The sequence below is a fragment of the Pinus tabuliformis genome, chromosome 1_2, assembly GCF_031772625.1.
Source record: "Pinus tabuliformis cultivar Carrire ecotype Pingquan chromosome 1_2, CPIR1, whole genome shotgun sequence".
In the NCBI taxonomy this organism is placed as follows: domain Eukaryota; kingdom Viridiplantae; phylum Streptophyta; class Pinopsida; order Pinales; family Pinaceae; genus Pinus; species Pinus tabuliformis.
In genome coordinates this window covers 464,739,521-464,811,609 of record NC_142298.1, presented here as the reverse complement: position 1 = coordinate 464,811,609, position 72,089 = coordinate 464,739,521, and the positions used below count along the sequence as shown (strand labels likewise).

Below are 72,089 nucleotides of genomic sequence, written 5' to 3'. Positions count from 1 at the left end.
TTTCCTAAGAAAGCCTCTTGCTCCAAATTGCATTTAATTTCTGCATTATTTTTATTAGCGTTAGATTAGATTATTTAACTAATAATCCCCATCAAAAGTTGCCATATTACAATGCATTTTGCAGGTCCTAATCGGGAGACTGGGTGAAAGAATAACTGTATTACATGAAGGAGTAGAAATTCTCTTCACTGGCTGCTGAAACACTAGTTTTAGCTGTCGCTGAAACACCAGTTTCAGTCGTTGCTGAAACACCAATTTCAGCTATTGTCAAAAGCACCAACTTTTTCCCATTTCTCCTATTCCGAAATATGAATTTTTCCTATCTTCCCGCTATAATTTTACCTTATCTTTCCCTTTATCTTTTTCCCATTTCCCTGACAAGTATTCACCCCCCATTCTTCCGTAATAGAGAATCACTCACCTATCTTGATGATTAAAGTTTCTTCACTATCACCCTCTCGACATAAGGGAAGCCTTTCACATAAAATACCCTCATATCTTATAACCTGTTCTAAACATCATTGGTTAGCCGCTAAATGACAAAGAAGGACTTTTAGCATGGAAATCAAAGGTAAAACGTGAAGGTATGCGTGTTTATGTGTAAATTTTAAACTATAGTTATGAGAAGATCACGATATAATTGCCAGAATCGTCGTACATTAGAAACCCATCATTTAGCCGCAGTTGGGGGGGAATACCAAGGTTTACAATAATTATCCGATATGCCAATCAATGTCACTTCTTTAGCACGATTGAGCCCCGCCACCCTGTCCTAGTTCTACCCTCTTAATATCTCATTTGCAAAAACATACTCTGTTTCTGATACGAAACTCGGCTCTGTTGCGTGCATGCTACTAAACCAGTAACTATGGGAGGTAACACTGTCAGGAATGAACCTGGTTCAATGGCTTTGCTGGAGCTTTATCCAGAAGCATATCAAATTTTTCTTCAAGCAGGCTGGATTGATTATTTCAGAAGACTCCAGGAATTTGACTCTCAGCAAGTCCTGGAATTCGCACTGAATCTAAATGAGGATCATTCTATTATTCGTGGGGTGCGAATTCCGGTGACAGAGGAAGATATAGCAGAAGTCTCAGGGTTACCAGCTAATGGCATTCGCTGGTTCAGCCGAAAACAGTTAATTTTGAATGCTCAGCAAGATTTTCTTCTACCTGGTGAGCGGGTCGAGCCAAAGGGCAGAGGGGTTGCATTACGTTCACTACCATCTCCATGGCCAAAAGTTGCAGAATTTGTCAAACACTACTTCACCTGCGAAGGACGTTACCAGGTAGTGTACCAGCACGATTTTATGTTATTAAATCATTTAAGACATGGTCGTCTATTGAACATGCCATACTATTTGTTGGGATGTCTAAAGAATATGTCGCACTATTCTAAGGACGCAAGGTACCCACTCCTTTCTATTACCCACCATCGCCTGGTCCAGCTCCTAATTCTCAGAGGCTTTGCCCTACAGAACCCTGTCCCCCATAATAATTTTCCTCAGGACGCTGCTGAAATTCCCCAACAAATTCCCGAAATCCCTCAACAAATTGCTGAAACATCTCAAGCAACAACTGACATTCCTCAGAACACTGCTGGAAGCCCTCAAGAAATTAATGAGATTTCTTATGCGGCAGCTGATATTTCCCAAGAGAAAAATGAAATCCCCCAGTCACCTACAACAATTACCTCAATTGACCCCGTTAATATACCAACTCCACTCCATGAATTACCTGAATCACCCATCCCCACGGTTCACATTCCCAGTGGTGACTCAGACGACGACATCCCCTATCCTGTCAACAAAAAGACGAACAAGGGCTTCATTGAAATCAGCCGCTGTTTTGAGCATCCCTTCTACCCCAGAGAAGGCCACCCATAAAAGAAAAACTCCTGCTTTTCCCGCCTCCTTACCTAGAAGACGCAGGCGTACATCTACTACAACAGCAACGGAAATCCCCATTCTAGACGTTCCACCCATTATTTTAAAACCCCATATCCAACCAAACCCTGAATCCCTACCTCCCTCACCCTCGGGTACCGAAATGCAAAACGTCCAAGATTTTGTGACATCATTCATTTCAAAAGAAGCAACTGTTACACAAGAACCAGTTGCTAACTTATCAAAAGTAGACACCTAGGACAAAGTACTGCATGTAGCTGATACACAAGAACCAGCTACTGACTCAATAGGTGTAACACAAGAACCACTTGTTGAGAATCTGAAAATAGACAGTTTAGAAGTAGCTGAGACACAAGAACCAGCTACTGCTACAGCAGGTGTTACACAAGAACCACCTGCCGATGACCATGATCTGGAAATTCATCAGGACACAGCAGCTGACCATACACAGGAAATGAGTGATCAACATACAGTTGAATCAGTCACTGTCTCAGCAAGTGTTACACAAGAACCACTTGCTGATGACCAGGAGAGGCAAACAACACAACAATCTGAGATTCATCCAACAGCAGACATACAACAGTCACCTGTTGACGAGCAAAGTATTGATACCCAGGATGCCACTGCTACAGAAGAACTGGTCACTCAATTGCTTGGTATGAGGAATTCGCAGAAGGAAATAGCTATTGTGAAACCAACTGAGAACCTAGTAGAAGTTACACAGGAATTGCCCGCTGAAGAAATAAATGAGGAAGTCGCCACCACACAACCACTTCAACTAACCACCGAGACTGCAACTCTGACAGAAAGACCGGTTACGATGGCATCCCTTCAACAGGAAAATGAATTTCTCAAAGCTGAGATTGAGGCCTATAAACAAGAGTTAACAAGAGCAAGGGAAGCCTATGAAAGAGAGCTCAATCTGTATACTTTGGCCCAGGCAGCATCCGCAGCAGAAAAAGTGCAGATAAAGAGAGATATGAAGAATACATGTGTAGTCAATGTGGTGATCTTTATGCTCGGGCTGGTTATAAGGTGGTTGAAACCCCACTGCCTGGACCTACTCCTGCAACTACTCCTGTCATAATTAAAAAGGAATGCCCTACTGTTACACAAGAACCAGCAGGCCCTTCAAGAATTTCCGAGGAAGAGGATAAACTGAAACTACTCCGGCCTACCCCAGTTGTCAAAATTGAGAATGTTGTACCCAAATCTGTAAACACGGCAGATACCCAAACTGAGCCTCCTGAGGTACAGACTATTTTTACTCAAACTTTAAGTATTCAAGAACTCAGTAAGATATGGAAGACAGAGTATGCCGCGTCACAAGGACGGGCATTCCAGGCACAAAAATCAGAATGGCAGAACCATGTATATAGGAATTGGGAAATTTTGGAACAATTCCAGGCACAACAGAAGGAAAATAAAAGGTTGAAAAATAGGCTATCTCTTATTTTTGAACTATTCCAAAGAATTTTGGCCCACAGAAAACCATCTTTCAATTATTCAGTATTTCTAATGGAACGTCTAGCATTTCTTCAGATAAAAGCTCTTAGAGATGGACGACCATATGAAGTAACTACACCCCAGCAGTTTATCGAAACTTTTGCAGAAGCATCAGTCAGCGAACAGAACCTTCTATGTGAGCTTTACCTCCATAATGAGGCCATGCCAGAAGATAGAACGTTCAATTTGATTCCTATAGCAGGTGACATTCAAATCAGAGCCTTGGTTTCTTTTATGGCTAACCAGCTTACATGGCAAAATGCCTTTCTCTCAGCGAAACATAATGAAGAAAATCGCCTTCTGTGGATCCGAGCTGAACCACAGAACCCTGCTATCTTCATTACTGAGCATAATAGGGTCATAAAAGAACCAGGAATGGCTGCACACATCAGTCAACTACAGGCATCAGTGTTAGAACAATGCCAGCAGTACATCAAGCAGAAAGGATCTTTAGCCATGAAAGCAAACAACCTGTTCTGGGAAAATTGCCCTAAGGAAAGAAGGGAATATCACCCTTTCAATCCCCTTAATCTTGATGCAGCTATTTCACGTGTGCCTAACTATGTTAAATGTATTCAGAAATGTGGCAACAGATGGTTGGGTTATCACTTCCATTTTCCCCTTCTTTGGTTACCAGTACAGCAGTATAAGGCCTATTTTAAAGTATCCAAAAAGGAAGAGCTCGCGGCATGGCAGAGGCTACAGCACGCTCAGGGTTTCAGGAACATGACTGATAGCACCTTTTATACTTACTGTATAAGTAATTTGCACTGCACATCCCAGTATTCCGATTCAGATTCAGACTAGATGTTGCATGAGGACATGCAACTGCTTCAGTTGGGGGGGATGTTAGGACCTTATATTGTCCCTTTTTGACTACATATTTTGTTATGATACTATCCCTTTCAAACCTATATTTGAAAGCCTTTATTAGTATTTTGACTTAATTACTTTAAAGGTATGTAATGATCCTTCTCATCGCTATATGTTTAATTATTTAGCATATATTCATGACATCTTCATAGTTAATCTTTGAATTGTTTAGCGCTAAACAGTTAAAAGGATAATGTGCAGTCTGTGATGCTGAAACAGTTGGAGGCTATTTTTTGTAGTTGCTGAAACAGCAGGAACGACATGAAGATCATGATGCTGAAATAGTTGTGATCCGCATCCCAAATACGGAAACAACAAAGGAAAAGGGATTGGTCATCAAAGAAGCTGTTACACTGGATGCAACGCTTATACCTAAAGACAGTATTATCATAACAGTATTTCATGATAGGGAATTGACTTCCCTATTTTTGTATGATGAATTAGAACAGTGGAAATCTGTTATAAAATGAGATTTCTCCCCTATATAAGGAGGAGACATCTACGTTGATAGGGGACGAAATGTGAAGAAAGAAAGGCTTAGTTAAGGAACAGGACTGGAATTCTCTTCTTTGTAAAAACTGGCATATTGATAGATGAATAAAGCTTTGCTCTGAGTATTATCTTCTAGTCTTTTTTTCCTGGGGAATCTTGTGAGAAGGACAGGGCCCACCTTCATCACAAGATTCACCCATCATATTATGCAGTGTGTCCAGTGTCTTTTTCATTCATGTCTTGATGAGATACTGTTTCCTAAATATTGTTTGCAATGCTTTGCTGAAACTCTATTTTCTATTAATCTTTATATGCGTGTTTCACCGGTGATTAAGTATAGAGTAATTGGGCAAGCTCAGTGAACCAGAGGTAGGTGCTGAAGATTCTCGCTCTTGAGAATAGAGCCCTGACTTTCTATTACAACACACCCTTTTTGGTTTTCTTTGCAGGTTAATTCTTTCGGTCTTCTTTTTAAAATTAGGCCTTATCTTTAAACTTATCGGCATAGAGTATAATTGTTGTAATAAAGAATAGAACTTCAGTTTATCAGTTCAAGACATGATTTGTGTATACTATAACTATAACTTTTGTTGCTTTCTTTAAAGTCGAGTACATATAGTACGCAGTTGCCTTTGAAATAACAAGACTTCTCCGGGTTGACTATTAATGTTACGCTCTATTGTTTTATGAGCAATAAGAGTGACCAACAGAGGTGGCATAACATAATAAACCATCACATGAAAGATGAAAGGATGCAACTTGAATGGGGTAGTAAAAAAGGGTAGGAATTGCCCATTCCTCTTTATCTCTCTCTAGATCTAGGGAACACCCTTTGGAAAGTCGTGTTGAAGAACAAAATACAAGGGAGAGGGGCTGAAAACTCAGAAGAGACATAAGGAGACAATCCAAAATGCAAGAAAAGAAGAAGGAAAAAAGGGGCATTGATTGAATTGGAAAATAGAGAGGAAGTCATTCTCTATCAAGGCAAGGGGGACTCACTCTGTTCATCCATTTCACTCGATTGGTTCTCTATCTTACTGACTCATTGTTATGAAACCATCTCACAAAAAGATACAAAAGATAGATGAATGCCTTAGAAATAAGCCTCCTCAAGGGGGCAACCTCCTTTACACTACACAAATGAATAATTCTTGGATGATTCAAATGACAAAACCTCCTTTCTATATATAAGAGTCTAAGGGGTCACAATATAACCTAGGATAGCCTAACCATAATAATATAAGGCCACATAAATAACAATAGTAGGTTTATGGGGTGCACAATAATAACAATATGGGGACAATAGGGTCACAACAATGACAATAAGGGATACAATGACAAAAGTAATGGGGTAATCACTAGTATTATAGGGATCTAACATGCCCCTCTCCTTCAAAAGAGTGTTTTCCTCAACGCTTGAGTAGTTTTGGATGCTTCTGTAAAAAATTCTCATCCTCCCATGTTGAATCTTCAATGGGTAAGTTCTTCCACTTGATGAGATACTCCGAAATTGATCGATTTCATAGCTGTCGAGTTCTTGTTTCTTTAACTGCTTCAGGTTCCAATATGATATTTCCTTCCTCATCAAGTTCTAGAAATATTCTTTGAACTAGGAGCTTGTCACCTATAACCTTCTTTAAGCATGAAACATGGAAAACTGGGTGCACTTGGGAAGCTGCAGGAAGCTCCAATTTGTATGCAATTGTACCTATATTTTGCAACACCTTGTATGGACCATAATACTTTGGTGATAATTTATTACCCTTCTTAGCTTGCTTGAGGGACATTTGTTTATGTGGTTATAGCTGTAGGAATTCCCAATCACATACATCAAAGCTTCTTTCGTTGCGATGTTGATATGCCTGTTGTTTCATTCTATTCTGCGCTAAGGTGAGGTTATCCTTTAAGAGTTGGAGAACTTGTTGTTGATTCTTGATGTGATCTTCCACTGCTTGAACCTTAGAATTTTCTTTTAAATATGATGTGATGGATGGTGGGTGATATCCATAAAGTGCCATAAATGGGGTCATTTTTGTTGAAGTATGGAAGGAAGTGTTATACCACCATTCATCGAGAGGAAACCATTTGACCCAATGTGTCTGTTTATTAGATACAAAGCACCAAAGATATCCTTCCAAACATTTGTTTACTATCTCAGTTTTCCCATCAGATTGAGGATGATAAGATGAACTATCAGCTAACTGAGTACCAAGACAAGAAAATAATTCTGTCCAAAAATTTCCAGTGAAGACGTGATCTCTGTCGCTTACAATAATCTTTGGGTTTCCATGTAGCTTTTGAATTGTTTCCATAAATTCATTAGAAACTGTACTAGCTTTAAATGGATGAGATAATGCAAAAAAGTGTGCATACTTGGTAAGTCTGTCAAATACCACCATGATGACACTCTTCCCTTCAGATTTGGGTAAACCTATGATAAATCCATTGAAACCTCCTCCCAACATTGACTTGGAATGGATAAAGGTTGTAGTAGACCCAGGGTCTTAATTGTTTCAACTTTATTTTGTTGGCAAACCAAACATTCCGCCACAAATATTTGAATATCAGATTTAAGGTCATCCCAAAAAAATTCCTTCTTAACCCTGTGGTGAGTCTTTAAAAATCCTGAGTGCCCTCCTAAGGGAGAGGTGCACAATTCCATAAGAATCTTTTGTTTGAGTTGGGAATTATTACATAGGTATAAGCGATCTTTGTACCATAATGAATCATTTTTCCATCTAAATGTATCAGATGCACTGGGATCTTGTTGTAGATTTTGAATGAGTACCCCCACTTCTTCGTCATTCTTTCATTCATCCCTTGCCTTGTTTATCTAATCTGGTTGGATAATAGATATGGCACAAAGAAATGCTTCCACATCGTCATCCTTTCTTGAGAGTGCATCTGCCACAACATTTTGCTTCTTTTTTTTGTAGATGATTTCAAAGTCATAACCCAACATCTTCATGACCCATTTTTGCTACTCTTCTGAAGATAATCTTTGTTCTAAAAAGTGTTTAAGACTATCATGATCTGTTTTTACCTTGAAGTTTCTTCCCATTAGGTATGGTCGCCATTTCTTAAGTGCATGTAGCATTGCCAACATTTCCTTCTCGTAAATAGCTTTGTGTAAATACTTTCCTTTGATTTGATGACTTTCAAAAGCAATGGGTCTTTCTTCTTGCATTAAAACAACACCAATTCCATTTCATGAGGCATCACATTCCACAATAAAGGTTTTTGTGAAGTCCGGCGTAGCTAAGACTGGTGCTTGGCACATTGCCTCTTTAAGATGTTCAAAGGCCTTCGTTGCTTCTAGAGTCCATAAAAATGAATATTTCTTCAATAATATTGTTAGAGGTGCTGTTATTCTCCCATAATTCTTAACAAACTTGCAATAATACTCTGTCAACCAAAGAAATCCTCGCAGATTCTTTACGGATGTGGGGATTTTCCATTCCTTAATGGCTTTAATTTTGCTGGGGTCTACCTTAACACCTTCATGAGATACAATGTGACCCAGATATTCCACCTCTTGTACACCAAAGAAACATTTGGAACTTTTTGGATATAATTGTTTCTCCTTCAATAGGTTGAGCACCCTGTCAACGTGTTGAACATGATCCTTCCAAGACTTGCTATAGATTAGTATATCGTCAAAAAATACTAACACAAATTTTCTAAGGAACGGTTTGAAAATGGAATTCATCAAACCTTGAAATGTAGAAGGTGCATTGGTAAGGCCAAAAGGCATGACCAAAAATTCATAATGACCCTCATGAGTTCTAAATGTTGTTTTTGGAATGTCTTCAATCTTCATTCTGATTTGATGATATCCTGAACGAAGATCCAACTTGGTGAAGTAAATCGATCCATGCAATTCATCCAGTAGTTCATCAATGATAGGAATGGGAAATTTATCTTTAGTAGTGAGCTTGTTGAGCTCCCTATAATTTGGACACATGTGCCATGACCCATCCTTCTTGTGCACCAATACTACTGGAGCAGAGAAAGAAATTTGACTAGGTTGAATTATACCAGCCTCTAGCATTTCTGCAACCATACATTCAATTTCACTTTTTTGGGCATAGGGATATCTGTAAGGCCTGATGTTCGGAGGAACACTTCCTGGAATCAAATGAATAGCATGATCATGATCACAAATAGGTGGGAGACCTTTGGGAGTCTCAAATAACTTGGAATGATTGTCCAAGACTTTTTGGAGATATGGAGAAATAGATGATTTTGATGTGGGAACCTCTAGCGAACATAATTGTGAAATTACGTCCCATTGTTCTTTCCTTAGAAGCTTTGTCATTCCATCAGAGTTGATTATCTTTCCTGGTTTCCTTGCGATACCTCTTAATTCAACTTCCTTTCCTTCTGAAGAAAATTTCATGAAAAGTTCTTGGAAATTAAAAGCTATTGTACCCAAGGATTGTAGCCATTGGACTCCTAGTACAACATCAGCACCACCCATTGGAATGGAAAGAATTGGGCTATTCAATACATATTATCCCATGGATAGTTTGATATTATGGCACTTTCGAGAGAAATTTATGGTTCCTCCACATGCAACCATCACTTGACACTCTGGTGCTGGATATAAGAAGCAATTCAATTCCTTGGCTATCTTACAATGAATAAAATTATGGGTACTTCCCGAATCAATAAACACTATTACCTTTTTCTTCTTGATATGTCCTTCTATCTTGACAGTTTGAGGAGTGGTAATTCCAACCAATGCCTTACAAGATATAGTTGGATTCATTTCTTCTTTCCCTAGGGTTTGTACCTGGTGTATATCCTCTTCTTTTGGTGTTTATTATTCCTTTTCTTCCTCCTCTTCACAATCTATGTAAAATAATTTCTTCTCAACACACTTATGACCTTTAGTGTATTTGGTATCATAACTATAACAAAGCCCTTTTTCATTTTTTTCTTCCAATTGTTGGGGTGTCAACCTTGTAGGTTGTGGATGTCTGGTGGAAACAACACTTCCCTCCTTATAGTTGTGAGTGGTAGGTTTCCTTGTTTTCATAATTTTGCTTTCCATTTTTCTTGCCAACCTGAATGCCTTCTCCAATGAGTTAGGTTCCCAAGGGCGAACCTCATGTTGGATGTTATCCTTTAAATTCCCTATGAACATATCAATCCTATGCTCCTTTGGAATATCCTTTACCCTTATATTCAATTTTTGGAAGTCCTCAATGTGCTCCCTCATTGAACCCTTTTGTTTGAGGTTTATCAATTGGCTAAAAATAGTGTTGTTTTTCATATCCTCATAATGTGTTGCCATTTCTTCCGTAAAAATTTCCCAAGTCACAATTTGTTTATGAGAGCAAAGCCATTGATACCATACAAACTGGTTTGGTTCCAAATATAAAGTTGCAATGTGTACCTTTTGTGTGTTTTGCACATTATAGAGATCGAAAAATTGTTCCATTTGTAGTATCCATGTTACAGGATCCTTGTCATCAAACTTCCTCATATCGATTTTTGGAACATGGTGGGTCTTTGTTCCAATGATAGAGTCTATGAAATCATGATTAACATTTCTTTTTTTCTCATCATGAGTTTCCTCTATAACATTTTCACTATTAAGAAGCCTTTCTTGTAGCAACTTTGTCAAACCTTCATTCAATCCTTCAATGTCTTTCTTCAAATCTTCCATGTTGTCATTCTTCAAATCATGATTAACATTCCTTTCATTCTCGTTATGAGTTTCCTCTCCTACCTTTTTTCCATTAGGAAGCCTTTCTAGTAGCAATGTTTTCATACCATCCATCTTAGCTTCCATGCCATCCATCTTAGCTTCCATGCTATCCATCTTAGTTTCCATGCCATTCATCTTAGCTTCCATGCCATTTATCTTAGCTTCTGTTATCTTTTGTGAGAGTGACATTTTTTGCACTTGGTCTCATAATTTTGATATATCATGTAGCATTTCTTGCTCTTCTTCATGAGTCATGCTAGAGATTTCAGGTTTTTTACTAGGTTTTTCCATTTTCTTTCTTCAGGGAATTAATTACTGATAATAATGATTCCCTATGCCGTTTGAATTCCTTCAAACTAATTTTTCAAACCAAGCTTATGCAAATATTTAAAAAATACACACCTTTTTTCACTTTGTAGGCACTCAATATTGAATCTGATATATCTCTGTAATTTTTGAACTTCCAGTTCTAAAATTCAAACCTGTGGTATCTCTGTGTGCCCTCTTTCTAATGCCACCAGTCTGATCAAAATTGGATTCTTGAAGAAAATGTTATGCACAATCTCCCAAGATGACTTGATTATATACTTTTTCACAAGAGAAAACTTGTACGAAGTGCAAAGTATCCCTTTTTTTACCTTAGTACCTGAAAAAGATACACAAAAAACTATAGGTCATCCTCTTTTTGTAACTTCTTACAAAATTGCAATCTGATGCTTAGAGAGAAAGTTATGATGATTTTCCCAAGGTCACCTGTTTGAGATGTAATTCAGGAGCCTGCAAAGACCCTAACTTCCTCATATTATATATCTGAAAATATAGCAAGAGAAGATCTAAAATTTGGACCCAAAGTTCAATGCGATGTCTTATGAAATGGGTTTTTTTTTTTTAGATTCTGAAATCTCGAAAAAAAACAATTATAGCGAAAATGCCATGATGACCTGTTTGGAGCAGCGAAACCCTAGAATCCAAAGATTTGATACCAAATGTTATGAAACTAGCTCACAAAAACATAGAAAAGATAGATGAATGCCTTAGAAATAAGCCTCTTTGAGGGGGCAGCCTCCTTTACATTACACAAATGAATAATTATTGGATGATTCAAATGACAAAACCTCTTTTCTATATATAGGAGTCTAAGGGGTCACAATATAATCTAGGCCAACCTAACCATAATAATATAAGGCCACATAAATAACAATAGTGGGCTTCTCGGGTGCACAATAATAACAATATGGGGACAATAAGGTCACAACAATGACAATAAGAGATACAATGAGAAAAGTAATGGGGTAATCACTAATATTATAGGGACCTAACACTCGTGATGGTTTTATTTTTTCTCAAAAGGTGTTAAATACTAATCATGGGTGGTGTGTGGTTGTGGGGAATGGTATAACTAACCAAGAACCATTGGTGGTTGTGGGGAATGGTATAACTAACCAAGAACCATTGGTAGTTGTGAGGCATTTTATAACTGACTATGCAGTGCTAGTGCGGATTATGAAGCTTATAACCTGGAGTTGGTGCTTTGTGCCCTTGTGTTTTTTTCTCTGTGACCCTAAGTGTCTATAATTTTCCCAGCCTTGGCTAGGAAACACTACCCAACAATATTGCACAATAATAAATAAATTAAATGCAAAGAACATAGAAAACTAGATTTATTTGGCCATAAATTAGTCTATTCCATACAATTACAATTAATTATGCATTGCAAAACAATCTTTTGTACAATTTTCCTACATCGCATATAAAAATAGTTAAGCACCACAATAGAAACATTCTTCTAAATATGCCAAACCCCATCTAGGGTTAATCAATCCAATAATATAGAAATTTTAAGGCACAACACAAACACAAAATATATAATATGATAATTACCCAAATTAGGGTTTACAGTTGAATGGCATAAATGCACATAAAAATACTCAGAAAGACATCAAGAACATAATACTTATCTGTATTAATGAATCGACTAGTTGTGAGCTATCCACGTTCCTCCTAGCCACAAACCTAGTGGTTCATAAGCTCAACAACGAAGTCACCCCCGAGCTGGGACGACAACTTCAAAGGAAATGGTAACTGAAAAATATCCATACCTCCCAGACCAAGGTGCCAACCCAACAATCATGGTGCTCCAGGGCTCGAGACACCCTCCAGGCTAATTGTCAAGGTGCCAACCCAACATCCATGCTGCTCCAAGCCTCTAGGCATCCTCCATCCCATAAACCGTCAACATTGGGGGTACATGTTATAAAAACGGATGCATCCATAAGGCACAGTGAACTTAATAACCACACCCCGACCAGTCTAGAGTCCAATCCCAGGTACCACTGTCTATTAGTCAGTCTCAGAGTCTTTTCCCCCTGGGATTCACTAACCAATCCCCTCCCTCCAAATATCCAACCTACACTTCTTTATTTATTCATGGGTTAACTTGACTAATCGAACCCTCTAGAACCCTCATGGGTCCCAAGTGTAATTTTTACCAAAAATATCCAACTGTTGCCCTTTTCATTGGAGTTGTGCCCCCCATACTCTTTTTGTGGAGTGGGTTGTGCAACTAGCCTTATTGTATTATTTTTATAATATTTTATTACATTAATTATATTTCAAGCTCTAAGGCCTCACAAACTTTATAAGCTTATAATTATATGGGCATGCTAGCCCCACACTATATTCAACTTTGCTACATGGGCACTTTAACCTCATAATATCAGTTCGGCTCACGAGCTTAAATAAATAATAATAAACTACATTATGAATGATGGGGGTATTACATTCCTCCCCCCTTATATATATATATATATATATATATATATATATATATATATATATATATATATATATATATATATATATATATATATATATATATATATATATATATATATATATATATATATATATATATATATATATATATATATATATATATATATATATATATATATATACGTAATCTGTTTTTTCTAATGAAAAATGACTTGAGATCCCACTTCATAGCTGCAAGTCCATGTCCTCGTACTTGGTTTCACCCTCTAGCATCCTTCACACATCCGATGCCAACCATACACCAGCAAGACCTAGAGGTCCATGCCCCATACTGTAGAGTGTGCACTTCCAGTACCACCAACATTACACCTAGAGGGCATCAAAAATAAAATTAATATCAGAAGCAATTAACCTTGATTTACATACACATGTTTTGAATTTCAAAAGAACAACATCACTCATATACAAGTAAACATATAACTGTATACACAACATAATTTACTATTTCCAGTAAGGTGTCAATGATAAAAATTCATGCCACGCCCATTGTTATGCCTCAACCAAAAAGCATTGTTCTTGGATGCAATTAGCAATGAACCTTCTCAAGTGACATAATTATTGTAGAGATTTTCCTGTCACCTAATTGCCAAAATATCTGGAATATGTTAAAATCATTTCGAGCTTCTCTTTTCTCTATTTCTCGGTGTTTCTATTTAAGTTCAAGCATTTTCCCCTCCAAATCCCTACTAAGATGGCTATTTTCTTCATGGCAGTGATTAATCAGAGCTTGAACTTCTAATCAAACTTTAATCAAATCTGTTGCCAAAGCTATTCCAAAACTTGTTATGTCTTGTGGCATAACCCTACCACAACTTCCCATTTTTTTTTACATCTAGCATGGTCTTATGACCTATAGAGACTTGTCAGAAGGCCTATCATCACTTGCATAGAAAACCTGACAAATCTTATCAGTGTTATGTACCTATTTTGCAACCATCGTGCTATTTTTCCAACACTTAACATGTGTCCACGCAAATTTATATTATTGCATCATAGACCACCCAACAACATTTTGCCTAACATATTTATGAGAACCAATGCTGAGTTCTGTGATAGTAACAATAATTTCCTATCTATAAAATCAATAATTGATTGATAACTATTCTATTCTTATAAATTTCAAATCACAAACCATGTATCTCATTGTGCAATACTGAAGTATGTACATAGTCGATACTTATCTTGCAAGATTCGATGGAATGTTGACTCCATGAATAATCAAGCCATTAACTAGAACCACCTAGGCTCTCAACTCATGTGCATCAAATGACTAGCTGAATAATCCCACTTTTGTTAGATTCAGAGTTCAACATTAGAACTCAGTAACTAATCAATCACTGAACATGCACTACCTTGGGATACCCCAAGGTCTTAGCTCTTTAGCATATACCCAAAGTATTAAACAATTAAAGCAACATCTTATACTTGTGTTTATACAAGAAATATTATATCCACAAGATTTTGATGTCCTAGTCAAATAACATATATTCAAACACAAAAAATAGAAACCAACACTTATCTATAAAATTTGTTATGTTGTTAGCTTCACGAGCATCTACTCTCTCATTACTAAATAGATATTTAGTATTCTTCATTGGCCAGGGTACCAAGCCACAACAGTCTCCCAACTGTTAGTTTTCTAGGGCCTCCAGGTACCCTTCAAGCCCTTGAACCATTCACTTGATGCCCTTTTGCAAAATTTGCAAGAATGATTGACATTATAACTATTAACAACCACTAATGATTACATTATAATCATAACCATAATTATTCTAAACATCTTGGCAATACCTTGATATTCTTAGGTAACATATTTGAAAACATATCCATAATCAACATAAGAAATTGCACCACTAGACAATAGTTTTATAGCCAGGCCAAAGGCCATGCAAGCCATATGAAGGTTGCAAAGGCCTACCTTTTACCCTCTATGTTCTTTGATGATACCAAATCTTCAAGTCAATCTTCCAAAAGTGCATTGATCTGCTCAAATAATTCATCAAATCATCCTTCCTTCGCAAAGAATATATATTGGATTTTGATTACGAATTGACTTCAATTCAATGTACATTCTCCACTTTCAACCTTTCCTTGGTGTAAATACAACATGGACTACACATGGACTCAAACATTCTCATACTAGTGCTTTGTTTCTCTAACAACTCTTGGAATTGCTTATACACCTCTTCACTTTCAAATAGAGTCATCTTATAAGGTGTTGTGTTGTTTATTAGACTGAATCCTAGTATCAAACCAATTTGGTGAGAAAAGCTTCTCATTTATGGCAATCCCATTGGAACTCCATCTAAAATTACCTATCCAAATTCTATAAGCAACTCTTCAACTTTCACCGATACAACATTCTTCAATTCATATTTATTATCTTTTAGAAAGACAATTAAACAAACTTCATTTTCCCAACTTCCTTCAAGCACTTATTTGCTAAACAAAGCATTACCACGTTGATATCACCACGCTCTTCATCTCATATTGGAAACATCCAAAACTAAGCTATAGGAAAAATCCCTCACCTCGCATTTCCTCTTTGAAACAACCACAAGCATGCCAAAATAATTTTTAAAACATATTATTTGCAAATAATTTTTAAAACATATTATCAGCTCAAATTCCTTGTCATAGTTTTTATTATCACAACTATAACTATATTTACAGCGGGTTTATATTGGTAGTCATCTATCTAATATTTTCCTATTCATATTACATGTTTGAGTTCACCATCATTTTTTACAAGTAATTAGCTTTACATTGACTATATATTTATCAAAATTTGATACAGTAAATGAAGATTATGCCCTCCTGAAATTAAGTCTACTAAACATGACTTTCATTTCTCATGCTTACTATAACTTTAACTAAACATAACTTTCATTGCTCATGATTACTGTAACTCTTACTTCCTGTAACTTTAGCTGTAATACCTAGAAAAATATACATATATAGTCTATTAACCTATAACTGGCCCCTTTATTGTTCATTTGTGTACAATGACACCAACCAATATTAACTCTTGACTCCCCATACTATAGAGGGGTCATATATATATATATATATATATATGAAAGTTATCATTTAAGTTAGACAATTGATTCTTTTTAATGGTAGTGATGTTTTATGTGGGACTTTTAGCCTTTTAGAAGATTTTCTCTCGTAATGTTGTAATTAATTTAATTAATAAATTTTACTTTTTCATGGTACCTATAATATGATAGGGAGATAAATTTTTCATCATTGAACTTTTTCGTCAAACAAATATAGTAAATCTATAAATTTTCATTTTACCAAACCCAGAAACAGAATCTCAGAATCTAACAACCTCTTAAACTTTCCTCGTGATACAAATTCCACCGGCCTTCAACGAAGTCAATTTGTAAACATATATCATTTTCTGTGGAGATTCGACATCCACTCTCATTAAATTTATAAATCGGTCTTTTTATATATATTCAAAAACCCTTCCGATTAAGAAATCCCGTATACATATATATACTTTAATGGACATTTCTGAAATCATTCGATGTAAACGACATTTGTATATTTATGGACATATGTAATATAAACATAAAACATAAAACCAGTATCAATTCCCTTCTAATGACAACGATGTCATACACAAGAATTTTAGCCTTTCAAGATTAAAATTTAACCAATTTTTTTAAGTTTACCCTGTAATTAAATTCGAACTCTTGTGTTTTCCATGGTATTTATATTTTGATTCCTAGATTAATTTTCTTAATTCTTGACAATGGGATTTTTGTCAAACGGTTGGCAGTAAGTTTAGAACCTTTTTTAGAATTCCAACTTCCATTTGATCTAATGGAGGTTAGAAACCAGTAATTCTGAATGTAATTTACTAGCATTTGCACCAGATGTTGCAAAGAAAACGCCGTAATAAAGTGCGGAAATCCATTATCCATGTAGTGTGTGCATTATTCAACAAGTTGGATCTCTCTAAATTTGTTGCAAACATTTATGTTGTTGCATTGCTAATTTATTTAGAATCTACTACTACCTCCTCTTCTTGGAATATTAAATTTCTTATCACCCCATGATGACAATCCCTCTAATTATTGGCATCACAATTTTTGCACTTTAGTGGCTTTACCTTCAACCTAAAAAAACATGAATTTAAGTCACTCAATTAAAAAGAAATTGCTAAATTGCTATTTATCATATTTTGAGTAAAAACAATTAATAACTCATATTTACAACACTTCAAATATTTACAACCTATTAAGTCTTGTATTTATAACTCATATTTATAACCCTTTAAAATGAAACTAACTATCTATATTTTTATTAATAATAAAAGGAATCTTCTTTATAAATCTAACACTCACATGCTACTCCTATATATTTATCTTATATTTAATATTGAGTGTCCATCAATTGAATGACAAGATGAAAGCTCAACTTAATTGCACATTTTTGAACTGCTTTGTGGGAATTCATGTCCCATTAATTTAATGGCAAATTGAAGTTTCAAATACAACACACATTTTATACCAGATTCAGAGAGTTCATGAACAAGCTTTCAAGGTTTTAATGGATCTAGGTCATTTGTATTTTCTCTCATTTGTATTTTCTTTGATGTTGACTATACTAGCAATTGTCCCAAAAGGTACAAACCTTAATGTCCTTTTAATGATCAAGCCTTATGTGAAAACAATCATATTGATGCACTAGTGTACATTGATTTGTTACATTTGTCTTGGTCTATAATAGAGGTGTAACAAATATGCATTGCAAGGTATGTTGAGAATTTGGTTATCTAGTAAGCTTAGAGTCATTCTTGAGTCATTATCTTTACCATCTCAGGAAGAAGAAGAAGAAGAAGAAGAAAAGCCTATTGAATTGAAAAAGAGCCCTAAAAAGTATTAGGATCCATGGGTCATTTTTTTGCATCATGTAGCAAGATAACATGGCTAATTGATTATGCCACATGAAGAATTAGCCTTTGCCAATATTTAGGCTTATAACTCGGTGATTTTTTATACCAATATTCTTATACCAATTTACCATGATAATTCTATTCTAAATTAAAACATTGTTTGCAGGCTATCGCGGGAGTTGAGCGTTTGCTCCCTGAAAATATACCTTCAAGGTTCCTTAGGTGGATAGCAGAGCTACTATACTTAACATTGGCAGTTTCTAATGTCGGGCTCTGTAAGGCCAGAATGTGCTTTTTGCTTCTTTTTTTTTTTTTTTGGGTAAAACAAGAGACACATTGTACCAGAAGACATATAGGGATTCCGCAGAGGATTCTATTAAGGTTAAAGTCAAATAACTATGAGTAAAATTCATAGGTACTTTTTTGAAGTACTTATTCTATTTCAAGAAAGATCATTCTATTGTACTAAGCAGTGTGAAATGACCCCGCTTAAGTAAATACTGTGTTAGTTCGAATAAGTTTGATATAATTTAAAATAGGTCATCAACTACTAAGATTTGGCAGAGCTTTATGAATGTTCAATTAAGTTAGCAGGCTGTTGTCCAGAGGCACAGTTTCAAAGAGAAAATGCCATCTGAAATGAACATTGTTTATTTACTTGTGGAAAATAACCATTAAATGGTCCAATTGAGAGGCAAATGCCAGTATGCAGCCTGAATTTTTTATTATCAAAAGAAGTTAAAGCTTGTTATGCATACCAAATGACAAATACTAATCATTCACATCGCAATAAGGGTTGGAAATTAATAATTCTGGAGGCACCAAATACAAGAGTTCAATACAACGATAAAGCTTATTAATAAACGCAGGGTAGCATTGTCATGCACGGCACACCAATCACCCATTTGCTACATGAGTTTCCAAAGCATCACTGGACTCTGGCATGATTAGCATTCAACTTGCATTTTACGAGATAGTAAAACTCATCACTGGACTCTGGCATGATTAGCATTCAACTTGCATTTTATGAGATAGTAAAGATACATGGACAGGGTATCTCTAGAACATGACATCATGCTCCTGAGTAACAAATCTAAAAGAAATCTGTATAAACAAAACAAATACATTTCCAACTGGCTTATCACATATTTCCTTACAATTTGTGATAGATAACCTACCATAAACAATCCAAAACTCAAACTGGACTGGACGATCTCTTATATCTAAACAAGACTGGGGACTTGAGGCTGTTGTGCAAATTACTGCATACACATTCCATGACAACCTGTACTACAAACTTTCAAATATATTCTGAGCTCCCATATCCCTCTCAAGGAATTATAAGTTTTTCTCCAGCATAGATGGTGTCATCAGTGTACTTATTTGCAGATTTTATTTGATCAACTGAAACCTGCACTCAACCAAGGAAACAGAACCAGTTACACAAGACTTATACAATGGATAGAAGGGAACAAGATGGCAACTTTAGTTTCACATGCATTCAAAAAGCTGAACAGCAACTACGCTAAGAAATGCTCTACAATAAGGTGGAACAAAGAATAAAGATACTTGATAAATAGAGTGAGACCACTCACCAAAATACAAGAGTTCAATACAACGATACAGCTTATTAATAAACGCAGGGTAGCATTGTCATGCAGGGCACACCAATCACCCATTTTCTACATGAGTTTCCAAAGAATCATTGGACTCTGGCATGATTAGCATTCAACTTGCATTTTACGAGATAGTAAAGATACATGGACAGGGTATCTCTAGAACATGACATCATGCCCCTGAGTAACAAATCTAAAAGAAACCTGTATAAACAAAACAAATACATTTCCAACTGGCTTGTCACATATTTCCTTAAAATTTGTGATAGATAACCTACCATAAACAATCCAAAACTCAAACTGGACTGGCCGACCTCTTATATCTAATCAAGACTGGGGACTTGAGGCTGTTGTGCAAATTACTGCATACACATTCCATGACAACCTGTACTACAAACTTTCAAATATAATCTGAGCTCCCATATCCCTCTCAAGGAATTATAAGTTTTTCTCCAGCATAGATGGTGTCATCAGTGTACTTATTTGTAGCTTTTATTTGATCCACTGAAACCTGCACTTAACCAAGGAAACAGAACCAGTTACACAAGTCTTATACAATGGATAGAAGGGAACAACATGGCATCTTAGTTTCACATGCATGAAATGAACACTGTTTATTTACTTGTGCAAAATAACCATTAAATAGTCCAATTAAGAGGCAAATGCCAGTATGCAGCCTGCATTTTTTATTATCAAAAGAAGTTAAAGCTTGTTATGCATACCAAATGACAAATACTAATCATTCACATCGCAATATGGGTTGGAAATTAATAATTCTGGAGGCACCAAATACAAGAGTTCAATACAACGATAAAGCTTATTAATAAACGCAGGGTAGCATTGTCATGCAGGGCACACCAATCACCCATTTGCTACATGAGTTTCCAAAGCATCACTAGACACTGGGATGATTAGCATTCAACTTGCATTTTACGAGATAGTAAAGATACATGGACAGGGTATCTCTAGAACATGACAACGTGCCCCTGAGTAACAAATCTAAAAGAAATATGTATAAACAAAACAAATACGTTTCCAACTGGCTTATCACATATTTCCTTAAAATTTGTGATAGATAGCCTACCATAAACAATCCAAAACTCAAACTGGACTGGACGATCTCTTATATCTAAACAAGACTGGGGACTTGAGGTTGTTGTGCAAATTACTGCATACACATTCCATGACAACCTGTACTACAAAATTTCAAATATAATATGAGCTCCCATATCCCTCTCAAGGAATTATAAGTTTTTCTCCAGCATAGATGGTGTCATCAGTGTACTTATTTGCAGATTTTATTTGATCAATTGAAACCTACACTCAACCAAGGAAACAGAACCAATTACACAAGTCTTATACAATGAATAGAAGGGAACAATATGGCAACTTTAGTTTCACATGCATTCAAAAAGATGAACAGCAACTACGCTAAGAAATGCTCTACAATAAGGTGGAACAAAGAATAAAGATACTTGATAAATAGAGTCAGACCACTCACCAAAATACAAGAGTTCAATACAACGATAAAGCTTATTAATAAACGCAGGGTAGCATTGTCATGCAGGGCACACCAATCACCCATATGCTACATGAGTTTCCAAAGAATCACTGGACTCTGGCATGATTAGCATTCAACTTGCATTTTACGAGATAGTAAAGATACATGGACAGGGTATCTCTAGAACATGACATCATGCCCCTGAGTAACAAATCTAAAAGAAACCTGTATAAACAAAACAAATACATTTCCAACTGGCTTATCACATATTTCCTTAAAATTTGTGATAGATAACCTACCATAAACAATCCAAAACTCAAACTGGACTGGACGACCTCTTATATCTAATCAAGACTAGGGACTTGAGGCTGTTGTGCAAATTACTGCATACACATTCCATGACAACCTGTACTACAAAATTTCAAATATAATCTGAGCTCCCATATCCCTCTCAAGGAATTATAAGTTTTTCTCCAGCATAGATGGTGTCATCAGTGTACTTATTTGCAGTTTTTATTTGATCAACTGAAACCTGCACTTAACCAGGGAAACAGAACCAGTTACACAAGTCTAGAAGACTACAACATGGCAGCTTAGTTTCACATGCATTCAAAAAGCTGGAACACATATCCCCATATTAAACCACGTCCTAATCAGAGAGTTGCTATGATTGACAATCTAGGCCATGACATTGCCACATCACATATACACTACATCCACTTTAATTATAATTTCTTTCTGACGGGCCTTCCGCTGATTCTCAGAATAGATTTGCCAGACCCTCTTCTATACAGATCTGATATTTCATTCAACTGGTTCATTCAACATTCCCTTCGGCTTCAGGAAGCTCATGGAATTATGATAAACACATGCCAAGAAATGGAACCAACACAAATAAAAGCTCTCAAGGAAGGAAGGTTCTGAGCGCTGTTGAAATGACCCCTTGTATTTATCTCGTTGGGCTGCTAATAGCTTTGTCTCTTTCAGAATCTGAAGAGAAGTTTGAGAAGGAGGGCTACCTCAAATGGCTGGACCGCCAGCGCGCCTCGACAGTTCTATTTGTTTCTTTTGGGAGCCGTGGCACCCTGTCGGAGAATCAGATTCAGGAACTAGCTTTGGGGCTAGAAGCAAGTGTGCAGCGGTTCCTTTGGGTGTTGCATAAGGAGCCTCCTCCTCCAACTGAATCCACGATGACTACCGAAGTAGATATGAGGGAGGTTCTACCTGAGGGTTTCGAGACTCGAATCCAGGACCGTGGATTTGTGGTGGATTCATGGGTGCCTCAGATTGCTGTCCTCTCTCATCCATCCATAGACGGTTTCCTTTTTCATTGCGGTTGGAATTCAACGATCGAAATCATATTACATGGAGTGTCGATGATCGCTTGGCCTCTCTTTTCTGAACAGAGAATGAATGCCTTCCTTCTAGTGAAGGAGATGAAGGTGGGCATTGAAGCGTAGAAGGGCGCAGATGCATTGGTGAAGAGAGAGGAAGTGGAAAGAGAGGCAAGGGAATTAATGGAAGGAGAGGGGGAATGGAAATGAAGAAGGGGATGGAAAAATTGAGGGGAAGGCCCATCATTGAGTGACAACTGTCTTAAGGATGGAAAACATCACGAAAATGGTTTCTAAAAAGCGCAATATTATCAACTGCCTACGACATTCCAATAATCTGAACCGCCTACAACATTTGTCACCGACGATCTAATGGCTGGAGTTTATTCCATCATCTAACAATCGATCTAAAGGGCCATAACGAGATAGAACGACATGGAGGGGAGTTCCTTTCAGAGGGAACGCCTTACGGCATAAATATTTCCGAACTCCTGAAAGGGTATACCTATCCACTCTTAAAACTATTTTGCAGATGGTGCAAGGCTTTATGAACCACAACCCCATGCCAGAATTCAGAGAGTTCACTCACGCAGTTGCATAAGCATTCGTGCCATAATCCTAGATTTACTTCTCTGAGCCCATTAGACTTGAATGCTATTCTTCGACACAAAAAATTGCAGACTTCTTCATGCATGGAAAATATTAGTGCTAAATGGTGTTCAACATCCTTGTAATTATGATAAATTTCAGGTGATTGAATTACGATATAACTTTCAGGCAATTTAATTTGATTTGCAGATTCCAAAACATTTTAGTAATCAAATTTCCTTAATATTCTGCAATCTTGAATTTCATTACGTGTGCTCTTAACAACGCTCAGAAAACTTTGCTAGTTTCGATCAGAAGATTGCACCCTCACATTTCTTTTAAGGATCTGGATGAAATGGCATGTTTATTATTATTATTGGCAATGCAATATCTATGGCGATCTGGCCTCTTCTATGAATTCTACTCGTTTACTGGCATTCCATTTTAGTTTCTATTTGAACCATCTGAGCTCTATGGTTGTTTCCCATCGATAAAGAAAATCCATGGCTTAAGGAGATTCTCATGACAGAGAAAAGAAATGAAAGCGCGAAGTCATACTTGACATACAGAAAATTAAGAAACCGTGAAAGAAAAGAATTAAAGGAATCAGAACCATTATATAAATTGCCATTGTTCCATTACAGTTCAAGAAAAATGTGGCTTCTTGATAGAGGAACATAACATGCTGCATTCATAGACATTTAATTGCTTGCTTCCTGGACATGATTTCTCATGGATACCACTGTACTCAAATTGCAAAGGCAAAATACATCACAAATACACAGACAACAACTAAAATAAAAGAATCTTTAGCTCCTTATTGACCTACTACTACTCATGATGATCACCAGTGCTGCTGTTTCTGTAAAACCCCATCTGATCCTCTGAGCTCATCAAGAGGGACCGAAGAATCTCACTGCTGTCGTTGGAAGCCCACTCCATCAGATCCACAGAGCTTATGAGCGGCCGAAGAATCTCATGCACGACTATCCATCTGTTGCTGAAAACATCCGCAATCTTTATACCCACATAATTGACAGAGAAGGGTTTGTTGTCGCTCACAACCAACGATTTCCCGTGGAGGAGAGTCTTCAGTCTTGTGCCTGCCGGAAGCTGCACTAGATCTGCCAAAGGCAGCCTCATGTTGGGAACCACATGGTACCTCACATTGTTCGAAAATTCTTGGCCTTCGCATGAGAAAACAGAATCGTCGTTGAGAGTAAAGATGGTGAGGTTTTGCAGGCGTAGAAGCTCAGGGGACTTGATGCGCATGGCCAAGGCGAGGATGCTGTAACCGCGATCTCTAATACTGAGCGCTGCATCTTGCAGCATGAAGGGCGTTATGACATTCAGGGGATGATCAAGACCAGGACTAGCTGATGATGATGGTGATGGTGACATCATTGCAGGAACAAGGGCTCCCACAGTTGTGTCATAATTACTGTGATCAAGATCAATTACTATGATCAATTTTTTTAAGTTTACCCTGTAATTAAATTCGAACTCTTGTGTTTTCCATGGTATTTATATTTTGATTCCTAGATTAATTTTCTTAATTCTTGACACTGGGATTTTTGTCAAACGGTTGGCAGTAAGTTTAGAACTTTTTTTAGAATTCCAACTTCCATTTGATCTAATCGAGCTTAGAAACCAGTAATTCTGAATGTAATTTATTAAGCTTTATTGGATTTCCTTTGGTTGTATTTATTTCTAAAATTATATATGTCTTTCATACTAATTTGTAATATACCTAGCCTTTGTTGGGAAACACTACCCAACAATACTGTGCAATAATAAATAAATTAACTGCAAAGAACTTAGGCATCTAGATTTGTTTGGCCATAAATTAGTCTGTGTCATACAATTACAATTAATTATGCATTGCAAAACAATCTGCAATACAATTTCCAACATCGCGTATAACAACAATTAAACACCACAACAGAAACATTTTCCTAACTATGCCAAACCCAACGGATTAATCAATCAAATAATACACAAATTTTAAGGCACAACACAAACACAAAATATATAATATGATAATTACCCAAATTAGGGTTTACAACTTAATTGCATAAATGCACATAAAAAAATACTCAGAAAGACATCAAGATCATAGTACTTATCTGTATTAATGAGCCAACCATGTTCCTCCTAGTCATAGACTTGGTGGTTCATAAGCTCAACCACCGTGTTACCCTCAAGCTAGGACGACAACTCCAAAGGCAATGATAACCAAAAAATATCTATACCTCCAAGACCTAGGTGCCAATCCAATAGTCACGGTGCACCAGGGCTCCAGGCACCCGCCAAGCTAACTGTCAAGGTACCAACCCAATAGTTGTGCTGCTCCAGGACTCCAGGCATCCTCCAGCCCATAAACCATCAACAACGGGGGTATGTTATAAAAAAATATGCATCCATAAGGCACAAATAACTTAGTAACTGTACCCGGACCAATATAGAGTCTAATCCCAACACCGACTGGCCATCACTTAGTCTCAGAGTCCTTTCCCCAAGGACTCACTAACCAATTCCAAACCTCCAAATATCCAACCTACACCTCTTTATATATTCATGGCTTAACTTGCCACATGGCAGCCTTTAGAACCCTCATGGGTCCCAAGTGTACTTTTTACCAAAAATATCCAACCGTTACCCTTTTCCTTAGAGTTGCGCCCCCCATACTCTTTTTGTGGAGTGAGCTCTACAACTAGCTTTATTTTATTTTTTTATAATATATTTTTACATTAATTATATTTCAGGCTCTAAGGCCTCACAACCTTTATAGGCTTATAAGTATCTCGGCATGCTAGTCCCACACTATATTTAACTTCTCTACATGGGCACTTCAGCCTCATAATATCAATCCTGCTCACTAGCCTAAAAAAATATTAAGAAAATACATTATGAATGACGAGGGTATTATGGTGTCAACCCCTGTGATTGTGTTTGAGAGCATGGATCTCATTGTATAAGCCTTTGTAGTCCATATGAAGTTGAGTGAATGAGCAAACCCTTAGAATAAAATTCCCTTAAATAAGTACCCCCTCAGACTTTGGATTTGGCTCACAGGTGGTTAGCTCGAAGAAATATTCTAGTGTAGCTAGTATATGGCTAGGTTGAGAGTTGAAGTCCCTCCTCTAGTTGCCAACTAATTTAACTTACTCAGATAAGTAGAATGCTTTATTTGCATTTGATTTATGAATGTTGAGCTATGCTTAATGTGATAACAAGATGATACATGATTTTTTATTATTCATGAATGAATGCTTAAATCTTCGTGTATCCATGGTTGACAATTGCCTAAGATGACGATGGCTATATGAATACCTAATGTTGTTATTTTTTTTGTAGAGCTTAGAAATTTCATATTATGTCATATGTTGAGTGTTAAATAAATATATGGATAATGTTGAGTTACATAGTTTATGAACCCAATTGAATTTTTGAATGATTAAGTCTACTATTTTCTCAATATTAGAATAATGTCTTATATGTTCACATATTTAATGAATGTTTGGATTGTGTTGTCCAATATTATGTTTATGGTTGACATGTTAATTGATCCAGTGACAAATTTTAGCACAAAATGAAAGCGCCCATAAAGTTTTGAAATTAGCGTCAATTTGAAGTGTTCATTGCTTTGAATCCAATGCCATTCATTTCACCTTAATCCGACACCATATGCTCAAGTTATCGCATTCTGGTCGTTTGTCCCAATAGCTAAAAAATGAGAGGTTTTGCTGACTGGGAAGTTGACTGGGCCATTGTACTACTGACATCATCCAGGGTGATTGTGTAGGTACAGACCAGTGAGGTTATTCCAAGTGGCAACCTCATATTGTTTTAATTTCTCATGTTTTGATTGGGTTATGTTTTTTGTGGTGGACCAATTAGGGTGTGCCATGTGGCCCAACCAGAGGCTTCCATGTAGCACCCCACATTTGGACAAAATTATGGTAGGGGTTGAATAACCTAGGAAGGGAAGTTTCATGATTGACTGTAGATTGTCATGATATTTATAGTGAGAGTTATTTATAGGAGAACATTTCCTTGAAGGAGAAACTAGCTACTTGTTTTATCAAAAAAAAATTATGTACTCTTTTTCCACTAAATATATGGAGTGGTCTAGTTATGTCGGCAGGCCCAAAGATGTAGCACATGAGGGGTGAACTCAATCACCAAATTTTTTTTGTTTACCTTCATGGATTTCTGTATGATTTAAATGATGAGATGTTGCTTATGTTTTAAGTTTACATGAAAAACTAACTCATAACTTGAAGAGACCTTTGAAAACTTGTTTTGTCATAAGATCCATTTTTCTTTGCAAAGCGTTAAGAGAATGATCATTTTTAGGAAGGAGAATCTATCCTCCAATTTCAAATCAAATTGGTATCAGAGAAAGGCTTGACCAAGTTACAAGAATGGGAAAGAAGAGTTTCCAAGATCTAAAGGAGATGAATTTGTCTCTTTGAATGGAGAACATTGAATTAAGAATAATGCTTGAAATTGTTGAAGAGGAGAAGAGACATGTGCATTTTCAGTTGCAGTATGTGCTTGAGGAACAAGTTGCTGAAAGTTCCACTCCCGTGATAGTAAAGGAAACCTCCAAAGTGAAGCCAATATGTGAGCATGGTTCAAACAAAGGTTATGGACCTTATGAGGAAAATGATGCATGTGCATTTTTTAAGCATCTCATGGATTCTCATCATATGTCGGTTGGTAAGAGTGGGTGGCTAGAGTCATCTACAAAGTTGTCATCATCATCTGAAGCAGAAAAGGTGGATGGCAAGTTTAAGGAGGTAATAAGCATTTCAAGTTCAAATCCTTCTATTTATGTTCATAACAACTCTTTTGCAGCATTTGAACAACATACTAGAGGCATTGGTATGAAGTTGCTATCTAAAATGGGTTATGAAGGAGGAGGCCTCAACATCAATGGCCAAGGGATCACCAATCCAATCATGGTACAAGAGAGACAAAAATATCAAGGATTGGGATATGGTCAAAGAGAGTTTGGAGAATGCTCTAAACAGTTTGAGGAAAATTAGTCATCAGAGGAGTATATGTCACACCAAGATGGTGGTGACAATGTTCATTTGTCTCCTAAGAGAGATGAATGATTTAAAGGACCTTGCATGTCATCGTCCACTCCACATCGTCAAAGTTGCAGCCCAAGGGACATGTATAAATCTCATGGGTGTTTTCCAAATGATGGTAATTTTGACTATTTGTGGAACATGTATCCTTGCACTTTTTGTGATGCATTTGACCATTGTGTGGCTATTTTTGAGAAATGTATGGTAATGGTCAAAAGAATGGATCATATTCTTGGCATCAAGCATGATGAATCTCCTTCACATGTGAGGACTTCCTTGTTGGAAAGAAAGGGAAAGTACTTGTGTACCCATTGCAAGATGCATGGGCATGGGAATGAACGATGTTGGAAATTACATCCATAGCTTCATTCCAAGAAGAGAAAAGAGATTATGCAAACCAATGCAAGGGAAGCAAGAGATGGAAAAGAGGACTCACAATGTTACTAAGACAACCTTCAAAGAAAAGTTGATTCAAAAAAGAGAACCCATAAGCCTAGAAGAGGCAAAGATTGGGTAGACTATTTGTATAGTTTGATTTTGCTTTGTACATTGTAAAATCTTACTGTTGTTTACCTGTTTTGGGTACTTTTTAAAAGTGAATAAGAATAATCACTATGAAAAACAATTATGTTTTTCATTGACATGTTATGTTATTGGTTTTTTTATAAGTCCAAATGTTTGAGAACTTTTGGAATGTACAATGTTTGTCATCTAAGGTTGTTTACGGTTTGTCATGTACTCACTGATACATGTGTTCAAGTTGAACCTTGTTGTGAATAAAATATTTGTTTAAAATTGTACAAGGTAACTTTGTTTTTGTAGGCAAAGGCAATGGGGTCATTGAAATTTTGCAGCAGTGTAATTTTGTTTACAAGTTTAGTTTGAGGACAGTAAAGCAAGTTTGTATTGCTTCTGATTTCCAAGATGGAAAGTCAAGTTTTCTTCAACAATTGAACTTCAAGATGAAGTTGTTTTGAGCTCTGAAAAAGTGGGATTGAAGTGAATATTCAGATTCCACTCATCACTGTTTTTGTTCCTACATCAGTGATAAGAATTTTTGGCCAATTCTTGACAGGACAGTAGGTCTTCACGAAGAAGATAGGTGAAGTGCATTGATTGGAGCTTGAAGGGAACCAACTGAAAACAAAGCATTATGGATTGAGTTTTTGGGTAATTTTGAGTTCTAGCCTAATTTTATTTACTAGAAGAAGTAAACTTTTGGAGTCCAAAAGTTCCTAGTGGGGTGGTATGATCCAGTGATCAAATTTTAGCTCAAAAATAAAAGTTCCCATAATGTTTTGAAATTGGCAACAAGTTGAAGTGTTCATCATTCTAAATCCAATGAAGTTTGTTTCACCTCAATCCGACATCGTATGCTCAAGTTATCACGATTTGATCGTTTTGGCCCAACATCAAACAAATGAGCAGATTTGTTGACTGGGCTGTTGACTAGGCTACCGTACTACTGACATCATCTAGGGTGACTGTGAAGTAATGAACCAATGATTTTATGCTAAGTGGCATCCCCATATTGGTCAAATTACTCGTGTTTTTATTAGGTCATATTTTTCGTGGTGGACCAATTAGGGTGTGCCACGTGGCCCAACTAGAGGCCACCACATGGCACCCTGCTGCTGTCCAAATTTATGGTAGGGGTTAGATAGCCTAGGCATGGCTCAAACCCCTGTTATAGGTCTATCTAGGAACATCATTCCCGAAAATCATATCCGTACAAATAGGGCTCATAAAACCCTAATTCAGTTGCTACGTGCCCTAGACAAGCCATCATATTGAATGTTTACATCCATGAAAGTTTCCTAGCTTGAAACCTTGCTGAAATGCCTCTTTGGGACACCAGCACAACCTTGGTGAGGGCTAATTGCTCTAGATAGAAGGTAGGCCCATTCAGACTTGTGCTGTAGTGCACTTAGGCCCACTTTAGCCTGCGTTAGGCGAGGATGAGCGAAATTGACATAGGATTCTAGGAATATTCCTTGATTCTAGAGCATTCTAGAAGGATGGCCAGCTCTTATCTCATCCTATGAGCTCATTTTTGGATAGGCCATGGTTCAATTAACCCTGTATCCTCTCATCCCTTTCTCTATGGAAACTAACTATCTAATTATGGAAAACCATTCAATGCCTAATTTATGACAAAACCACTTGCATTTCCCTATAAATTGACCACTCATCATAGTGATCAGGAGGCTAGAAGTTGGATATTATAGAGAAATATTGTTGGTTTGGGACTTGAAATCATTTTCAAGTAATGTTATGTTGCTTGATTGATGTGTTATTGATGTGATGAGGGTTTGGATTAAGCTGGATGAGTGACACGGGATCGAAACAAATTGGGTGTAACTTCTCCTTCTATCAATCAACAAAGTTGTTTGTTCATTTTCACATAACTTTTTTCCATATCTATGATGAATGTATGTGCAAATGTTGTCTATTCCATTTTTTTTATAATAGATAGATCATGTGATTTAATTGTTATCATCTTCTATTTATTTTGGCAGGTACCAAATTGAGCGAATTCAGTTTAAGTAGGAGTGACGGGAGCAATTCAAAGGGGATCAAAGGAAGCAAAGGATCACAAGTAGGTTCCTTTATCTTATCTTTTTATTGTAGGAAAAGGTTAAACATATTTACTTATTTTTTTCTAAGTGTAACTACCCACTTAGGGAAGATGTACTTATCCATAGGTATAAATTCCATATAACAAATTGGTGACCATACTGGGAAATGACCATCATTACTGGTAGTTTATCCTTAACATATTACATCCTAGTAGATTTTACTTGACTTCATTGATCTATTTTCAGTCATTTTGAAGCTTTTTTGGTCAAAAAGTGTGTTTAAATGTCTATTGATTGGGCTCTCTAGCATCAATGCAGTGTTGGTCTTGACATAGTGCGTTGCAGAGTAGTCTTAGCTTAGAGACAGTGCTCTGCAATGCACTATCTCCCACTCAGGGCTGTGTTGATCCCTGTCAAGCCAAAAAACCCATCTTTTTTTTCATTTTTACCAAATTTGCTTATGTTGTTATTTGCTGAAAGATCAATGTTTTCTATGGCTCTGAAATCAATTTTCATTTCCTCTCCTAGCCCTACTTTGACCTTGACTATTTAGTGTTTCTTAAGAAATTTATTTATCATTATCAAAGTTATCTTACATCGATTAGTCTTTTCCGAAAAAGAAATTGTTGTAATGTCTTCCTCTCTTTTGAAAAGCATTGGTTGATTGTCTGTGCATTTAGTTTCCTTATGTTCATCTAAAAATTAAAGGAATGAAAATAAAAACATGCATAATGCATTTAGAAGCTTGTGTGTCCTTGCAGGAATGGTATAGGTAAAGCTGCATTAGATGTGCTCTATGCTGTTTGTTTAAAGATTCTGATTGCTCTATCCCTATTAGTTACGATTTTCATTGTTTCAATCAAATGAAAAGAATGTTTCTCATCATAGTTGCATTCTACGAGTTTCAGAAACATCATGTGGTGAACCTAAAAGACAAAATTTTAAACAAGATCAACTAAAATTTATCTCAATTAACCTAATGGAGTATTGTAACTTAACGCATAACATTTAGAGGTCTAGGCTAGAGACGTGTTCTGGCATCGTTAAACATAGCAGTTATCGCTAATGGTTTGTGATACATTCCAAGTGTGATTCCTCATTCCACGTACATAAGTATATCATAGCTCATCCATGTACTTTCGGGTATATCGGGTGGTGTTATAGTACGAAAAGTATAAGGAAATGATCTCACTGCGTGGTTTCTTATTAGACAATGCTAACATGGATTGGGTCTCCACGTACTTTTGGGTATATTTGGGAGGACTACATTAGGTTGCTATTCATCCATAGGTAACCGAGTTGGCTGCCTTGTATACTATGATACACCGAAAACAACATTAGGGGATATTTCCTACACGTATGTTAAGTCCTTGATTTACTGAGGTAGTATATTGTAGTTCACGGTTACTTGGTAATCCTTCTGCCTAGATTATCCATCTTTTGTTTTGTTATGTTATTTTGATTAAAATAAAATTAACTGACCGTGGATAACATCCTCCATGTCACTCCTTAGTTGATCTTAGGTTGATACATATGGCAACAACTCCAGAGTCCATCGATCAAGGAATTCCTTTTGATGGGAATCCTAGTCCTTTTCCTCCTTTTAGAAATATTAGTGCTCCTTATATGGCTACATTGTACCCTCTGGGACTTACCATCAGTTTTTCCAGTATCATTGTTATCAACCTCCTTGGCCCCACAACTAAATGTTCCTCGAACTAGAAAAAATCAACCTTCAGTTGATCCTAAAGATGACCCTTTACCTTCTTTGTTGGTTGTTTCTTCCTTCCCTTCTTCCTCTTCGCCTAGTGAAATTGTTGACACTAGTAACTAGGTGGATAAGAAGAAGAAGAAAGGGAAGAAGAAGAAGAAGAAGAAGAAGAAAATTTACCGGGGGGGCAACCAAGCAACCATTCCTTCGAATTCAACTTCTGATGAGAAACCATATGATAAGCCTCACAAACATCGATATCCTTGCAAAATTTGTAGGGGAGACCATCTTCTTTGAAATTGTTCTAGTATTCCTCAGATCTTAGAAGAATGGTCTTCTCGTTCACATCGTCCTATGTGATCAACTCCTGGAGATCATGCTAGTGACACACCATCAACTAGTGGTAGTAAAGTTCATGGAAAGAAGGGTAAAGTTAAGCTTCCCTATAGGTTATGCGAAGGGAATCACCCCATTTACCTTTGTCCCTATCTAGATGAAGCCCAAAAATTGTTGGATAACTATCCTTCTTCTCCGTAGTGACTTCCATTTGGTTAAAGGAGACTCTCCCTTAATCCTTCACTAGTTGATTAAGTGATTGACCCAAATCAACCGGTGGTCAAACCCACTCTGTCTAAATGTGAATCCCATGAGTTTATACATGACCAAACACAAGTCAAGGAAACAATTGACTCGATTTCACCTTCAATTAATCATACCTTTCCCATAGAGAGTGAGTATGATACCACTCAGGTTCTTTTCATTTCTTCAGATTCCAATGAGCTTGGAGGTAACCCTCATGTTCCATCAAGACAGGAGGAAAATCCTCTCATTCTCGTAACTCAAGGGGGTAATTCTCTCGTTCTTATGGTACCCCCTCCAAGTAGTCTAGTCACTTCCTTTGATTGGAATTGACTGGTAGGATGTCGTCTTCCTTCTTATGTTCCTTTCCAGGTCATAGTACAGGTTTATAATATACTTGTATCTGGCACTATATAGATGAAGGTGCATCAGTGAGTATTGTTTCCTCCACTGCTTGGCAAGCACTCAGTTCGCCACCACTTATGCCTATTACCCAAATTTGTTGATTTTAACAGAGGAACGAGTCAACCATTAGGGATCCTTCCTCAGTTGCCTATTACTTTGGGAATAAAAATTGTTTATCTCAATGTGATGGTAGTCCCAGGCCCTTTAGATTAAAAATTACTTCTTGGGCGCGACTATGTTTATGACATGGGAGCTATTGTTTCAACACTCTTTTGACTGACGTGTTTCCCACATGAAGGCAGAATTGTCACTATTGACCAACTTTTGTTTCCCAGCCCAAATATGACTTCTAGTCAACCATCTTCCCTAAATGGTCCTTTTGTCCCAATGGTATCTTCCCTGCCACGGGTCAATTATGTGGCAACTCGTTCCATGCCTACACCAACTGACAATCAATTCCGTGATGTTGTGCATTATGTACTAGGGGCATTGGAACCGGATCTCTCTAATGGATTCCTTGCTACGTATCCCTTCCAGAGCATTGTTCTCCCATCTGATGAGAACCTCTTGGAAGTCATGACCTCTTATGGGTTGTAATCAAGGAATTATGAGCATAGTTCCTTGTCTTGTGTCAAGCTTGTTAAAAAATGAAATAAGGAATATGAGGATAGTTCCTTTACTTTGTCAACCTCATTAAAAAATGAAACAGGTCCCAGAGCATAGTTCCTTGTCTTGTGTCAAGCACGTTAAAAAATGAAACAAGGAATCTGAGTAGAGTTCCTTGTCTTGTGTCAAGCTCATTAAAAAATGAAATAAGGTCCCCTGGAGAAAAGTTCCAATTTGAGGCTTTGATTAGATCTCGTAAAATCCCAATTGAGTCTTTCACTTGATCTTGTAAATGAACCTTCATTCCATCCACCTGGTAGCCATGAGTAGTCTACTTAGGTGAATGCAATGAAGCTTGGGGGGCATGCACCTAGAATCGAGTCATCATGTTGGGGGAATGTAAACAAATCTCAAGCATAGTTTTTTCTTGTTTCAATCTTGTGTAAAAATGAAATTGAATCCAAGCATATTTTTTTCATTTCAAGCTTGTGTAAACATGAAATTGAATCCAAGCATAGTTCCTTATGGTTCAAGCTTGTGTAAACATGAAATTGAATCCAAGCATAGTTCCTTATGGTTCAAGCTTGTGTGAAAATGAACCCATCTCCATTTTAACCCTCGTGATTACCATTCTGTCAGCCTCTTCCGCTAGATGAGCCTTGGTTTTTCTCCCATAGTCACTACCTGCTTGGCCAATCATACGCTTTCACTTGGTTGTTCTACCCTTTATGAGGAATAGTTGCAATGAGTGGTCTTATTAGCCAGCATCTTCACATAAATCAACATGTTTTGAGAAGTTCCAACATCACCAGAACAAATTGATATCCTAGAAACCACTCGTTCCTCTAACTGGAGTCCTCTTTAAGATCTTTTCAGATTCTTGAAACATGAAAAGATCGCCGAGTATTTTCCTTTTTTACTCATTAAAAGAAAATAAAAATAGGGGGCTTGCTGCCAAGCTCTTTTCCAACTCTTTAAACAAGAAAATATTGTCAGGCGCTTGTCCTTTCTAGCTCATAAACAGATTGGAAACAACATCTACTCAGTATAATTTTAACCCTTTTTTGGACTGAGATAGATTATCTACAAAAAAGGAATACGTTGATCGAACATGGTCAATGGGTTTTATCTTGTATTATTTTACACTTTTTCTGACTTGAGAGACGAATTTATGAAAAAGAACTTGTGGAGTTTTCTTTTTGTCCCTTTTCAAACTCTCTAAATATGAAAAGGAACGAGTTCTCATTGTCGTTAAACTTGTTAAACCATTAAATAGCGACAAACTTGTCCATCATGACAAGATCGAGTTTCACCTTCGCTAGACTGATTAAAACATCACATAACGATGGATTCACCCAAAGGGTGGAATTATAAATCAAGCATATGTTATCCTTGTTGGGCAGCGGATCCCTCGTGTAATGGCTTTGGGGCTTGAAGCCCACATTTTTAAGTATTGTATTGTAAAAGCTCTGTGAAGTGCGCATAGCGTGAATTGTAATGGGTCAATTCTAAAGGTAGTCTGCCCTAAAATATTATAAATTAATCTAGAATGTGTCAGCCTGCCCATGGTCCGCGGACCATGGGAATGTATAAATAAGAGCGAGGCTCTAAGTGTAAAGGATGGGTTTTTGATAATAGAAGTAATATTGGTGTCTGAACGTGATAATAGATTTGAGTTTGTAAGTGCAAGTTTGGGTTGTACTAGGAGAAAGAGGCTCTGCAGCTGTGTGTGCGGAGTCCTGGGTAGAGTCCACAGCTCTGTGCGCAGACCCCTGCAGCTGTGTGCACAGGGTTGGAAGTGGATTTTAACTTGATAAAGGCATTAATAAAGATAAGTTGATTCTGAAATATCGTGTATCTATTCTAAATTCTAGTTTATGCGTTTGTTCTTGATTTACGATTATGCGCATGTCTATTTATGTTGAATAATAGCTAAAAGTGTTATACCTTCATAAGTAACTAAAGATATATAATAATAAATAAGCACAGAAAAGGGTAAATTGCATTCACGCTTGACTAAGGTAGTTGCCCCGAGAAGAAAGCTTTACGAAAGCAATGGAACACATAGGATCGCTCCGTGCAAACCCTGATCACATCAAGACATCCCTAGGGTGCAGAAACCTGGTTCCAGCACCCTCTCATACTACCTCGAGTGAGACTTCAGTCTGCGTTCCGTGGACTGTTGCTGAAAGGGTCGGTAGTGTGGGGATTTGTTTGGCTAAACATTTCTGAACCCGGGTCAGGCCCCATTAAGCCAAAAAATGGTTTCGTTGCTAGGACTAGGATTTGCCTAAGGGATGTCTAATGTTGGAACATTGGAAACCTACAAAGAAAGAACATGAAGATTGGTTGGATTAGAAGCTGCATGAGTTCGTGATACAAGAAAAAAAAATCCGCAAATATCCGAGAGAAGGTGGTTGGATCGCTTCATATATGTAGAAATCCACGAGGTCTTCTTCGTGACATTATCTTCGGAAATACATGCTTGGATCGTGAGGCTAGCTAACAGCACGGGAAGGTGCCAGCTTGATTAGCCAATAGTATGGACTCTAGAGTTAGTACGCAGGCTAGAGGCGTCTGAAGATAAGATCGCGTGGGCCATAGATCATTGGCTGGATTGGATAATAGGAGGGTTTATCACTAAATTTGTGATAAACATGACTGTCAGCTACAGTGAAGCCGAAAGACGCTTTCTCAAGGGACCGCGAGGTAAGTACATCAAGTCTTTGAATACCTAGATTAAGATGTTGTTATGTGAAAAACGAGTGATGCACATACATTAATGAGTGGAATGACGTGAAGCGGAAGGATCTTCAAAGGGATCGAAGGGTTAGGAAACAGTCCTTTAATTTTTCCACTGCGAGCAAGTGAGGAAAAGTGCGGTTGGGTTTCTCCAAGGAGTGCGGTCAGTTTGATCGGGTAGCGCATTCCACAGTTATCATCTCCGCTAATACCACCACTCCCATCACCTTCTTCACCTCCAACTTCACCCAATCTGCCTCCACCAAACCAATGGTTTAGCATGGTGAGCGTGATCAAGTTTCCTGTATTCAGAGTAGTAGGAAATGAAGATCCCGATCAGTTTTGGTTCGTAGTAAGAGCAATGTGGGAAGCGCATGGGGTTACATATGATAACATTAAAAAAGCCACATTGGTAAGTGCGTTGTAGGATCACGCACTGACTTGGTATATCAAACACTCAAATGATCGCCCGAATGCCAGAATAGTAGAAATTCAGAGTGCATTAGACAAAGAGTTTAGTCAACCAAAATCGGAGATGAAATCGATTATAGGATTCAAGGAGATCGCAATGCTTCTAGGTGAAACCCACTAGGATCTAGATCAAAAGTTGAAAAATACGATCTGCGAGGCTAATATGACACTGATGGATGCATAGCACTGTGCGTGGTTTGTGGCATATTTGACACCACACCTGAGGACGGCATTGTCACAATAGAAGCTCTCAACCCAGGCAGAGGCATTGGAGATGGAAATGAGGCTACACGAAACACTGATACATGATCCAGGGTTGGCAGTCCAACAAATCCACGCACAACTACAAAACCTATGCTTAGAGATGCAGAGTTTGAAGCAGGATAAGGTGCCCCAGCCAGAGGTGCATGAGGAAGTGTGGTATATAAAATGTAAAGGCCAGGGTCACAATAAGGACCACTGTCCTGTATTCGCAAACTATTTGGCAGGAGGGGGATCGCTGTCGTTGAGATCAGAGGCACAAGTAGGACCAGTTGTGTTTACCACTCTTTGGTGCAATATTTTTCAGGTGGGAAAAAAACACGCAATGGACCATTGTCAGCGATTGCAGAAATATACCCAAACTCCACAGTAACTGTACTGTAATTTCTGTAGATCAGTAGGTCACGATGAGCAGACATGCCAGAGCTATGAACTAATGATGGATAGGACCCTAGCTTATAGAATGTAGACAAAAATGCGAGGCCTCAATCCAGCTGCAGCAATAGCGTGGGGTGGCTTCGAAGGGCGAGGTTGAGGTTGCGGGGGAGTGGGGCCCGGGAGGGGCTGCGGACAACTAATTTGTTACAATTGCAGAGGACCTAGGCACTACGCTCTTGATTGTACCAACCTGACGAGACTCTCTTGCCTGTACTGTGAATAGTTTGATCATGAAATGATAGATTGTCTGACGTTGATCGCACAAATGCACGAAAAGGGGGTGATGCAGCCCACTCCAAAGCAAAATATCCAAAAGATGAGGTCCAAACCACGCGAAGAGGACCCCAATGTAAACATGATGCTCAGAAGTGGCGTGACGACAGGGGAAGATAAGGGGAAGAAGCCTAAAGAGGATAGCTGGGTACGTAAGGATCCTACAAAGGAACCTGAGTTTGACTTGGACCATGCAAAAGAAATGTTTATGGAAGCTACGAAGAGCTTCATGGAGGTCTCTACTTCAGGTAGTAGGGATCAACCAGAGATGAGCCTAGATCCCTTGATGCTAACTACCTTTTTAAAGACATGTATGAAACTACTGTGTGACAACAAGGTAGTTAAAGGACTACAAGAATTGATCGCTAGGTGTGCAGGGTCAGGGGAGCTACGCATAGTTCGAAAAATGGGGAAGCATGCTCTGCGCATCAGACGGAAAATGCAGTTGATGGCATAAATTGGCGAATATGAGATGGATCAAGTAATCTTAGACTTGGGTTGGGATGCGAACATATTACCAAAGCAGACTTGGGAATGCATGAGCAGGCCCGTATTATAGTGGTCTCCTATTCAACTATGGTTGGCAAACCAACAAAAGATCTTGCCGATGGGAAGATTGACAGGAATAACAGTGGACATCGATGGTGTGAGCATGCAGACAAATTTTGAGGTAATAGAGATTGTGGATGAAAGTAACCCTTACCTCGCATTACTCAGAATAGATCGGGCAACGGATATGAATGGAGTCATCAACCTAAAAAAGCGGAAAATGATTTTCGAGAAATAGTCCCTATGTGTGATAGTTCCATTGGATCCTGCCGAAAGAAAGCTTTACACAGAACCCATGCATGATGATGGAAGCAATGAGGAGTTAGATTATATCTATAAAATAACCACGTGAAACCAAGATTGGCTAAATCTGACTACAGATGAAAGGACCTCGTTGGAGCATGCAAAATATTGCATGTCAAAGTCTGATGAAGCAGATGAGTAATGGCACAATCGGTTGAGTGAAGTAACGGCACTAAATTGTAATATGATGACCAAATCACTGCATTGTGTAACTTCCCAGGCTCGAGATCTACCAACATATGATGGACTAACAGTGGTGGATGAATTATTGCGCAAGTTTGAGAGTGCAGTTCTAGAGCACCAGAGGTTCGATGCATTAAACTGGGTGTTGCGCGGAACACCTGCGCATTGGTGGGGAACACATGAAGGAAATTTTGAAAACTGGTGTGATTTCAAAAGGATAATGTAGCTAAGGTTTGGGAAACCAAAGCTACGAATAACTAAGAAATATAATGGACGCGATGACCCGTGCATGCACCTCACAAAATGGACCAAAACCTATGGCGAAGAGCCCCATCCTGAATGGGCACACTTATTTTATTATACCCTAGATGTCATCCCCAGAAACTGGTATACTGAGATAGAGCTCCGACATGGTATGGGAAAATGGGATATCTTGTGCGAAGGGTTTTTATTAACATTCTTATTTGAAGACCAATGGATGGATATTGTTGACGATGCGTTGCAAATTGTGAAAGTTGTTATCTTCAAAAGACCACAAGAATGTGAAGAAATAGTTCAACCAGAATGGTCACATCAATTAAACCATGCGCTAGAATGTTACAACATGCAAGTGGAGGATGATGATGATGACCCCCGAAACATTAACATTCCGGAAATAGAAGGGAGTCGTGAAATTCGAGGACTGTCGATTGAGGACCCCAACATCACTACGCAACTGAAAACGGAATAGGCGAATATTGGTACGGATGAGGAGCCAAAGTATGTGACCCTAGGGGACTATTGGGATGAAGCCATGGTAGATAAGGTCATTGAGTTACTGCATGAATATCAAAACTTATTCCTGACCAAAATAAGAAAGTTAAAGGGGATTCTCGATGACCTGGGAATGATGAAGATAATTATGAAACCAGACGTGAAGTCAATTAAGCAGCGTCCTTATCGTTTGAATCTGAAGTATAACAAAAAAGTCCGCGAAGAATTAGACAAAATGATTGCATTAGGAATTATTGAACCTGTGGAAGAGTCTGACTAGGTGAGTCCTATGATAGTGCAGGAGACAAAATAGAAGGGCGAAATTCGAATCCGCATGGACCTCTGAAAACTGAATGATGCCTACGTTCATGACCCATTCCCGACACCATTTGTAGATGAAGTCCTAGAGAATGTTCGTGTATAGGAAGCGTACTCGTTCACGGATGGGTTCTCGAGGTACCATCAGATCAAGATCGCACTGGAAGATAGAAGCAAGACCACCTTCGCAACCGAATGGGGATGTTTTTAGTACACTGTTATGCCCTTCAGGCTGATGAACGCACTAATGATATTTTCACACGTAATAGTGCCAGCGTTCAAAGAATTCTTTCATAAGTTTTTCGAGGCTTATTTTGATGATTGGGTTGTATTTGGGCTAGTCAAGAAACATGTAGTGAGCTTACGGTTGATGCTGGATATGTGTCAATGACACCAGATTGCACGAAATCTTAAAAAGTGTACATTCCTCATCCCTTTTGCAAAGTTGCTCGACTATGTAGTTTGCAGACAAGGCCTGATGGTGGACCCTATGAAGATTGCTGCCATACTCAATCTGCAGGCGTCGCGCAATGTCAAACAACTCCATACCACATTGGGACACACTGGCTACTATCAAAAGTTTATTACTTGGGCTACGAACAAATCACGGAACCAATGGAACAGTTGTTGAAAAAGGACACTACATATTGTTGTAATAATGACTGTAAGAAGAATCTGGATATTCTAAAGGAAAATATGGCATCTTCCCGCATTTTGGATTTCCCAAAATGGGACATTAAATTTCATGTACGTGTTGATGCATCGTGTATCGCGCTGGGCATTGTACTCACGCAAGAAGGAGTGAAAGGCATTGATCACCCAATTGCATTCGCAAGTCGACGATTGTCTAAAGTAGAAAGGAAGTACTCCACTACTGAGCGTAAGGGGTTGGCGATGGTATATGTGCTCTAGGAATACTGCCACTATCTACTCGAAGGGCACTTTAAAATGTATGCCGATCACTCTGCGTTGAAATACCTGGTGAACAAGCCTGAGTTGGGGGGGCACATTTGTAGATGGTTGTTACTATTTCAAGAATATGATTTCAAGGTAATTGTAAAGCCGAGATGCCTAAACGCAAGTCCAGATCACCTGTCCTAAATTGAGAACGATGAGGAGCCAAAAAATTTGGAAGAAGGACTACCTAATGCACAACTCTATGTAGTGCGTGTCACGATGGCCACTTCGAGGATATAATCCATTTCTTAACCATAGGGACCGCACCACAAGGATATTCAGTTCAGTAGAAGAAAGAATTGGTGGTACACATGACGAACTTTACTATTATCGCGAGGCACCTCTACAAAATGGGAAATGATGAAATATTACGCAGATATGTACCTGAATTTTAATGAGGATAGATCCTCGCAGAAGCACATGGGGGGGTTGCAGGAGGACATTATGCAGGACGGGTGACAACACAGAAGATTCTTCGCGCCAGACTATGGTGGCCAACCCTACATCAAGACTCAAAAGCGTACTATCGAGCCTGTGACGTATGTCAGCAGACTGGGAAACCATCACGAAGGGATGAGATGCCACTCAATACAAAGATGACACTATAGCCATTCGAAAAATCGGCCATAGACTTTGTGGGGCCTATCACCCCTCAAGGGAAGACAAGTGCGTGCTATATCATCACTGCGATAGAATATTTGACTAAATGGGCAGAAGCACAGCCGGTTAAGGACTGCACGGTTGGTACAACCGCAAAATTTTTATTTGACAATGTCTTAACATGGTCTGGATGCCTGAAAATACTAATGAGTGACCACAGAACACACTTTCTAAATGAAACTATCAGCGCACTTACTAATGAATTCCAGGGGTATCATCAACAAAGCACGTCATACCATCCACAATAAAATGGGACCATAGAAGAATTTAATAGGATTCTAGAGACTGCGTTGACCAATGTATGTAACGTGCAACGAACTGATTGGGATTTATGCATACCTATGGTGTTATGGGCATACAGAACCACATGCAAAAAATTGACAGGGCAGACACCATTCAAGCTAGTCTATGGCATGGATGTTGTCATGCCAATGGAATACATTGTACCTAGTTTGTGGATAGCAGCGATGACAAGCATGGACAATGCAAAGCCTTGGAAGAGAGGCTCGTGCAACTGGAAGAACTAGAGGAAGAACGATTTCTAGCAGGCTTTCATTAGCAAGTACAAAAACAGTACAAGAAAGCTTAGCACGATCACCACATCAAATTGCGCACATTCAAAGCCAACGATTTGGTATTACTGTATAATAGCAAGTTCGAGAAATTCCCTAGAAAACTCTGAATGCATTGGTTAGGACCATATGTGGTCAAATAATTCATAGATGGTGGTGTGGTCCAGCTTAGCAAGCTTAATGGAGAGCCCTTCCCAGGAAAGGTGAATGGCAGTCGCCTGAAGCTCTACACGAGTGAGTCAGCTTCCTGACTAACCGACCGAAGTATAGTCTCAGAACTTCAAGCAGTTGAAAGAAGGCATGGGACTATAAACAAGTCTGCAGGAAAGCTGCGTGGAAATGGTTCCGCATAAGAAGCATTTATTACAGGAATCACGGTCACGCATAAAGGGTTGCACTGTTGTGTAGAAAGGTGGGAAAGTGACCATTGAGGTCATTGCTCATGACAATATGGTCAATCTGTGGCAACAAGGATCCGAAGGCGGGCATTTATAACATGAAGTCAGTATTGAATTTGAAACGATCTCCAGTACATATCACATTAATGAACCAGAGAAAGAGGGAATGGTCGAATTTGAATATTGGCTGGCTTATAAATCACAGCTAGTCATCTACCAAACAAACCATGGCACTGTGAGACTTAAGTTATTGAGTTATCTAATAGATATAGACCCATCCAACTTCGATGATTTGCAAGAACTTTGGGATAGCGTAATGCTGATAGCCAAAATCGTCATGCTGAGCACACCACCAGTGGTAAGAGACATACCGCAAATTCCCAAACAGATAGCAAGATTGGTCCAGATGTCACCGTGAAACCTGTGGTCGGGTAAGAGATCTATGAAAGATAGGGGCAAGATGGTGAATCTTGGGATATCGTGGACAAGTGAAACCCTGGGCTACATGCCTACAATGAACCTTGAAGATTGGGACCTTGTAGACAACAACATCTCTCTTGCAAAAATGTAACACAAGCTGCAACAGATATTGAGCATACGGGACCAGAGATTACAAACTTGTTGCACTTGCATAAAGAATTCATGGCTTTGGCATCTCAGCTAGAGCTGAAATCCTATGAGGAACTGCTTTGTGTTAACTGAGCAGAGCAGAATGAGCATCATCGGTTAGGCGAACTAGTAGGGGAAATGGAGTAGGAGCTTGAAAAAGTGTTGCAAGAAGCAAGGATGGAACAAAAAAGCACAGTACATCACTCACAAGGATAGTGAACTGTGAAGCCTTGGCAGTGCGTCTCACCGCATCGACAAGTGACTCAGGATGAGTCACAATGATTGTGTTGGGGGCTTGTTGGGCAGCGGATCCCTTGCGTAACAGTTTTGGGGCTTGAAGCCCACATTTTTGGGTATTGTATTATAAAAGATTTGCAAAGTGCACAGAGCGAAAATTGTAATGGGTCAAGTCTAAAGGTAGTCCATGCTAAAATATTATAAATTAATCTAGAATGTGTCGGTCTGCCCATGGTCTGCAGACCATGGGAATGTATAAATAGAGCGAGGCTCTAAGTGTAAAGGATGATTTTTTGATAATAGAAGTAATATGTGTGTCGGAACATGATAGTATATCTAAGTCTGTAAGTGCAAGTTTGGGTTGTAATAAGAGAAAGAGGCTCTGCAGCTGTGTGCACAAACCCCTGCAGCTGTGTGTGCAGGGCTGGAAATGGATTGTAACTAGATAAAGGCATTAATAAAAATAAGTTGATTATGAAATATCGTGTATCTATTCTAAATTTTGGTTTATGCGTCTATTCTTGATTTTTGATTACACGCATGTCTGTTTATGTTGAATAATAACTGAAAGTGTTGTACCTTCGTAAGTAACTAAAGATCCATAATAATAAATAAGCACAAAAAAAGGTTAAATTGCATTCGTGCTTGACTAAGGTAGTTGCCCCAAAAAGACAGTTGTGCGAAAGCAACGCAACATGTGGGATCACTCCACACAAACTCTGATCACATCAAGACATCCCTAGGGTGTGGAAACCTGGGTACAACACCCTCCCATACTACCTCGGATGAGACTTTAGTCCATGCTCCGCAGACTGTTGCCAAAAGGGCCAGTAATGTCGGGATTTGTTTGGCTAAACATTTCTAAACCTGGGTCAGGCCCCATTAAGCCAACAATCCTTCTCAAGCTTGTTAAAAAAAATAAAGAGGTACTAATCAACAATGATTGGGAAAATGGGAAAAGGGATAAATCACTTTATGGTAGCAAGTCACTCTTGAACATGACACTTCCACTTCATCTCTGTGACTATTTGGGTTGGGTTATCTGCTTGATGGTTATCATATCTATGGTCTATCACACCATCCATCACTTTGGTTTTGGGTCAATGTTTCCAATTCATTTAGTGTCACTGACATGTTCAAGAAAAGTCACTCAGTAAACTTCATCCTTTGCAATACTCATAAACCTTCATTTTCATGACTGCCATTCCTGAATATTATGTTGTCAGTCACATTTTGTCTTCAAAATAATTACACTCATTTCATGTCGTTGATGGGGGATACATCAAGGCCCTCCTACAATGAGTCACTTCTTGTCAACATCAGTACATTATCCAAGAAGTTGACTTAGAAACACCCTTCCAGTACCTTGAGGCTTGCATACATTAATTGAAAATTTCTTGCTTCCGGCGGCATGTTGACATCATAGGCCTTTGACCGAAAGACTTTGTATGGTGTTCGACCTCAAAACATCTATTCATACCACGCAGATTGTACTGTAGTACCTTGAGAATCATGATCATTATTGGTGATTTCTCTCATGTCTGTTAACAACTTACATCACTGGTTGGTAATTAGACGGTGTCTTCCCATGTTCAAATTCAGATCACATTTTCACATGGTTAGACTCGTATTTGAACGAACGATTGGACAAGATAGAAGACCCCAAATCTAGTTTCATCCATCTAGGCTGTGATTTCAGTAAAGTACTAAATCATTTGTACGATGGATTTACATAGATCATCATCCTATCATGGGTCTATATTTGTAGAAGACTATCTGATTTATGTACATCTAACGAAAATTTTATATGTTGAGTATGGGTATGCCTTCCCTCAACAATTCATGAAAAATTCAAAGATATCATGATATTATGTATTGTAATTAATGCAAGTCACTTTCCTTTTCAGATCCTCCTCATCACATCATAAAGCATATCACTCGATGTTATCATTTTCAACTTCATGCTTTAGGGGGCAACTGTTAACTGTTTATTTGGGCACATCATTCCCGAGGATCAGATCAGTACAAATAGGGCTCATCAAACCCTAATTTAGTTGCCACATTCCCTAAACAAGTCATCATATTAAATGTTTTCATCCATGAAAGTTTCCTAGCTTGAACCCATGCTGAAATGCCTCTTTATGACATCAGCATAGCCTTCGTCAGGGGCAACTGCTTCGCATAGTAGGTAGGCCCATTTAGAACTATACTGCATTACACTTAGGCCCACTTTAACCTGCATTGGGCGAGGATGAGCAAAATTGACATAGGATTCTCAGAATATTCCTTGATTCTCGAGCATTCTAGAAGGATGCCCAGCTCTTATCTCATCCTATGAGCTCGTTTTTGGATAGGTTGTGGATCAATTAATCCTCTATCCTCTCATCCCTTTCTCCATGGAAGCTAACTATCCAATTAAATGCCCAATTTATGACAAAACCCTTGCATTTCCCTATAAATTGACCACTCACCATAGTGATCAGGAGGCTAGAACTTGGATATTATAGAGAAATATTGTTGGTTTGAGACTTGAAATCACTGTCAAGTAATGTTATGCTACTTGATTGATGTGCTATTGGTGTGATGAGGGTTTTCACTAAGCTGGATGAGTGACACGGGATCGAAACACATTGGGTGTAACTTCTCTTTCTATCAATAAATAAAGTCATTTGTTCCTCTTCCCATACTTTTTTCCATATCTATGATGAATTTATGTTCAAATGTTGTCGATTCCATTTTTTTATAGTAGATAGATCATATACTTTGATTTTTATAGTCTTCTGTTTATGTTGGTAGGTACCAATTGAGCGAATTCAATTTAAGTGGGAGCAATGGGAGCGTTTCAAAGGAGATCAAAGGATGTGAAGGATCACAAGTAGGTTCCTTCATCTTATCTGTCTATTGTAGGAAAAGGTTAAACATAATTACTTATGTTGTTCTAAGTGTAACTACCCACATAGGGAAGATGTACTTATCAATAGGTATAAATTCCATATAACAGCCCCGTACCTTTGGTCCACTAACACAACACTCTACCATTTTTCCTAAGTCGTGGTTCTTAACACCATAGCGCTTCAACGCCTTTTAAATTTTAACTTAGCTCTATTTTGAGGGAGGGGCCAGGCTATCAGCCTTGGCCCTTGGTCACCACACCACCATACAATTTGGCGTAAAAGGAGGGGAGCTTGGGACCTTAGCCTAACCCCTGGTCACAAGCCTTCTACACATCACCACTAACAGGAGCGAAGTATGAGCGTTGACGGAGAAGGGGCTTGGGATAGCCTTAGGTTCTGGTCACATAAGCCTGCAGAAGACCATAGCAAAGGCGCTCGATGGAGGGACCTCTATATGGGGAACAACTATAGGCCATATGGCCTCCAATGTGACCACAACGGATCAAAGTGAGGGGCTTCGGTGGAAACAACAGGAAGTTGGCCCAACCCTTGGCCCTATGGGCTCCAAATGACCACCAACTCAACGTTTAAGGGGCCAAGCCAGTGGGGGCAGGTGGTTAGCATCGACCCCCAATCGCATGGCTCATGTGGCCTTAATATTTCGCACTTAAGGGTTATTGTGAAATTTAATTGTCCAATAATTTGCACCTTTGGCAGGTGAATTTGTTGCCTACACAGCGGAACACAAGGCGATTTTGTAGGACAATTAGATTGTTTATCCGAATTGTAGGATGAAAAACAAAAGAAATTCGTTCAGAGAAAAAGAAGCCATAATTTTGTGAGTTTTTGGCCTTTTGGAGCTCAAGAAGAGTCTAACTAATTGTTTTTGGACATTCTGGATCCAATGGTAGCCTCTATTTTCTTATTAGAGCACATCTGAAGAGTCTTTTTACAAGTTCAATTCCTTGGATGTATGGATCAATCAATGTTTTGGAGCATTTCTTGAAGGTGTTTGAGCATGGAGAAGACCTTGTAGGGGTTTTCTTACCTTCAGATGTTTACTACAACATTTTTTACTAGTAGAGTTCAACTCATCTATTCTTTTCTCACTATATCTTATTGAGAAAAGATTTCTTTTGTATTTCAATGTGGAATTAAAATACTTGTTTGCTCGTGTATGCTCATTTTCAAATGGATTACTGAGTCTTTGCAGGAGACTCCTTTATTTGTTGATGGTTTCAGACTGATTGTAGGTTGCCATGATTTTTATAGTGATATTTCTTTGTAGGAGAACGTTTCCTTGAAGGGGAAACTAGCCATTTGTTTTATTATCAAACTTTTATGTACTCTTTTTCCACTGAATATATGGAGTGGTCTAGCTATGTTGGCAGGCCCAGAGATGTAGCCCAAGAGGGGTGAACTCCATCACTAAATTATTTTTTGTTTCTCTTCATGAATTCTTGTATGAGTTAAACGATGAGATGTTGCTTATGTTTTAAGTTTACATGAAAAACTAACTCATAACTTGAAGAGACATTTGAAAACTTGTTTTGTCATAAGACCCATTTTTCCTTGCAAAGAATCAAGAGAACAATCATTTTTAGGAAGGAGAATCTCTCCTCCAATTTCATATCATTAATAATGTGTAATGTTCCCCTTCACTTGGTTGGTATGCCCAAGGGGTAGAATAGGATATTCACTCAATGGACTTATGTTGTTTTCCTAAACGATCTATAATTTGTCACTTAATATTATCAACCTTAAATACTTGGATTATGAAGTTTACTATCATCTACATGAATCACAGATAACTTGCATTTTTTAAAATTGAATGAACACATGGGTTGTACTAATAATTACTTGGATCATAAATAATATGGTAAACTGTAGGTTTTCATAAAATCATGTTACTATGGATGAAAATTGAAATAGTTTGAATGTTTAGAGATATTATATTATTTAATGAATGAACCATGACTCTCCTTGAGTAGGTATAAATCCCTAATTAACTAACCAGTTAATGAGTTTCCCTTGGACATGTACACCATCCCAAATAAGGGCATTGTGAAGACCATGGTTTTAGCCTTAACAATTTTTTCTCTTTGAATTAAGGATTAATATCACCCGTCTCATTTTTTTTAGTCACTAAAATTTGAGGTCTAAGCATGTGGACTCAAACCATAACATTTAGGAGCTAGGCCTTTGGGTGCTTCGCTTTCTGGCCTTTAGGACATTCAAATGAATCAGGGAGAGAATGGGCTGATAGACCTCGATGGAAAAAGGAACTGAGGGTAGGCTCATCAAGCGTTCAGCCTTCGAGTCTTTGGGGCACTTGAAGGGATCAAACAGAGAATGGGTTGATCATTCCTGGTTCATCATGACGTAGAATGGGGTAGGATCCCCATGACACTCAAACATTGGGCCATTGTGTGAGGAAATGTTGTGTGGAAAGCCATAACCAATAATTCTTGGTCTAACATGACGTGGACCGTGCCAGGCCCTAGCAAGATCTTAGCCTTCAGGAAGTCTAGTTAAGAAATGAGGTATGGGTTAGCATGTTTGGTTGTGCCTAATAGTTGATGAGAAAGTTTCCTTCTGATGGGGGTTATGAACTAACAAGGCCACCTAGTGCCCACCGCCCATTGACACTGTTGGAGCGATATATTTTACAATCAAGAGGCGGTGGAAGTTGATGTGACAAAAACCCTGGAAGTTGATGTGGAAGTTGGTTTTGTTTAGTGACAAAACCCTGTCACCATTCTCTGCCCACCATTGTGATTTTTTTCATGTTGTAAATGTCATACATGTGCGCTGGTGGAAAGTCAGGTTGATTCGACCAAGGTCCCAGTTTATGGAATCATGCATTTGGGCCCAAACCTATCACCATAGATTGGAGCATTGATAAATAAAAGTGGAAATGTTGAAGATGAAAGGGCTAGTCTGGCCAAGGTTCTAGTGTGGGAACTCTGCGCACGAGGAGACTTCCCACTAACCATTTTTCGTTACTTGTTAGTTTCCATATACAATAGGTGGGAACCCATTGGAGCACTACTCTGGTGCGACATGGAAAGTAAATGTGGGTTTGACACTCATAGCAAGGAGGTGCCATCAAGCCCTAGTGAAGGTCACGTGGTTCCCAATGATAGCATGGCCTCTTTTGATTGGCTAAAACTTTGAACGAGTATAATCCATAACTTGGATTTTTGTGAAATTTATATCACCAAAAAGCTCTCAAAGAGTTTAGTGTGATGTAGATATCATATTTTAATTCCACGAACTTTGAAAAATGAGCATTTGTGTAACCCCATCATCGTGACAAAATGTGGAGGTTAAGTAAAGTCATGTGTAACACCTCTCATAGTTCTTTACCAAGAAAAGGAGGTGGGAGGAGTGTTACAATTGACCCATGGTATTATAATAAAGTCTATTTACAATTTAAGAATACCTATGGTAAAGTGGCGTTCAATATCCATCCTGAAAAAGTATCTCAGATATATATATATATATATATATATAATAATAATAATAATAATAATAATAATAATAATAATAATTTAAAATAAAATTATAATTTAGTTAATTTTTGTGATTTTTTTTAATTGTGAGAATGTGAAATGTATAATAGAATAAGTGTTTTGAGTACCTATAGACATTTAATAGCTATTAAATTTATATGACTGCACTAGTTTTACTTTAATAAAAATAATTTCATTAAAAAACCCTATAAATATATGAAAAAAAAAACATATAACACTACATAATATTATATTAAAAAATAATAATAATATTAGAATTCACTGAATAATAATAATAAGAAACGGCTAAACTAGCAACACCATTACACATTAAAAAGATATACACATAATTACTCAAATCAAAGATGACATAAATGGAGAAAATTGTGAAAAACAACAACAACAAAAAATTATAACACACAACCACCCACGCTTTTCTTTATTTTTTTTTATATATCTCACACATTGATATTTAATGAACCATTTAGAAATTTTCATTTTATATTATAAAATTCAAATGAGCATAAAACATATATAAACCATAAATATTGAATAACCTTGGATCTTTTTGTAACCCTAACAAATGAAAACTAAAAACTATTTTTACCCTTAACACCCTAACACTAATCAACCCCGCATCTTGTTGAACTTTCCATCATAAAACTCAGCAACCAAAACTTTTCATTATCAAACTGCAAATAATGTAAATATATTGTCCAACTAAATTATGAAATTAGAACGGACGCCGTCGTGCCTTCCAATCACAATAATCTTATCTTTCCAAATTTTTTTACTCCTTCACGCGTTTGGAAAATCAATATATAATTTTAATCCTTATCGATATGTAAAATTATTTATAATTATAATAATGGTGAATTACATACCATAAATAAGTATGTATGGTAAATATATGGTGATTCTATATATTATATATAAAAAATATAAGTAAACTACAAAGAGTAAAAACAATAATTTTTATAAATAAAATAATTACACTCATCATATCAATTTAATTTATCTATATTTTTATATAAATGGATTATTATAGCAAGTCACTCTTGAACATGACACTTCCACTTCATCTCTGAGACTATTTGGGTTGGGTTATCTGCTTGATGGTTATCATATCTATGGTCTATCACACCATCCATCACTTTGGTTTTGGGTCAATGTTTCCAATTCATTTAGTGTCACTGACATGTTCAAGAAAAGTCACTCAGTAAACTTCATCCTTTGCAATACTCATAAACCTTCATTTTCATGACTGCCATTCCTGAATATTGTGTTGTCAGTCACATTTTGTCTTCAAAATAATTACACTCGTTTCATGTCGTTGATGGGGGATACATCAAGGCCCTCCTGCAATGAGTCACTTCTTGTCAACAGCAGTACATTATCCAAGAAGTTGACTTAGAAACACCCTTCTAGTACCTTGAGGCTTGCATACATTAATTGAAAATTTCTTGCTTCCAGCGGCATGTTGACATCATAGGCATTTGACCGAAAGACTTTGTATGGTGTTCGACCTCAAAACATCTATTCATACCATGCAGATTGTACTGTAGTACCTTGAGAATCATGATCATTATTGGTGATTTCTCTCATGTCTGTTAACAACTTACATGATCACTGGTTGGTAATTAGACGGTGTCTTCCCACGTTCAAATTTAGATCACATTTTCACATGGTTAGACTCGTATTTGAACGAACGATTGGACAAGATAGAAGACCCCAAATATAGTTTCATCCATCTAGGCTGTGATTTCAGGAAAGTACTAAATCATTTGTATGATGGATTTACATAGATCGTCATCCTATCATGGGTCTATATTTGTAGAAGACTATCTGATTTATGTACATCTAACGAAAATTTTATATGTTGAGTATGGGTATGCCTTCCCTCAACAATTCACGAAAAATTCAAAGATATCATGATATTATGTATTGTAATTAATGCAAGTCACTGTCCTCTTCAGATCCTCCTCATCACATCATAAAGCATATCACTCGATGTTATCATTTTCAACTTCATGCTTTAGGGGGCAACTGTTACCTGTTTATTTGGGCACATCATTCCCGAGGATCAGATCAGTACAAATAGGGCTCATCAAACCCTAATTTAGTTGCCACATTCCCTAAACAAGTCATCATATTAAATGTTTTCATCCATGAAAGTTTCCTAGCTTGAACCCATGCTGAAATGCCTCTTTGGGACATCAGCATAGCCTTCGTCAGGGGCAACTGCTTCGCATAGTAGGTAGGCCCATTTAGAACTATGATGCATTACACTTAGGCCCACTTTAACCTGCATTGGGCGAGGATGAGCAAAATTGACATAGGATTCTCGGAATATTCCTTGATTCTCGAGCATTCTAGAAGGATGCCCAGCTCTTATCTCATCCTATGAGCTCGTTTTTGGATAGGTTGTGGATCAATTAATCCTCTATCCTCTCATCCCTTTCTCCATGGAAGCTAACTATCCAATTATGGAAAACCATTAAATGCCCAATTTATGACAAAACCACTTGCATTTCCCTATAAATTGACCACTCACCATAGTGATCAGGAGGCTAGAACTTGGATATTATAGAGAAATATTGTTGGTTTGAGACTTGAAATCACTGTCAAGTAATGTTATGCTACTTGATTCATGTGCTATTGGTGTGATGAGGGTTTTCACTAAGCTGGATGAGTGACACGGGATCGAAACACATTGGGTGTAACTTCTCCTTCTATCAATAAATAAAGTCATTTGTTCCTTTTCCCATACTTTTTTCCATATCTATGATGAATTTATGTTCAAATGTTGTCGATTCCATTTTTTTATAGTAGATAGATCATATACTTTGATTTTTATAGTCTTCTGTTTATGTTGGTAGGTACCAATTGAGCGAATTCAATTTAAGTGGGAGCAATGGGAGCATTTCAAAGGAGATCAAAGGAAGTGAAGGATCACAAGTAGGTTCCTTCATCTTATCTGTCTATTGTAGGAAAAGGTTAAACATAATTACTTATGTTGTTCTAAGTGTAACTACCCACATAGGGAAGATGTACTTATCCATAGGTATATATTCCATATAACAGCCCCGTACCTTTGGTCCACTACACAACACTCTACCGTTTTGCCTAAGTCGTGGTTCTTAACACCATAGCGCTTCGACGCCTTTTAAATTTTAACTTAGCTCAATTTTGAGGGAGGGGCCAAGCTATCAGCCTTGGCCCCTGGTCACCACACCACCATACAATTGGGCGTAAAAGGAGGGGAGCTTGGGACCTTAGCCTAACCCCTGGTCACAGGCCTTCTGCACATCACCACTAACAGGAGCGAAGTATGAGCGTTGACGGAGAAGGGGCTTGGGATAGCCTTAGGTTCTGGTCACATAAGCCTGCACAAGACCATAGCAAAGGCGCTCGATGGAGGGACCTCTATATGGGGAACAACCATAGGCCATATGGCCTCCAATGTGACCACAACGGATCAAAGTGAGGGGCTTCGGTGGAAACGACAGGAAGTTGGCCCAACCCTTGGCCCTATGGGCTCCAAATGACCACCAACTCAACGTTTAAGGGGCCAAGCTAGTGGGGGCAGGTGGTTAGCATCGACCCCCAACTGCATGGCTCGTGTGGCCTTAATATTTCGCACTTAAGGGTTATTGTGAAATTTAATTGTCCAATAATTTGCACCTTTGGCAGGTGAATTTGTTGCCTACACAGCGGAACACAAGGCGATTTTTTAGGACAATTAGATTGTTTATCCGAATTGTAGGATGAAAAACAAAAGAAATTCATTCAGAGAAAAAGAAGCCATAATTTTGTGAGTTTTTGGCCTTTTGAAGCTCAAGAAGAGTCTAACTAATTGTTTTTGGACATTCTGGATCCAATGGTAGCCTCTATTTTCTTATTAGAGCACATCTAAAGAGTCTTTTTACAAGTTCAATTCCTTGGATGTATGGATCAATCAATGTTTTGGAGCATTTCTTGAAGGTGTTTGAGCATGGAGAAGACCTTGTAGGGGTTTTCTTACCTTCAGATGTTTACTACAACAATTTTTACTAGTAGAGTTCAACTCATCTATTCTTTTCTCACTATATCTTATTGAGAAAAGATTTCTTTTGTATTTCAATGTGGAATTAAAATACTTGTTTGCTCGTGTATGCTCATTTTCAAATGGTTACTGAGTCTTTGCAGGAGACTCCTTTATTTGTTGCTGGTTTCATGACTGATTGTAGGTTGCCATGATTTTTATAGTGATATTTCTTTGTAGGAGAACGTTTCCTTGAAGGGGAAACTAGCCATTTGTTTTATTATCAAACTTTTATGTACTCTTTTTCCACTGAATATATGGAGTGGTCTAGCTATGTTGGCAGTCCCGGAGATGTAGCCCAAGAGGGGTGAACTCCATCACTAAATTATTTTTTGTTTCTCTTCATGAATTCTTGTATGAGTTAAATGATGAGATGTTGCTTATGTTTTAAGTTTACATGAAAAACTAAGTCATAACTTGAGGAGACATTTGAAAACTTGTTTTGTCATAAGACCCATTTTTCCTTGCAAAGAATCAAGAGAACAATCATTTTTAGGAAGGAGAACCTCTCCTCTAATTTCATATCATTAATAATGTGTAATGTTCCCCTTCACTTGGTTGGTATGCCCAAGGGGTAGAATAGGATATTCACTCAATGGACTTATGTTGTTTTCCTAAACGATCTATAATTTGTCACTTAATATTATCAACCTTAAATACTTGGATTATGAAGTTTACTATCATCTACATGAATCACAGATAACTTGCATTTTTTAAAATTGAATGAACACATGGGTTGTACTAATAATTACTTGGATCATAAATAATATGGTAAACTGTAGGTTTTCATAAAATCATGTTACTATGGATGAAAATTGAAATAGTTTGAATGTTTAGAGATATTATATTATTTAATGAATGAACCATGACTCTCCTTGAGTAGGTATAAATCCCTAATTAACTAACCAGTTAATGAGTTTCCCTTGGACATGTACACCATCCCAAATAAGGGCATTGTGAAGACCATGGTTTTAGCCTTAACATTTTTTTCTCTTTGAATTAAGGATTAATATCACCCGTCTCATTTTTTTTAGTCACTAAAATTTGAGGTCTAAGCATGTGGACTCAAACCATAACATTTAGGAGCTAGGCCTTTGCGTGCTTCGCTTTCTGGCCTTTAGGACATTCAAATGAATCAGGGAGAGAATGGGCTGATAGACCTCGATGGAAAAAGGAACTGAGGGTAGGCTCATCAAGCGTTCAAACTTCGAGTCTTTGGGGCACTTGAAGGGATCAAACAGAGAATGGGTTGATCATTCCTGGTTCATCATGACGTAGAATGGGGTAGGATCCCCAAGACACTCAAACATTGGGCCATTGGGTGAGGAAATGTTGTGTGGAAAGCCATAACCAACAATTCTTGGTCTAACATGACGTGGACCGTGCCAGGCCCTAGCAAGATCTTAGCCTTCAGGAAGTCTAGTTAAGAAATGAGGTATGGGTTAGCATGTTTGGTTGTGCCTAATAGATGATGAGAAAGTTTCCTTCTGATGGGGGTTATGAACTAACAAGGCCACCTAGTGCCCACCGCCTATTGACACTGTTGGAGCGATATATTTAACAATCAAGAGGTGGTGGAAGTTGATGTGAAAGTTTTTGTCGGTTGGGTTTGTTTAGTGACAAAACCCTGTCACCATTCTCTGCCCACCATTGTGATTTTTTTCATGTTGTAAATGTCATACATGTGCGGTGGTGGAAAGTCAGGTTGATTCGACCAAGGTCCCAGTTTATGGAATCATGCATTTGGGCCCAAACCTATCACCATAGATTGGAGCATTGATAAATAAAAGTGGAAATGTTGAAGATGAAAGGGCTAGTCTGGCCAAGGTTCTAGTGTGGGAACTCTGCGCACGAGGAGACTTCCCACTAACCATTTTTCATTACTTGTTAGTTTCCATATACAATAGGTGGGAACCCATTGGAGCACTACTCTGGTGCGACATGGAAAGTAAATGTGGGTTTGACACTCATAGCAAGGAGGTGCCATCAAGCCCTAGTGAAGGTCACGTGGTTCCCAATGATAACATGGCCTCTTTTGATTGGCTAAAACTTTGAACGAGTATAATCCATAACTTGGATTGTTGTGAAATTTATATCACCAAAAAGCTCTCAACGAGTTTAGTGTGATGTTGATATCATATTTTAATTCCACAAACTTTGAAAAATGAGCATTTGTGTAACCCCATCATCGTGACAAAATGTGGAGGTTAAGTAAAGTCATGTGTAACACCTCTCATAGCTCTTTACCAAAAAAAGGAGGTGGGAGGAGTGTTACAATTGACCGATGGTATTATAATAAAGTCTATTTACAATTTAAGAATACCTATGGTAAAGTGGCGTTCAATATCCATCCTGAAGAAGTATCTCAGATATATATATATATATATATATATATATATATATATATATATATATATATATATATATATATATATATATATAATAATAATAATAATAATAATTTAAAATAAAATTATAATTTAGTTAATTTTTGTGATTTTTTTTAATTGTGAGAATATGAAATGTATAATAGAATAAGTGTTTTGAGTACCTATAGACATTTAATGGCTAGTTAATTTATATGACTGCACTAGCTTTACTTTAATAAAAATAATTTCATTAAAAAACCCTATAAATATATGAAAAAAAATCATATAACACTACATAATATTATATTAAAAAATAATAATAATATTAGAATTCACTAAATAATAATAATAAGAAACGACTAAACTAGCAACACCATTACACATTAAAAATATATACACATAATTACTCAAATCAAAAATGACATAAATGGAGAAAATTGTGAAAAACAACAACAACAAAAAATTATAACACACAACCACCCACGCTTTTCTTTATTTTTTTTTATATATCTCACACATTGATATTTAATGAACCATTTAGAAATTTTCATTTTATATTATAAAATTCAAATGAGCATAAAACATATATAAACCATAAATATTGAATAACCTTGGATCTTTTTGTAACCCTAACAAATGAAAACTAAAAACTATTTTTACCCTTAACACCCTAACACTAATCAACCCCGCATCTTGTTGAACTTTCCATCATAAAACTCAGCAACCAAAACTTTTTATTATCAAACTGCAAATAATGTAAATATATTGTCCAACTAAATTATGAAATTAGAACGGACGCCGTCGTGCCTTCCAATCACAAAAATCTTATCTTTCCAAATTTTTTTACTCCTTTACGCGTTTGGAAAATCAATATATAATTTTAATCCTTATCGATATGTAAAATTATTTATAATTATAATAATGGTGAATTACATACCATAAATAAGTATGTATGGTAAATATATGGTGATTCTATATATTATATATAAAAAATATAAGTAAACTACAAAGAGTAAAAACAATAATTTTTATAAATAAAATAATTACACTCATCATATCAATTTAATTTATCTATATTTTTATATAAATGGATTATTATAACAATATAAATATTCATATATGAGAATATGAATCAATCTAATAATAATGAATAATCATAATATTTAGATTATTTCATTTTTATACATAAAATAAATTTAATTAAAACTCATTTAGGTCTATTTTCATATAATATCACTTTTATGTAAAAATCACATATAAATATATTATTATAATAATATAAATACTTATATATGAGAATATATCTATCTTAATAATAATGAATAATTATAATATTTAAATTATTTCAAATTTTTTTATAAAAGAAATTTTACTAATAACATCTACAAAAACTGACCGTGTTTATATGAGCTAATTATCTTTCATGTAAAAATGGCTCCCAAACAACGATTATATCAATATCAATGAATGGGTAAAATAATAGTGACTCCTCTCTACCACATAAACTACACCGACTTTACTATATCTTATAATTTATTAATACTAAATCCCTATAATATCTATAAATCAAAATTACCATGGAATAGGTTGAAAATTAAGTAATTATATAAGGATATTTATTGATTATAATTAATATATTATATATTAATTATAATTATAATGAATAACTAAATCAAAATAAATAATTTAATTATTAATTATAATATTTGAAATTTAATATAATATAATAAATATATTTCATTATTCATAATAATTATATTATTATTTTATGATGTAAATATGAGCGTATTATTTTTATAATTATTTCATTATTGTGTGATAAGGTGTTTGATAAAGATGATCTCATCATATATTAGTATTAATGGTGTTTAATATTATTTTAAATATTATAGGTTAATAATGATAATGTAATTTACTAATTAAGAAAACTAAAAAAATTATAATAAATCATAATTTGATATATAAAAAATACATATATAAAACTAATCAAACAAAATAAATTTTATATATGTGTGTGAGACAATATTTAAAATAGAATTGAGCATAATTTCATTTTAAATTTCGATTTGTCTATTATTGAGTGGGATCAATCACGAATTAATACATGACATGGAAAAAAAATATTAAAAAAATCACAGTTTAAATAATTTGATACCTCTCAATACTTTAACCCCTGTTTAAGATGGATCTACTATGATTCTTATTAAGATATGACAATATGTAATTGTAATAATAATAATTTATCGTTGAATAATGAATTATGCATACTTAATTGCATATGAATGTAATTCTCCTTTCTACACCCTTGGATAAACCAGACTAGATGGAAGTTGTTACTTTCTTGTAAACCGACCTCTAATGTATTTCCATGGAAATGGGATCACAAAACTCCTCATTTTTCAATTTATTTGAAACTAAAAACCAATACCACCATTCTGTTTGACTCATCAAGAGAATTTTGGCTATATAAATTTCGTCAAAATCCAACACCCATATCAAAAGTTATGGCCATTTAACATTTGGCAACTAAACCCTTGCCATGTCAACAAGGCGCTACCATGTGGTGCCCACGTGGCAACCCCAACTCACCAAGGTGGTCCATGTCACCACCTTTACACATTTCACATTCTATGTGGCAGTGGAACAGCCCACATCACCCCCAAGCTAGGGGTTCCAACAGATCAACCCTATGCATGATTTGCAGTGATTCTTAGTTATAATGGGATTAAGACCTTAGACCATTTCTTATGCAATAGTGCTTCACAAAATGCCAAACATTGAAGCCTCGATTCACTTTGGTTTTGCCCCAAGTTATGCCATGTGGGTTGCCATCATGGAATATGCCACATAACCTTGCCGAGGGAACACTAAACTAGCCCCAAATGGGTTGTTCAAGACTTTGAGCCCAAAGTATCAATACTTCCACTCAGTACCCCGCACTTACACAAGGTCCCAAACTATAGTAGGCCACACCCCATATTCGAGTCTTCAAGTGTTCGACCTTCAAGATGTTTCTACCAATTCCTTGCCTTTTCGGCCTTGAATCTTGAAGCACTGAGCCTTGCCTCACTGATTTGTAAGATTTCTTTCCGTTTAGAAGTTTCTTAGGTTTTTTTTGGTTTTTCTCTCTCTTGAGCTTTAACATTTCTTTTTATTCAATACTTGGAAGCTTACACCCCTTTATCAAGTTCCTCTTGACACTTAAAGAGTTATGGGTATCTTTCCTAAGCCTTCAAAATAACAGAGAAGGCTCGATGACTCTCTCACTTACAAGTACTCTCCCTTCCTTCACTCATTGTTGTGATGAAATTACCAACCTAATTATGGACTTAGAGCATCAATGACCATCCCAACCTGGTTACACCCTAGACATCCAACCACCAATTAATTAGCAGTGGAATGCAGGTACACGCATGGTAGAATTAGCACAATAATTATAAAAAATATAAGAACCACTCTAGAAATCATAATCATTGATCATAAGCATGACAAAGATTATAGGGAGCATCAAGCCCCCCACATATGTATGTTTATCATTCAAAAATTCATATGATTTACACAATGAATAAGATCATTTTCATTAACCACACTTCTCGTATAACAACACCATAACATAACAGTGGAATTACATTCACAACGAAATACGTAAAACCACTTATGTTGTATTATAGATAAGCATGGAAACTAAAATTGGACTTCATTTTCACCCAACCATGGGATTTCACTAAAGGCATTTTTACAGTTAACCACCCTTGAGCCATATTAAGGGTATAAGGAGGTATTTTTCTCATGAGTTCCCAACCATTCACTCATATATGATGAGCAAAGAAATTTCTTAGGTGTTCTCAACAACTCCAAACTATTACACCATAGTGGCTTTTAATCCAACAACAAAAATAACACATGGGTCAAGAAGGGCACATAGAGTCTGATTTTAGTCTTGGAGAGAGATATGTATAAATAAAAAGGAGCTTTTTGAGCTACACTTATTTTGTAGGAATAAGAATGTACCGGCCAACAAATTTTCAATGATGCTTCCACCTGTCTTCTTCTCCCCCAATATTATAATAGGTGTTATTATCCCACTAGCTCTGGTGTGCATCAACCTCTCCATAAGTACTCAACAAAAATAGTCTCCAGTGGTTTTTTTCAGTCTCAAAAACACATCCACGACCCTAATGATTCTAAAACTGCAAGCCCCATGGGTTTCTCATCTTGGCTATCATAGAGCATCCCTACTCCATTGAACCCTCTTCTATCATTTAAATAGACATGTATGCTTAGACGTTAACAAACAATAAACATGTTTGCGAGAGATTTTTCGGCGAAAATCGCATGAGAAACCATTTGTCAATGCGTTTTGAACCAACCAGTGTGGTTCATCGTCAGGACAAGTTGAAGAAACAGATCCAGGTTAGCAAGTTAAATAGACAGAGCAGAGCCTCCAACAGCTAAAAAGACCAACAGCTACTTTTGACTAGGTACCGGGAACAAAACCCTTTTTAATAATTTAAGGGAAAAAGTTACCCTCGGGGGACCAATCCCTTAAAATAAAAATAATTTTATGATAATAGTTAGTTAAAAATATTAATAAATAATTAAAATATTATGTAAAAATTAATTCATGATAATAGTTAGTTAAAAATAAATAATTAAAAATTATATTTAAGGGAAAAAAATTACCCTAGGGGGAGCAATCCCTTAAAATAAAATAAAATAAATAAAAATAATTTAATGATAATATTTAGTTAAACATTATTAATAAATAATTAATTTTTTTTTTTTAATAAATAATTAAAAAATAGTAAGTTAAATTAGATTAGAGGAATTAAAAACAGGACTATTTTTATATAAATGAATATAAAAGAAAGAGAAGGTATGAATGAAAAATTAATATAAGTCAACTTAAAAAAAATAAAATAAATAAAAATAAATAAATAAATAAATAAATAAATAAATAAATAAATAATTAATTAAAAATTAATAAATAAATAAATAGGAATAAATAAATAAATCAAAATCAAAATCAAAATCAAATAAACTAAACTAAAATAATAATAATAATAATAATAAAATAAAAAAGAAAAAAAAGGACGACTAGGACGAGAGTGCTGGGACCCAACACCGACTGATTTTCCAGCCATCATCTCTATTGAGATTACTCGGCCTCTTTTCAATCTCAAGCGCCTCCCTAAATTTCCGATGATGGAAGTGCGAAACCTTAGCAATAACACTAGCTTCCTCAATACAAACATGATGATTGGTTTTCTCAGCATGCTCAGCTAAAGCGGAAGACTTAGTTCGCCTATGCTTAAGGTCTGCTGCATGCTCACTAATCCTCTGATTAATGGAGCGACCAGTTTCCCCAATGTAGGGGGTCCCATAGGAACAAGGGATCAAGTACACACCTTTCATATCTTTAGGGTCAATAGGATCCTTCGCTGATCGGAGGGACATGCGAATGGTGTTCAGGGGCCTAAAGGTCACAGGGACACTATGCGTCCTGAGAATCCTACCAATCTTATCAGTAGTCCCCTGAACATACGGAAGATGGACACCTGGAACTCGCTCCTTTGGTTCTTGTTGAGACAGCGAATTCTTGGAAGCTTTAAGGAAAGCCCTCTAACCCATGAATCTACTATAACCATTCTCAACAAAGACATCAAGGAGATGGGATTTTTCTTTCCTACTAAAACTACTGGCCTATTGATCAAAATTAATACTTGTGCATCTCTACCAGCCTCCCTTATCATATAAGGTCACCCAAACATATGAGATACACAAAAAAGAGACAAACCAATTCTTTACTCTCTTGTTGCTTTGTGCATACTCTTTCCTCCCTCCCTTGTGCATGACAATCCCCTCCTCACATCATTCTTCCTTCTTTTCTTGCTCACCCCCCGATTCCTCTTTCATGTTCACTCTGTCAACACAATCCATGAGGTAGTTTATGGACTCTTCCTCTTCTCAGGAGACCATTTCCTCCATTAAATCCCTACACAGTAGGGTCATCCTTCCCAATATGGATTTGGGTGGTAATTTAAATGCAAAGCATGGTTACAAGTAAATCCTCCTCCTACAAAAATCTGAATCTATGCCCCATCTCAAGCAGCCATCTTTTTTAATTAATTATCATTTACATGAATTTACAATTCATTATAATAGCTACCAAAGGTATAATAAAAATGGTTGTCACAGACCCCACCCCCTTGGAGGAACATAATCCTTGGTGTTCTATTCCTGAAAACGCTATTTATAGGGGATTTATATATATACAACTCTATTCACAATTACATTTATAGTTGTATTTACGGTATGATACCCTCATTCACTCAGCCATCTCCCATGTGGCTTCCTCTGGTCCAAAGTGTCTCCACTACACCTTTACCTGCTCGACTATTTTATTTTGGAGTGTGAATTGTCTCTGATATAGAATTCACACAACTTCTAGTTGGAATTCTCTCTATGGTTCTACCTGTAACATAGACCAATCAATTACATTATCAACATCCTACACATATCTTTTCAGTAAAAAAAACATGGAAAAGAATTGTGATCCTTCATTGTAGGTGGAAAATCTAGACTATATATAATTGGTCCTATTCTCTCTAATACCTGAAATGGCCCACAAAACCATGGTTCCAACTTGTCACAAGACCCAACATTCAAAGATCTTTTCTTGGGTCTAACTCATAGGTAGACATGATCTCCACCTTTAAACTCTTTATTTACTCTATGTTGGTTTGCATATCTCTTCTGCCTATCTTGAGACATTTTTCCATTTCTTGTTCCATATCTCTTATCATATTAGGATCAATATGGACCCTATTCACTAGATCAGTCCAGTTGATAGGAGTGTTGCAGTTCCTACCATAATGTGCTTCAAAGGGGATCATCTTTAATGTGCTTCATGGAGCTTATTTAACATGAGCCTCTTCAAATGTCTCTCACAAGGAATATAGATGTTGCCTTTAAATCATAATAACTCATCCAATGAGAAGGAGAAATTCTTAGTTCTCTCACTTTTGGGCTCTTGCTGCAAAGCCTCTTTCATTTGTTGGTAGCTCTTGTCTTGTCGTTTAGCCACTTTGATCTTTTCTTGTAGATTTTTTCCATATGAACTCATTGCTTCTTGATGGAATAACTGTACCTTCCTGTTGATAATGTCAATGACAATGTTCTCCTTGCCCTTTATATATTTAATTTCAAAACAAAGTTTGTTAATTAAGGCTATCCACCTAGCTTATCAGGCATTTAAGTTTGGTTGGTCAAATAGATATTTTAGATCCCCATGATCTGTCATTAAAGTGAACTTCCTTCCAAGGAGATAATTTCTCCACATATTTAATGTGTGAACAATGGCAACCAATTCAAAATCATGAGTCACACAATTTTTCTTATTCACATTCAATTTTATCAATTTATAGAATACTACTTATCCCTCTTGCATAAGAAATGTGCCCAACCCTTCTTTGCAAGCATCGATGCACACTACAATTTTTTTTTAAGTTTTCTATCCTTAGCACTGGCGCATGAATAGTAAAATGCTTCAAATTCTCAAAACATGTAGCACATTAATCTATGCATAGGAATTTAATTCCGTTTCTTTGAAATTTTGTGATTTGGTGACCAATCTTGGAGAAGTTCCTAATGAACCTCCTGTAGTAGCCTTCCAATCCCATAAATGATTTGACTTCATTTGCATTTCTTGGATTTTTCCATTCCATAATTTCCTTAACCTTATTTAGGTAAAAAAAACTCCCTCCATTGAGACTATATCTCCCAAATATTGGATCCGAGACTCAGAAAATTTGCACTTTCTCAGCTTTGCATACAATTGATGCTCCCTTAACAACTGTAATAGTGCATCTAGATTCTCTTCATGCTCCTCTTTGGTTTTTGAGAGAACCAAGATGTCATCAACAAACACAAATATAGACGTGTCCAAGTATGGACTCAACACATTGTTCATTAGGCACATGAAGGTAGTTGGTGTGTTAGCAAGACCAAAGGGCACAATTACAAACATATAATTCCCATACCTTTTTCTAAACATTATCTTGTGGATGTCTTCAACTTTTGTGCATACCTATCTTAGATAAATATTTGAAAATATCATTGCTCCTCTCAATTGGTCAAATATATCATCTATCTATGGAAATGGATATCTATTCTTAATGGTGGATTTATTGAGCTGCCTGTAGTCTATGCACAACCTTAGAGTGCCATTATTTTTATTCATGAACAAGACTGGTTCTCTTGAAGGTGACACAGTCAGCCTAATATAACGTTTGTATAACATTTCTTTAATCTGTAGCCTCAACTCTCGAGTTCTCATTTGATAAGTATATTTGGATGTTGGCAATCTCCCATGCATTAATTCAATTGAGAAATTAACTTCCCTATGCAGTGGAAATCCTAGGATTTCCTCAAGAAAAACATCCTCAAACTACTTCAGGATTGGGTGTTCCAATAAGCCCTCATCACTATTGTTCTCTGAACCACTAGTTATTTTAAAAATAAATACATTGCACCCTTTTCCAGTTGCAATGCCTGGATTTCATCACTTTTATTAGTCAGACTAATGCGGGTTTTCATTTTACTTGTAGCATAGTTCTATCATTGTTCTCATTAAGGCATTCAACTAATTTCTCAAAATAGTCAACCTTCATCCTATGAAAAACTATCCAATCCCTCCTGACAAGGGCATCCTATGTGCCCAATGGAAATTGATGGAAGTTTGCTACTATTGACATACTACTCAACACAAAAGGGCATGACTTCACTAGGTGTTCCAAATGCCTTTTTCTCCTTATGTCCCGAAAGACTAACCAAGGCTTAGCATGCATTTCCCTTTTCAATATGAATTTTTCAACAATTGTTAGACTAATATAATTAAAATTTTCTCTTGGGTATATTAAAAGGAAATACTTTAATTATAAATCATACCTTCCATCTTGATAATAGATGTTGGGTGTTCAAATTGTATGTTGTACACAATGACATATATTATGTGCATGTTTTGAGCCATGTCTACATTGTATAGTTTGGGAAAATTCCTCCATATTTGAGGAAAATCCATTTGTAAGATGTCTTCTCCACACTCCCAACATATGATGGTTTTCCTCCTTGACCCATCCACTTCTTCTCTAACCCTTTTAGAGGGTTGGTCATCACTAACAATAGTGACAAGCCTCACACTTCCACCTTGCTGGAAACCTGCAACCTTCTACCCCTTTGCTTTATAGACGGGCATTCCCTTGGATTTCCACTCAGTCCTATACTTTGGCCTACTCCTCCATTATTCAAAAAAATGTTTTAATTTTCTTATTGTCACCTCAAAATTTTGTGGTCAACAAACTAAAGTTGTCTTTGAACTTTTGTGGCATACCACTAATATGCCTCTAAAACTTTTTCCTTTTCGTCCTTGAGGTAGGGGACATACCTTAACATATTTAGAAATTTTGTGGTGTATTCCTTGTTAGAAAACTACCCCATATTGAGCTCATATAACTCCTTGGCCTTGTTATCATAGTGCCTCTCAAATAGGTACTTCCTCCTAAAGTTCCTTTCAAACTTCCTCCAAGTCAATTCTTCCTCTTGAAATTTCTTAACATTCTATATGCCTTCCCACATTGCCTCTTAGCCTAAAGGTGGCCACCCTTGATTTCATATTTTCAAAGTAATTATGGACTCAGAAAAACTTATTCCTAGCAACCATGCTTTCGCCTCTTCATCCTTCTTCACCTCTGCATTAAATGTAGGAGGCTTTAGTTTCTTGAATTCTTCAGACATGAAGTCCATTATTTTTCCTTTCTGTTGATAGTACCTTTTAGTTTCAGCACTAGGAATTTTCTCAGGCCTTCCTATCCTTCTCTTAGGAGTAATTTGAGGATTTCCACCCCTCAAAATATCTTCACTTCCTTGTTAGTGTCTTTTCTTGGATTTGCTTCCTTCTACACCATCAATATTCAATTCTTGTCTTCCATGGTCTAGAGAGATTTTCTTGAACTAGTAATTGGCTCCAAGTTCATGTTGCAAATCTTACAGGCTTTACAATGACTACATTCACTTTAGTGAGAATAATCTCATTTTCATCCTTGCAACTTCTTGTCTCATCCCTTAGGCTTCTTAATGTATCCATCCAATTCGGAGAGCCTGCCTCTCCCCTCTTTTCTACATAGTCTTCTTCATTCCCATGTGGAGATTTATTAGTGCTAAACTACTCCATTCTATTTCTCATTCCCTTTGCTTGTTTTCTATGCCTTGATGTCCTCTTATGTTTTGTCACACACATAAGCATTAGCTAATCAATAACATCAATAACATATTCATTATCACCTAGATAATCTTGCCATAAGCACATGGATATGAGGTTATCTTTAACATCAAATTCCAAGTCAATACCACTTCCAAAATAAGTAAACATGTAAGAAATAGCATTGCGGTCAACATGAAATCCGCAAATCAAATGCTATAAGAAACACACAACAATATTCTCATTTAGATACTACACTTTATAATATAGCCTATAACTATATTCTTATAGGCTCACTTTACTTATTAGTGAGTCCATTCAGGTCCAAGAGTTGAATCATGCTCCGATCCCACTTTATAATGCTCCCTCTGACCCCCTTGGATAAACTAGACCAGATGAAAGGTGTTACTTTCCTCTAAGCTGACCTCCATGGTCTTGTCATGGAAATAGGGTCACAAAACAACTCATTTTTCAACTTATTCAAAACCATAATATAATACCAAAATTTCATTCAACTTGTCAATATCTTTCCAACGATATAAATTTTGTCAAAATTCGATACCTGGATCAAAAGTTATGGCCATTTAAAGGTTGGCAGCTAAACCCTCGCCATGCTAGCAAGGTGTTGATTTTTTGAGTGAAATTTATTTAAGCACTTTATTTTGGAACTTGATAATTACTTCCAATTATATGAGTATTTTATTTAGCACTTTCAATGTATCATTAAGAAATTACACATTCAAAAATTTAACCATTAAGACAATGAAGCAGTAGCTATCATAATGCGTAAGAGAGACACAATGTTTACCTTGGGAAACCCCACTTTGGGGTGGGGGGGTCGGGGGGAACCAAACAACCTTCTTCTTAGTGATATTAAATACAACAAGAGAGACAAAAAATTCAATGCTAATGGTCACAGTACTCAATTAGAAGCCTTCATAGGACTACCAACAAGATGTCAAATCTAACCTCTTCACTTGTCCACCAAAGTCAATATTGAGTAGCTTCACTACACGATAACAAATAATTTTGGCCTCTTTCCACAAAATTGATTACATAATTGGTGATATAAAATATCAACCCCTTCCACATAGGATTTTGGCCTGCTCACATAGAATAACCACAAACTTTTTCATCCTATTCCACGAAGAATATACCCCATATTTATGTTCCTCTACCACATAATTATGCTAAAGAAATTCACTCCTTTATCACAGATATGTAATACGAAACTTCACTCCTCCATTAGAGATATATAATTCAAAACTTTACTCCATTACAAATGTATACCTCATATTTTTGCTCCTCTATCACAAGTATATGCCTAAAAGATTTACTCCTCCATCATAGGTATATTCTCTTGATCAGATTAGATGATGTCATTTGATGTGGTCGAATTGTATCTTGTAGGGAGGATGTATTCACTTATTTATATGAACTGGAGGGGTTCAAATAGATTCCAATAGGGGCTAAGTTGAATTTATCACAAGAGGCCAATTTGAGATCTTGTTGGTGTCCAAAAATCAAAATTCAAAAATTTAATTTTCTTCTTTTGAGAAGGCCATGAAGAACCACATGGGATTCACTTAATGAACCTTTGACATATCACGTTTTTTACTAATTGGAAAATAACACTAAAAATCACATTATTTAACACCCTACAAATACAAACCCAATACACCTTCCAATTTAAAAAACCCCTACTTTCTCTAGCTATTTTAGGTATATATATTTTCATTAACATTTTTTATACCCTTTTATATTTTTCCATTAAATTCGAGCTATATTTTTATACCTCCCAATATAAAAATTCTTTACCCCCTAATATATGCTCATGAATATATTATGTCACTCTTTTCTCAATATATATCCCCCAATATGAACACACGTGGTATGATATTTCTCCCCTAGTGAAGCACCTGTGTGAAGAAAATGGCTTATAATTTATTATCTTCTCACAAGCATGAAAGCATGCTTAAAATATAATTTTTCTTTTGTCACAAAATATAATTCATATTTCATCATTGCAAGTACAAAATTGGTACATAATGAAGACCGATCATAACTACAAAATTAAACATAAGGCACTACTGCATGGTGCCCATGCAGTGCCCATGAGGAAACACCACCTCACCAAGGTAGTCCATGTCACCGCCTTTCCACGTGTCATGTCTGGTAAACCCCAATATTGTAGTAAGGATGTTGCAACTCCCAGAGCTACCAAAATTACTTTATCAACTCGGGGATTCATACAAACTTAGAGGTGACAGTGTTATATACACAATAGATGCATCGTTTTACTCATGTGAATCTCAACAAGGTCACTTGACCATTAGGGTTCTAAACCATTCCTCTATTGAACTAAAATGAGTCTGACTACTAAATGCATAATGTAAAGGCTAGTTCTAGTGTAGAGAAGGTAAATTCTTGTCAATTGAGGAAATGAAAGTTGCGAATTTGTAAGTGCCATGAAATGACACAAATCATCTAGCTATGAAATGACAAAAATCACTTGCAGAAAGGAAACTATGTTAATATTTCACTTAATCACCTAGCTATTAGGGTCTTTTGGAAATATAATATTATTCTACCATTTCATAATTCAAACATGCATGCATTAACTATCTCATTCACACTTGCAGAATAGATAAAGTTCTAATTGCTAGATTTAGAAGTAAAAGGGATAATTGTATTTGATCTTGCAGGAGGGAAAGGAGTGAAAGGACTAGTCTAGGTCGAACTTCCAGTCATGGAGTCCAGGATGAGGGGTTAAAATAATCCCAACCTAGGCTAGGATATCATTGTAGGTCATAACAGAGTCAAAACAAGTTGCTACAAGTTTGCTATAGGATGTCGCTACAAGATGTCTTGAACTGCTACAAGATACCCTAAACAGCTACAGGAAGTTGGATGAGAGGTCTTGGAGTGAAATAATGGTGATATAAGGGTGTATGATAGTGTGAAAGCTATGGGGAAGGCGAACATCACCTATGTCTAAATCAAGCATTCCAAGAAGGCTGAATTCGACTAAGACAAATTGCTCATAGTGGCTGAAAGATAGACGTTCAGAATATGGGTTGACATGCATCAAAAGAAGGTGTATAAGACCTAGATGGAGTTGGTTGGAGGAGTCACTTCATGCAGATAAACAACCCTGCAATTACACATGTTCCTCTTTTCATTTGCAAATCATTACTTGTGAATGTGGAAAAGATGAATTGAATTTGGAAAATCTGATCTAATTATTGCTAAGAACTGGATCTATGAAAGGAGCTACCTTCTGAGCTACAACAATATTAAAAAGAAGAATAACAATTGTAAATATTTCCAAGAAATAATAAACAACTATCTAATGTAATGCTACAACTTTATTTATACAATTGACAAGAAATAAAACATTGTTTTTGGGTTGTGAGAGTGTGGTCCTCTAATCATGATCCCATGAGGGACATGAGATAGGGGTCATTGTCAAATTTTTTTTGAAGTATTTTACTCTATGTCACTATGACAACTATTTTATCCTTTAAGCAAATATAAGCATGAATAAACCATCAACTTAATCAATATTTTAAGCCAAAAAGATACATGAATAAACTGCAACAACTAGTCAACATTCTATCCGAAGAATATAGATACAAGATAGAAACTTGTGTTGCTAGGGTTGGGCCTTAACCTAAGAGCTTCAGCTCTCTGAGTCAACTCAATGCTAGATCAAGACAAAATTTCTCATTATCATAAAAAGTGTCAAATACATCATAACATGACAGTCAAATATGTTGCAACTAAAATGGCCTCTTTGGCTATCAAAACTTCAAATCCTATTGAGTCCCCTAACTTTCTTATTTATACAAAAATGGAGCTATTAACAACTCCCTAGAAAATAGGGATACTTGGCTTCTTAACTTGAGTATAGGTGGGTCTAACTCTTCCTTCACTTACACTGGCTTGACTGCCAATGAACTCAGCATGCTTGGCTACTAGTGAACCCAAGATGATGAGATAGAGTGGGAGATATTCAACTGATTGGAGGAGTTAAGGAGGGAGGCCACCTCCTAGAATATCTCTTGCTTGTCTACTCCAAGTTCCTTCACCCAAATCAACTCAAACTTGCATCAATTCCTGCATTTAACACACATTAGGAGAGATGACATAGCAACACATCTTTACTCCTCACATTAAGCATAATATAACAAAATTTGTGGATAAATGTGAGAAAAGACAATTTAATTATATCGAGAATGAAATTGTGACCCATATAGTTTACCTATTGATGAGCCTCATCATGACCCCCCTACTGAAATTGTTGCTCATCCTCTGAGCAACCTAGTCATCTATATCCATGTCCTTCATGGCCCTAGAGACCTCTTTGACATCCCAAGCTTTTGTATATGGTGTCTCTTCCTAAGGGTAGAAGCATCAATTTTTCTCTATCTCTTCCCACTACTTCCTTCCTCTTCTTCCTTCCTTCCTTCTTATAGAACCAACAACGAAGGTGTACTGAGCTTCAGTCCAATCCAGTTGATCTTCAATCTCTGGATTGGCCTCTTGTACAGAAGTGTTCCAGCCAATGCATTTTTCAATCTCTCAGTAATGCGATATCCTTTGATCTGGAGACTTTGTGGTAGGGTATTCCACCCTCTCCAACATCCTGATAGTGTCCTCAAAGTGACAAATGGCTTATTCTTGGGTGGAAAGGTATCTAGGTGCCATCTTAGCATCATTGGAAATGATGTTGTGATTGCTTATTACATCCATGGAAGTTATCTTCTCTCCCCTAATTTAGAGGATTTAACTTTCTTCCTTTGGCAATACTCTTTTCACCTCCTCAACCTTGGCTTCCTCATGCCTTATCCATGATGTAAGGGCCATCAACTGCAACTCTCCCAATTTTGCATTGGGGTCTTGTTAAAGGCTGGAAATTCTCTGCTTACAAAAATATAAGGGAGACCACCCGCTCTGAACCTTAGAAAAACTCATTTTTCGTTGA

At 36.9% G+C, this 72,089-nt stretch overlaps 1 protein-coding gene and 1 pseudogene across 1 annotated transcript; one reads left to right on the top strand and one right to left on the bottom strand.

Annotated features, from left to right (window-relative positions):
• Positions 1–22,289: 22,289 nt before the first annotated feature.
• LOC149206358 (UDP-glycosyltransferase 88F5 pseudogene) lies at positions 22,290–22,814 on the top strand (annotated as a pseudogene).
• Positions 22,815–24,107: 1,293 nt separating this feature from the next.
• LOC149206357 (fasciclin-like arabinogalactan protein 21) lies at positions 24,108–24,677 on the bottom strand. Its single transcript, XM_089397671.1, has one exon. The coding sequence runs from the start codon at positions 24,675–24,677 to the stop codon at positions 24,108–24,110; it is 570 nt and encodes a 189-aa protein (XP_089253797.1).
• Between the last annotated feature and the right edge of the window lie 47,412 nt (positions 24,678–72,089).

What these genes read in the sequence shown, in the direction of transcription:
- LOC149206357 (XM_089397671.1), bottom strand. Translation starts at nt 24,677, where the DNA reads ATGTCACCATCACCATCATCATCAGCTAGTCCTGGTCTTGATCATCCC.